The following is a 72,089-nucleotide window of genomic DNA, read 5'->3' as shown; positions in this document are numbered from 1 at the left end:
CCCTTGATCCCATTATGTTGTCTTATTGCCATTGCTAGAACTTCAAGCACTATAATGAAGAGGTATGGCGAGAGTGGACAGCCTTGTCGTGTTCCTGAGTTAAGTGGGATGGCTTTGAGTTTCTCTCAGTTTAATTTGATGTTAGCTGTCGGCTTGCTGTATATAGCTTTTATTATATTTAGGTATGACCCTTGTATCCCTAATCTCTCCAAGACTTTTAACATAAATGGATGTTGAATTTTGTCAAATGCTTTTTCAGCATCTAATGAAATGATCATATGGTTTTTTTTCAGTTTATTTATATGCTGGATTACATTGATAGATTTTCGTATGTTGAACCAGCCCTGCATCTCAGGAATGAAGCCTACTTGATCATAATGGATAATTTTTCGGATGTGTTCTTGGATTCGATTTGCCAGTATTTTGTTGAGGATTTTTGCGTCGATGTTCATGAGTGAGATTGGCCTGTAGTTCTCTTTCCTGGTTGAGTCTTTGAGTGGTTTTGGTATCAGAGTAATTGTGGCTTCATAAAAGGAATTTGGTAATGACCCTTCTGTTTCTATATTGTGGAATGCATTAAGGAGTATAGGTATTATGTCTTCTTGGAAGTTCTGGTAGAATTCTGCATTGAAACAATCTGGTCCTGGGCTTTCTTTGGTAGGGAGGTTTTTGATAACAGCTTCTAATTCTTCGTGACTGACAGGTCTGTTTAGATTGTTCACCTGGTCCTGGTTTAGTATTGGTAAATGGTATTTACCTAAAAACGTGTCCATTTCTTTTACATTTTCCAGTTTTGTGGCATACAGGCTTTTGTAGTAAGATCTAATGACTCTCTGAATGTCCTCTGTGTCTGTGGTTATGTCCTCCTTTTCATTTCTGATCTTATTAATTTGTGTGTTCTCTCTCTGCCGTTTGATTAATTTGGATAGGGGTTTATCAATCTTGTTGATTTTCCCCAGGAACCAGCTTTTTGTTTCATTGATTCTTTGGATTGTTTTCTGTGTTTCTATTTTGTTGATTTCAGCCCTCAGTTTGATTATTTCTAGTCTTCTACTCCTCCTAGGTGAGTCTGCTTCTTTTTTTTCTAGAGCTTTCAAGTGGGCTGTTAAGTCTCCAATATGTGCTTTCTCTATTTTCTTTAGGTGGGCACTTAGTGCTATGAACTTTCCTCTTAGGACTGCTTTCATAGTGTCCCATAAGTTCGAGTATGTTGTTTCTTTATTTTCATTGAATTCAAGGAAGACTTTAATTTCTTTCTTAATTTCTTCCTTAATCCAGGTATGGTTCAGTAGTTGACTGTTCAGTTTCCATGAGTTTGTAGGCTTTCTGGGGGTAGCATTGTTGTTGAATTCTAACTTTAATCCATGGTGATCTGATAAGACACAGGTGGTTACTAATATTTTTTTGTAACTGTGTAAGTTAGCTTTGTTACCAAGTATGTGGTCAATTTTAGAGAAGGTTCCATGAGCTGCAGAGAAGAAGGTATATTCTTTCCTCTTTGGGTGGAATAATCTATAGATGTCTGTTAAGTACATTTGCTTCATTACCCCCATTAATTCTCTAATTTCTCTGTTAGGTTTCTGTCTGATTGACCTGTCCATTGGTGAGAGAGGAGTGTTGAAGTCTCCTACTATTAGTGTGTGCGGTTTGATGGCTGCCTTGAGTTTTAGTAATGTTTCTTTTACGTACGTGGGTGCTTTTATATTAGGGGCATAGATATTCAGGATTGAGACTTCTTCCTGATGAATTGTTTCTGTTATGAGTATAAAATGTCCCTCTCCATCTCTTCTGATTGATTTAAGTGTGAAGTCAACTTTGTTAGAAATTAGTATGGCCACACCTGCTTGTTTCTTAGGTCCATTTGCTTGATAAGCCTTTTCCCAGCCCTTTACTCTGAGTAGGTGCCTGTCTTTGTGGTTGAGGTGTGTTTCTTGTAGACAGCAGAATGTTGGATCCTGTTTTCTTATCCAATCTCTTAGCCTGTGCCTTTTTATAGGTGAGTTGAGCCCATTGATATTAAGTGATATTAATGACCAGTGGTTGTTAACTCCGGTCACTTTTTTAGTAGTAGGGTTTGTGTGTTTCCCTTCTTTGATTTGCGCTGGTGAAGGGTCTCTAGATGTCTGATTTATTGTGGTCATTGTTGGACTCCTTGGTTAGTGATTTTCCTTCTATTATTTTCTGTAAGGCTGGATTTGTGGCTACATATTGTTTAAATTTGTTTTTATCCTGGAAAATTTTGTTTTCTCCAATTATAGTGAACGAAAGTTTGGCTGGATATAGTAGTCTGGGCTTGCATCCGTGGTCTCTTAGTTTTTGGAGTACATCTATCCAGGACCTTCTGGCTTTCATGGTTTCGATATAGAAGTCAGGTGTAAGTCTGATACGTTTACCTTTATAAGTAACTTGGCCTTTTTCCTTTGCGGCTCTTAATAGTCTTTCTTTCTTCTGTATATTTTGTGTTTTGATTATTATATGGCGAGGGGATGTTTTCTTTTGATCCAGCCTCTTTGGTGTTCTGTATGCTTCTTGAACCTTCATAGGTTCATCTGACTTCAGGTTGGGAAAGTTTTCTTCTATAATTTTATTAAGTATATTTTCTGGACCGTTGAGCTGTACTTCTTCTCCTTCTTCTACTCCAATTATTCTTAGGTTTGGTCTTTTTATTGTGTCCCATATTTCCTGAATGTTTTGTGATGAGAGTTTGTTGGACTTGCTGTTTTCTTTGATCAGAGCATTTATTTTCTCTATGTTATCCTCAGAATCTGAGATTCTTTCTTCTATCTCTTGTATTCTGCTGGTTATTCTTGATTCTGTAGTCTCTATTCGTTTACCTAGATTTTCCATGTCCAGCCTGCCTTCTGTTTGTGTTTTCTTCTTTGCCTCCATTTCAGTTTTCAAGTCATGAACTGTTTCCATTATCTGCTTGATTGTTTTTCCTTGGTTTCCTAGGGTATCATTCACTGATTTACTCAATTCCTCGAACTTTCTGTTATACTTCTCATCCATTTCTATAAGGGCGTTTTTTATATGCTGTTTAAAGGTGTCAATCACTTTCATGAAGTCAGTTTTTTCTACTTCTTCTTGATTAAGCTGTTCATGTCCTCCTGTTGTGAGGTCACTGGCTTCTGGTGGTTTCGTGTTGTTTTTCAGATTGTTGGGAGAATTCCTGCATTGGCATCTGCCCATCTCTTCCTCCCAATACTCCCCTTTGGATCTTCTTTTACAGGATCAGGTCTTCTTGCCTACTGATGTACCTTCCCAGTGATGTCACTCCCCAGAGATGTTTCTCCACAATGATGTTTCACTTGGTGCCCAGATCGAAACTCTGCTGCTTGGTTAGCTCGCAAACAAAGGGCCCACCCTGCTCGCTTCGGGCATGCTATGGGAACAAAGGAGCTGCAGGCCACCCCTTTGTCCTCCCGGTTTGGGTTCGGTCCCAGCGCCCTATCAGGCTGCTATGTGGCCAAAGAAGGGAGGGAGGGAGGGAGACAGGGGGTTGAGGGATCTGGATGTAAGTTGTATGGGATAGGAAGAGAGAGGATGTATGGGCAGTATAGCCCCTGTATGATGGCCAGGAAGTGTGTGCGGGCTGAGGTATGTTCCCAGCTGCCGCAGCACTCACTCACCACAATGATGTTTCACTTGGTGCCTAGATCGAAACTCTGTGCTGCTTGGTTAGCTCGCGAACAAAGGGCCCACCCTGCTCGCTGCGGGCAGGCTATGGGAACAAAGGACCTACCTGCCACCCCTTTGTCCTCCCGGTTCGGGTTCGGTCCCAGTGCCCCAGCAGGCTGAGCAGGGAGGCGCTTTGCAAGCAAAGAAGGGAGGGAGGGAGGGAGACAGGGGGTGGGGGGATCTGGATGTAAGCTGTATGGGATAGGAAGAGAGAGGAGGTATGGACAGTATAGCCCCTGTAGGATGGCCAGGAAGTGTGGGCAGGCTGAGGTATGTTCCTAGCTGCCACAGCACTCATTCACCACAATGATATTTCACTCGGTGCCCAGATCGAAACTCCGCGCTGCTTGGTTAGCTCGCGAACAGAGGGCCCACCCTCTACCCCCTCCAATCCTAAGAGAGGGCAAGGCACCCTGCCCTGTGGAAAGTCCAATGCCCTCCCTACAACATCTAGGTTGAGCAAGGTATACATCCAAAGAGAATAGAATCACAAAAAGCCAGTACCTGCAGTAGAGACAAATCCCAGTGCCACTGTCAATTGCCCCTCAGTCTGCCCCAACTGTCAACCACATTCAGAGGAACTAGTTTGATCCCATGCTTGTTCACACCCAGTCCAGTTGGAGTTAATGAGCTCCCATTAGCTCAGGCAAACTGTCTTAGTGAGTGAACCCATCATGGTTTTGATCACTATGCTCATACTCTCATTCCTTCCACTCTTTAACTGAACCTTGGGAGCTCATTCCAGTGTTCTCATGTGGGTTTCTGCCTCTGTTTCCATCTTTTGTTGGACAAAGGTTCTATGGTGATATTTACGATAATCATCAGTCTGACTACAGGGCAAGGCCAGTTCAGGCACCTTCACCTATGTTGGTTAGGGTCTTAGCTGGGGTCATCCTTGTGGAATCCTGGGAATTTTTCTAGAGCCTGATTTTTTGCTAACCTCATATGGCTCCCTCAATCAAGATATCTCTTTCCTTGTTCTCATATCTGTTCTTCCTCCCTCTCGATTACCCCATTTTCACAAGTTCTCCTCAACCCTCCCTTCTCCCCTTCCTTCTATCCCCTGCCCCCATGATCCCAATTTCGTCAGGTGATCTTGTCTGTTTCCAATATCCAGGTGGGTCTATATATGTTTTTCTTTGGGTTCATCTTTTTTTTTAGGTCCAAATTAAATTTTTATATATTAAAGTAGTAGAAATGTGTCACCTTTTTAATCTTTTTACAGAATTTTCTTTCTTTTATTTTTATTGAGAAAAGGAAAAAAAAACAAGTTTCCGCTTCCTCCCAGCCTCCCATTTCCCTCCCACTCCTCCCACCCTTCTCTCCCTCCTCCCACCCTTCTCCCCTCCCCCTACTCCTCTCCCCCTCCCTCTCCAGTCCAAAAAGCAGTCAGGGTTCCCTGCCCTGTGGTAAGTCCAAGGTCCTCCCTCCTCCGTCCATATCTAGGAAGGTGAACATCCAAACTGGCTAGGCTCCCACAAAGCCAGCACATTAAGTAGGATCAAAACCCCGTGCCATCGTCCTTGGCTTCTCATCAGCCCTCATTGTTCACCATGTTCAGAGATTCCGGTTTTATCCCATGCTTTTTCAGTCACAGTCCAGCTGGCCTTGGTGAGCTCCTAATAGATCAGCTCCACTCTCTCAGTGGATGGGTGCACCCCTCGTGGTCCCGACTTCTTTGTTCATGTTCTCCCTCCTTCTGCTCCTCACTGGGACCTTGGGAGCTCAGTCCAGTGCTCCAGTGTGGGTCTCTGTTTCTATCTCCATCCATCACCAGATTAAGGTTCTATGGTGATATGCAAGTTATTCGTCAGTATTGCTATAGGATATGGTCATTTCAGGTTCCCTATCCTCATCTGCCCAAGGAACTAACTGGGGACATCGCCTTGGGCTCTGGGAGCCACTCTAGGTTCAAGTCTCTTGCCAACCTTAAGGTGGCTCCCTTAACTAAGAATTGTGCTTCCGTGCTCCCCTATCCAACCTTCATCTTATTATTTAGCTTCACTAGGATCATGAACTATAGGCTCAATGCCCTCTGTTTATGGCTAGTGTCCACATATGAATGAGTACGTACTATATTCATTCTGGGGGGGGGGTCTAGGTTATCTCACTCAGGATAGTGTTTTCTAATTCCATCCATTTGCATGCAAAATTCAAGATGTCATTGGGTTTTTTGTTGTTGTTGTTTTGTTTTGTTTGTTTGTTTTTAAACTGCTGCATAGTACTCTAATGTGTTAATGAGCCACACTTTCTTTATCCATTTTTCGGGGCATCTAGGTTGTTTCCAGGTTCTAGCTATTACAAATAATGCTGATATGAACATAGTTGAACAAATGCTTTTGTCGTATGATTGAGCATCTTTTAGGTATATTCCCAAGAGTGATATTGCTGGATCCTGAGGTAGGTTGATTCCCAATTATCTGAGAAAAAACCCAGAATAGCCAAAATAATCCTATATAATAAAGGAACTTCAGGAGGCATTACCATCCCTGACATCAAGCTCTATTACAGAGATACAGTAATCAAAACAGCTTGGTATTGGCATAAAAACAGAGATGTTGATCAATGGAATCAAATTGAAGACCTGGATATTAAACCTTATTTTTCTTAAGCCAGAATGAATGCATATCCTCTCATGTCCTATGAAATCAAAAGCAAAACCTTTTCTCCAAAGTAACATGAATTTTACTTAAATTTTGAAGTCAAGGCATTTTCAAAATAAATATATTGGATTAGTCTAGCAGCATTTATAATCAAATTCTTTTAGCAGCTATTGCTCTTTCCTCAATGGACAACCATGCAGAGACAACACAATAACATACAGTATCCAGATTCTCTGTGTATTTTCCATCTTTACATGGCATTTTTAAAACTATAGTTCTTTTATTTTTATTTTTTGGTTTTTTTAATACAGGGTTTCTCTGTGTTTCTTTGGCTATTCAGGAACTCACTCTATAGACCAGACTGGCCTTGAACTCATAGAAATCTGCCTGTCTCTGCCTCCCAAGAGGTGGAATTAAAGGCATGTACCACCACACCTGACTATATTTCTTTTTAAGGACTTTATCATTTTTCTTTTCTCTCCCAATCCTACGTATATATATATATATATATTTTTGGTTTTTCGAGACAGGGTTTCTCTGTGGTTTTGGAGCCTGTCCTGGAACTAGCTCTTGTAGACCAGGCTGGTCTCGAACTCACAGAGATCCTCCTGCCTCTGCCTCCCGAGTGCTGGGATTAAAGGCGTGCGCCACCACGGCCCGGCTCCTACGTATATTTTTAAACACACTGTAAACCATCTAGAGCTTTTTTTTTGTCTGAATCTATCTTTATTGTGTCTCTTTATCTTTTTTTGACCACACCAGCCTTTAGTTTGCTAATTGATATGGCTAGGATTAAAGCTGCTGCTTTGGAGACTGGAATTTCCCCACTCCTTTGTTTCCTGGGAGTCTAGCTTCTATTGGTGAAGGTATTGGTGGGAGTAGCATTTATTGTCTCAACTCTGTAGTTTCAAGGTCCATGCCATCACCAAGAAGCATGCTGCTGGCTGCTTATTAACACCATTTATGTGTTTGGGGGCAGACCTCTTAAAAGTGTTGCCATGCAGGGTTTTTTTGGTGCTAACACTGAGTCAAGAAGCTGCTCTTGAAGAATCCATGCCTCTGCTTGCCACCAACAAACAGAGACTACTGGAGTAAAGAAGGTTACCACGAAGCTTCACTCAATTCTGTTCTTATATATCCAGAATCCCTTTTTTAAGCTCTCAGGCTTTACATAAAAATCATTGCCAAACGTTTTGGTGTCATTTGTACATGGAAGTTTCTGTCCCACTTGGCTCCTCAGCCATTTAGTCCCAAAGAAACTCACAGAGCCTTACCACATTTATAAACTGTTTGGCCTATTATCTCAGGTTTATTATTCACTAGTTCTTACAACTTAAAATAACCCATAATTCTTGTCTCTATTAGCCACGTGGCTTTGTACTTTTTCTCAGTGAAGCATTCTTATCTTACTTCCCCTGCATCTGGTTGACAACTGACTTTGCCTTTTCTCTTCCCAGAATTCTCTTAGTCTGGTTGTCCTGTCTATACTTTTTGCCTGGCTACTGACCAGTCAGCATTTATTAAACCAATAAGAATGACAAATGTTTACAGTGTACAAGATCATTTCCCACAGCAGGGAAACGCTGTCTCAAGAAACAAGAAAACAAACAAACAATTATCTGGTTTGTTTAAATTTTTTATACTAGAAAATGCAGACAGTGTTTTCACAAAAGTAACTGTATAGAGATTTCAAATACAATAAATGAAGGTGGTTGCATGGCTTTCTAATAACAGATATGTGAAGACTGATAAACAATGTTACCCGGAAATGGCATATAAAATGCTCTTCAAGGGCCAACGAGGTGTCTTTACAGAGGAGACATGCAAGGTGGAGACAGACTAGCCATAACTTTTTCAGAGATGAGAACATACCATTCCAACATTTAGAAATGGGGTCCGATGTGATCAAATAACCTGCATTTTATGGTTGCATTATAGATGAACAGGCCTCATATCTCTAGGGAAGGTGAAATGGAAGGTAGCAGCCCTCAGATTCTGGAAAAACATGGTATTTATCAAAGTGCCTTACCATCTGCACTACAGTTAAAAGGCAAGTTCTGTATTTCCAGTCATAGACAATCACAAATGACATAGCCCTATATTCATACAAATGGCCACAGAATGAGCATAAAATATGTGCCAAACACCTGTGAATATGCCAATTGTGCAAATAAGCATAAGAAGCCTCACCAAAAAAGCTAGAATCTGGGTCACACAGATATTCAGCATGTAAAAAGGATGATTCTCAGGCAACTATGTATGATGACCAGTTAGACACAGCAACAAGAAGCATAAACTTAGAAAACAAAACACACAAGTTAAAAGAAATCTGAAGTGTCTGATTACTGCAGAGATCTACTTCCACCTATAATACTAAAATGGACGAAATTTCCAAGGGGCCGAACATTAAAATCAAAAGTAAAAAACTATGATGTGGAGACATGAGTATATTAGAATCTAAGAAATCCTGAGGTTAAATGTGACTTATGGACACTGTTATTGAAACCAACTTGGAGGAACTCAAAGCTGCATTTGATGCATTTACATAGGCAAATGCTAAAAATAAATCATTCAGTTGAAAACATAAAGAATATAGCTGTGATACTAAATGCAAGCTCATTTGCATTGAGCAAAGATATTGAACTATAGGAACAGTGAGATGGCTCAACAGAACCCGAAAATCCTACATATGCACATGTACACATGTACACACACACAGCTACACCCACATGTCGCATGGGCATACAGGTACACAAACATGCCCAAACACAAATAATGAGCCTTAAAAAAACAGCTACAGAGTTGTTTCCTGCTCTCAGGAATCCTGAAGTGGGTGGAGTGAGAAAGACTGGGCCTGCTCTGAGTTATTCCATGTAGTACAAAACTCCAGGTATCAGGCTGTGCCTATCTTTGAATTACTTTAATTTAAAAGCAACAGTTAGACCTGAGTTGCTCCTTTTAGAAGATAACTGCAGACACAATGACCCTACTTTGTACTTACATGAGAAAACAGCTACTATCTGTCAGCACACTGGGAGGCACTCATTGATAAAAAATGAATATAACACCTGTAAATATACAAATCTCATAAGCACATGAGCTCATCTGGTACACCAGATTGAACCCTCTCACCTGGGACTATACATGAAGGGTCACCTTAAGACTGAGATGCTATAGGCTCATGGAACTATCACCTCATCCCAAGTGCCATTCAGAAAAATTGCCACAGGCAACATCCTTTGCCTCTGTCGCTAAGCTTCAGGTCCACAGCAGGACCTACCTGTGGGACACAATCCTCTTGAAACTGACACTCAAAAATTCCTGCTAAGAAGTCCTGCATTTAAACTCTGAACTTTGACTAACTCTGGAGCAGAAGTTAGCAGAACGGAGCAGGTTCCCTACAGAGACTTTCTGCCTCTGTTTTTATGACAGCCTCTCTGAACTCTGCAGCCCCTTTAACCTTTTCTTAGGAATTCTTTTCTTAGCCATTCTACTACACACATGCACACAGAATCGTTACAGCATGATATGTAATGTGAAAACTGTGACTTTGAAGTTCATATGGTAATTGAGATTGGAATAAAAGAACCTGTAATTGTGGCCACTTTTGTTACATCAAAACAGGAATATTTACTGATTTGCAGCCAACAAATCTGACCTATCTTGTGTATTAACTGTGGTTCAGTAAATTCAGACATGTTGAGGATGCACAAATTTCTCCACCACTGTAACTGACACAGTGCTCTCACAACACTGAAAAGTCAGTGTAAGTCTATCAGGGGTAACTGCCAAAGCAGAGAGCACTTCAGTGCAATCCGGGGAACGGTGGGAGTACTCCCCTGAACTGCTATCTTTGACAGTTACCAAACTATGTGTCCTCCACTACTGACTCGAGTCCAGCCTCCACCCCAAAAGCTTCACTTCACTCAACTGATGGGGAACCTCTGTCAGCCAATAATCTTTAAGAGGCTGGATCAGGTTATGACATAACCTTTTCATTACCCAGAGAAAACCGCCAACCTGTCCTGGGCGCTCTCTCTCTCTCTCTCTCTCTCTCTCTCTCTCTCTCTCTCTCTCATTCCCACACTACAAAGCTGAGGTTGGACTTCTTACTCCTGTTTCATGAGCAAGAATAATAATAACAAAAATATAATTAAAATATTTTGGAGTTAGCCTGGGACTCTTTGACCTGTGTCCTCACCCCATCAACAATCAACCTCTCCAAAGGAAGCCTTGAAACAGCATACCACTCATGCTATCCGGAGCTTCCTATGGATGACTGTGTGGGAATGGAAACATCTCAATCTTCCCTCTTTCTTCAATTCCTTTCTGGCATACTGGCCTTGCTTCCATATATCTCTAGACTAGAAATACTCCATGCTGACCCAGTCCACCTCCCTCACAAAAAGCTTCCATTACTATGGGTTTTAGACACCATATAGAAGGGGAAATGGTACAAAGTTGGGCCTAACTTGGGGCCTCGCACAGCATCTCCATGGACATGCTGGAATAGGGCCCCATATTACTGTGTGGTAAGGAAACTTCCAACTTCTTTTCCAAGTTGTTGCCCTCAAGAATGGATATACCAACACCACCCGAATACCAAAGTAACTCTTGAACAGAAAGCCTCCCTTATTCTTCTGACACAATACAAAATGGAAGGAAACAAAAATTGGGAGTAATGATTTGGTCTAAAGTCTACCTGTGTCTCTTCTGGGGCAACCTGGACTACCCCTATTTCTATGTGTGAGCGGGACCCTCCCATTCCTCCTTCTAAGTCTTCTTAGTAAAGACTAAGACTCCTCCACTGCTTGTGCAAGTCCAGCTCCTCACTAAAAGCCTTGACATGATACTCAAGCAATGACAGAAGTCCCAGAGTCTTGGATCTTTGGTTCACTACTACTAGGGCAGATGGAATGAGAGCTTCCTGTGTCTATGGATACATAGAACTCAGTTTCATATTTCTCAATGCTGAGACAAGTCTCTTCTTTGGAAAAGCCTCATGAGGTTGAAACTAGAGAAATAAACAGTACATTTCTTGCAACAAGTGCCTCCCAGTGCCAGCAGCTACCGGTGTCCAGACCAGAACCACTCTCTTCATAGAGAAACCCCTCATCTTTCCCTCAATATTTTCCCAATCCTTTCTCGGGACTTTTCCTTACTCCTAACACTAACACAGGCTGTGATTCCCTCTTCAGTGATCCCAGTCACTTCACAAAATGCCTCTGTTCCATAGGACTCTCCACATGGCAATTGGAAAACAAACGATAGGCGATATATCCTGGGGTGTAAAGAATTCTGTCTTGGAAATATGCTAGTACACTGTATTTCTCTGGGTGAAAGGACACTTTTTGCTCTTCCTTCAGAGTTATTTCCCCAGATACAAGTCTGCCACTGATCCATTCTATATCCAAGGCTATCCACCTCAAAACAAACATCACCCCTTAACATAGAAGACAAGGCACAAGCGGGAAACTCTATAACTTCCCATCTGCTATTGCAGAGTCAGGAAGAATTGTGATACCTATTTCTGTATAGGAAAGTTACCATTGCTCCACATGGAATTTCTCCTGCTATTTTCCAAGGATGAGACTCCTCATCTCCTACCTATCTTATTCTAGTTGGTTCACAAAAGCCTCCTCTCTCTCAAACTCTGCACAACGAACTTATGAAATAGTGAGAGCTATGATTCTGCCTGGAACCTACTGGGGAGAACACACTGGAGTGGCTATACTACCAGCCATATGGTCGTGTGCAGAGGGAGAGATTCCAATCACCCTCCGTTGAACTCCTGCTTATGTTTTCCAAGACTGAGACTGCTTCTTTGATGACAGGAACTGAAAGTCTTAGTTCCCTAAGATAAAGCTTAGCAAATTACAGAGATGGGGTACCAGGTTTGGAGCTTCAAAGAAAAAAAATTGCCCAGAAAGAATGGTTTATCTGCAATAGTATGGTCTCTCAATAATGAGTTCCTTCTATTGATGTTTATCTAGGCTAAGGGGACTTTTATCTGTTGATCTGAAACCGCATCCCTCACAATATTCAGATAGAAGTCTGAGTAAATCAAATCTGGCACAGTGAAACTTCTAGGGCCTGGCAACCAGAACTTGTATTTCAGGTATGGTATTTCTTCTCATGTGAGACGATGCTTTACTCTTCCTTCTATTTACTTACACGATGCCTAAGAGTCACCCTTCTGCCAGCAAAAGCTCAGCCTTCTCATATGAAATGTCACCTCACTAAGACCCCCAACATGAAAGGCAGGATATACAATATTCAAGTCTCTTCTTGAATCCTTAAAAGAATGCCTGTTAGGAAAAAGCATAGCTAGGAATTTTCCCTTTCTGTGTGGCATAGAAACAATCTCAGTTTATAACCCTGGCTTTGTTCCTGGCACTTCCTGAACTTTCTCTTCCTAGACCTGAAAACAATGGATTCTTGGATGATCAGTGTATCCAACTTATATTATTTATAAGAGCATATGTAAGGGTTTACCTACAAGAATGTGGACAACTTAGGGAACACTATAACATTAAAGAAAAATCTGCCCTTAGACAACAACTACCCAATTCTATATCTTTGAAGAGGAGACGGCCCTACACACTCTCTTGAATCACTTACAAATTATGTCATGATGTATTTGTGAGCCCCTTCCACTTTGTCATGGAATGTTACTGGATCCAATCTTTTGAGAACCTCATCCCCTTCATTCTAATGGCTCTGATTTCAAGACAGAGGTTAAGGGTCACATCTTGCTAGAAGGACAGGGGTCTGCAAAATTCTATCCTTTCACAGACAGGGAAAGGAGTAATTGGGGGGCTAAGAGCATGGAAAACATGCAGTCCTTTAAATAGATGCATTCTGGTACACTAAAAATAGAATCTGCTAATTTCACCCTTCTGGTTTTTAGTCTTCTGTTTATCTTCCTGTTTCCTGAACCAACATGGCCATAAAATACTGGCAAGGCTAGAAATTGATACATTCAAGCTGCATGCGTTATCAGATGAAGCAGTATAAAGGGGATGGCTCTAAGGACAAAGAAGAATTTCCAAGGAATGTATACAGATGTTTATATATTTAGTATAAAGTTCTTATCTAAGTTGATACATAACTGTGTTTAATAATCCACTTTCTTCCCCTCTCAGCCCAGGTGCTTTATGCACCATTCTCTGTGCTTCCATGAACCTCATGAGTTCTCTTCTCAGCATGCTTTTCATCTCTGAGCTGTCACTGAGAATTTACCTGTTCATCTATTCCATTTAACTATGGGGTTTGTGGATGCAAAGGCCATGCTGTGTCTCCCATGATAGCCACAGTTTCTGCAAGGTACTCACAGCATAGTGTGCACTGTCAATATTTGGCCGCTAAATCACTTGACATCTTGTTGCCTTTGAATTGTTAAATAAATGACATAATTATTTTAACCATATTTTTCTGAATTCAAAGGTCACATAAAACATAATGATTTCAGTGTTATAAACACAGAAAGTAATTATGGCAACCTCTTCCATCAAGTCATATAATATTTTTACTAGGAATAATTAGCATCAACTATTATCTGACCCAGGAATCCCATTTTTCACTATAATTATCTAGAAGTACGTAGGGAAATAACTTTACAAACCCAGTAAAGCTGTGGGATGAAGAGCATATGAGAGAAAACTGTTGATAGCCTGAAGGAAATAAAAACCCTTACATTTAGTTTTCTTGTTTCCCATAAATTACTTTAGTAGTAAAATTTTTAAGAATGTGAGTAGAAAATAGAACTCTAAATCTCAAAGACTGATAGGGTATATTTCTATTCAGGACTTAATAGAAACATAGACATGACCACATAGCCTAGATGCCCACATGACTTCAGTATTGCACAGCTGAGTAGCTGGAAACAAATTCTCTTGATAGTCTAGCATTTCCAACACCAGATTATACAACCACAGATTTACAGTACATGAAAGGGCTTGAAAATTCATCTTGTCTTGTCACCTGTCCCACCGTTGACGTGCTATATCTTATAAAATTCTTCATAGAACGTACAAGGTTTCCCCATGAAGCTATTTACTCTGTTTTATTTCTGTCATGGGACCACAATGAGTTTATCAAACAACTGTCTGTAAATCCTTTATTTTTAATATTAAAAATAGTATATATATATATATATATATATATATATATATATATATGTCACTGATGTAAAGGCACTCAGAGAGGCCAAAAGAGGCTCTTGAGACCCCTGAAGCTGGAGATAAGGACAGTTGTGAAAGGTCTGTTTTACAGACTAGGGAGCAATTCCAGATCCTCTGGTAGGGGAGTGGGTGCTCTTAACTGCTAAGATATCTCTCCAGCCCCCACATCTTCTTTATTGGTTTACTTGTGAGGTAATATACACACACATGCACACACACACACACACACACACAAAGCATACATACAGAAACCGGAACACAACCTGTTAAAGTGGGTCCTCTGTCTCTACGACGTGAATCCCAGGGATCAAATTCAGATCAACAGTCTTGATAACAAGTGCCTCTATCCACTGAACCATCTCTCAAGCCCCAACCCTTGATTTGTGACTTTCACAAATAAGCTGCCACATTATTCTCAAATTTTTCTCAACCAAAATAAATATCAGAATCTTTTAAGGTTTTCTTAAAAAATCAGTCTCTAAATCTTTGCTCTCCATTATATTAGTCACTTGCCTCATGCAATTATTTATATTAAAAGCAAATATTCTCCTCTTTGGTTAAACTAGCATAACTTGATGTGCCAATAGCCTCTGGTAGTGAACACTTAATTATTGCAAAAATGTGCTATTGGCCAATGCTGGTCTAGACCTTTCTTCACTCTGGTCTTTCCCTGTATAAACAATGTTTTCCTTTGAAATTTTGTTAGAGATGATAATGTCTATTTCAAGCAGAGAAGTTAAAGCACTCGCTCCCAAGGCTTCATATAAGAAGTTAGGTGTCCTGTGCAATACGATCATCTAGAAATTCGATTCCTGATTATAGGCCTGAGATGCTTGTTTTGCAGTGTTGTCGCAGAGTCCAAAACCACAGATTCTACAGTCTGAAATATTCTAAAAACTTTGAGATACATATCACATATTACTATGATATTCATTCTCTCCTAATCTTTCCCTTCCTGTTTCCCCCTTCTTTTATTAGACAGTAATTTACTAAAATGTTTTTTTTTCCTTGAATACAGGCAGATTCTATCCTGACATTAAACACACAGTTTAATATTTTTGAAAAGGCTGCAGCATCAGACTCTGGGAACAAACAGACATGTAAACTTCTTTGTTTTCTAGTCCAGTAGCCTGCATCTACAAACCACAGCTACATCACCACATCCCCTGATATGGATCCAGGTACTAGCCTTGATACTACACTGGGGTCTCTTGCTGTCCCGCAGTGCTCTAGACCTCTGGGGACTCATGTCAACCCAGAATGTTCTACATCAGTATATGTGCCCTGGATGGTCACACAATCTACTCAGCATGCACAGCACTTGCAGCCCTCATTCAATGCCTAGCACATCTCCCCTCTTTATGCTTCATAGTTCCATCAGACGCAACCCGTAGAAGACAGAGTCAGAGAAGGAAATTCAGTTTGGCAAGAACAAAGCATTAAACAATCACTCGGCCCTTTTAAAAGCAGAGCCACCATTTGAAATTCTCCTGTTGAGAATTCTCTGTTCAGTTCACTACCCCATTTTTTAATTGGGTTATTTAGAATTTTTTTTTAATTTATTTATTATGTATACACATGCCAGAAGAGGGCACCAGATCTTATTATAGATGGTTGTGAGCCACCATGTGGTTGCTGGGAATTGAACTCAGGACCTCTGGAAGAACAGTCAGTACTCTTAACCTCTGAGCCATCTCTCCAGCCCCGGGTTATTTAGAATTTTAATGTCTAGTTTCTTGAGTTCTTTATATATTTTGTCTGATGTGGGGTTGGTAAAGATCTTCTCCCATTCAGCAGGCTGCCTTTTTGTCTTAATGACTGTGTCCTTTGCTTTATAGAAGCATCTCAGTTTCAGGAGGTCCCATTTATTCATTGTTGCTCTTATTGTCTGTGCTACTGGGGTTATATGTAGGAAGTGGTCTCCCATGCCCATGTATTGCAGGCTACTTCCCATTTTCTCTTTTATCAGGTTCAGTGTGGTCAGATGGCTTTTTGGGATCCTATTCTATTTGGATGCATACCTTCCTAAGCCTGGATGTAGCTGGAGGACCTTGGACTTCCCACAGGGCAGGGTACCTTGCCCTCTTCTAGGACTGGAGGGAGAGGGGATGAGGATTGTGGGGGAGCGGGAGGGAAGTGGGAGGAGGGGAGGAAGTGGAAATTTTGATTGTTATTATTTATAAAGTAATAAAAAAAATTTTAAAAAAACAGAGCCACACCCCCCACTGGAAATCTGGCCTGGTCACAGGAGATGGCCAATTCAGGCTACCTAATCACTATTGTTAGGAGTCTTAGCTGATAGTATCCTTGTAGATTCTGGGAGTTTCCCTTGCGCCATGTTTCTATCTGACCCCTAAATGCCCCCCCCACCCATATCAAGACATCTCTTTCAGTACTCTTCGTCTCCACCCACATGCAAATCTCATCCTCATGTGCCCATCCTCACCTGTCCCTGGTCCACTCAGGAGACCTCTTCTATTTCCCCTTCCCAGAGAGATCCATATATGCCCCCTTGGGCCCTCCTTGTTATCTAGCCTCTCTGGTGCTATGGGTTATAACATGGTTACCTTTTACTTTACAGCACATATTCACTCATAAATTAGTACATACCATGTTTGTCTTTCTAGGTCTGGGTTAGCTCACGCAGATTGATTTTTTTTCTAGATCCATTCATTGGTCTGCAAATTTCCTGATTTCACTGCTTTTAGCACTAAGCAATACTCTATTGTGCAGATGTACCACATTTTCATTTTCTTTATCCATTCTTTGGTAGAAGGACACCTGGTTTGTTTTCAGATTCTGATTAGTGTGAATAAAGCTGCTATGACCATAGTTCAATCAGTGTACTTGTGATACGACTGAACATCCTTTGGGTATACGCCCAAGAGTGGTATTGCTGGGGTCTTGGGGTAGATTGATTCCCAATTTTCTGAGAAACTGCCATATTAATTTCCAAAGTGGCTGTACAATTTTGCACACCCACCAGAAGTGTTCCCCTTGCCATGCATCCTCTCTGGCATAATCTCTTATTTGTGTTTTTGAGCTTAGCTTTCAGGTGTAAAATTAAATTTCAGAATTGTTTTAATTTGCATTTCCTTGATGGCTAAGGATGTTGAGCATTTCGTTTCTCTACCATCTAAAATTCTTCTGTTGAGAATTCTCTATTAAGATCTGTACCTCATTTTTTAAGTTGGATTATTTGGTTTTTGATGTCTAGTTTCTTGTGTTTTTTATGTATTTTGGAGCTCAGTCCTCTGTCATATGTGGAGTTGATAAAGATCTTCTAGCAGAGGAATATGGGACTCCAGCTCAGTCACACTTTGTGACGTACAGTCTGTCCTGCCTGTGAAAGGTGGTAATGGTGGCACAGAAATTGTGGGAGTGGTCATCTAATGACTAGTCCAGTCTCAGACCCATGCCACAGGAGTGATCCCACTCTTTACACTTTCTGTGGTGCCAGGACCTAGAGACTAGATGGTCCAGAGACTTAGGGTCGAACTGAAAATGTTTGGAGAAAAAATGTCAATGTTATCATTACTGACAATATTCTGCTTTATTCATAGACTGGTGACTACACTAATTGTCATCAGCAAGTCTTTGTCTAGTAATAAAAAATATGTGAAGAAACACAGCCAACATTAGTCCAAGTTTGGGGAATCCTGCTGAAAAGAAGGAGAAATGATTGTAGGAGTGAGAGAGTTCAAGGGCATCATAAGAAAACCCACAGAAACAACTAACCCGAGCTCATAGGAGCTCATGGAGTCTTAACTGACAACTAGGGAGGCTGCGAGGAACTTACTTAGGCCCCCTACCTGTTTGTGACAGTTAAATAGCTTGGTGTACTCATGTGACTCCTAACAATGGGAGCAGGGGCTTACTGTAACACTTTGCCTGGCTTTTGGGAACCTATTCTTCATACTGAATTGCCTTGCCCAGTCTCAATGCACGGGGAGGGGCTTAGTCTTACCACAACTAGAAGTTCGTTCCTACTCTTGGGCAGCCTGCTCCTTTCTAAACAGAAACAGAGGAGGTGTACATCAGGACGGGAGGGTAGTGGGGGAGGGAATAGGGGGATAGGAGGGAGGGGAAACTGTGGTGGGGATGTAAAATAGAAACATTTAGTTAAAAAACAAAGAAAAGAAAACAGTAAGTCACATATATCTGTTCAGGTTAAATTTATATTGATCTAGTCCTACAATAAGTTCAACTTCTCAGCAAGTGAGTAGCATGTTACAAAACTAATAGAGAACACAAGGAAGAAATATCAAAGAAGGTAACTGTTGTAGGAATGGATGAGTAGATGAATTAACAAGAGTTTTCCTTAGACCTTTTAAGAATAGGTATTTTTTTTTAAAGCAAGTCTAACCTCGTATAAAAAAGGAGAAATTAATGGCTCATTTAACCAAATCAAAGGAGGGGTCTGAACCCAGAACAGTTGTAACCAAACTTCAGATAGCAGCTGCTTGCTTACTGTGATGTTCTCATTCACCCTAAGCTCTGTCTCATTCTCTCTTGCTCTTGATCCCTCTCACTCTCCTGTTCTCTCTGTCCTTCACCTCCCTCTCTTGACCTCCTACATCAGAGACCAAGAGCCCTTTGCTGATCTTTTGGCCTATCCTGGTTTGACTAAAAATAAACACTTTCTTAACAAGGAGACAGACATGTCCCCGAGATAAATGAAATGAAGGAACAATAAATCAAGTAATATAAACCATAGACATAGTTTATAAACAAACATCAGACTCTTGTCAACATTTTCAAAACATAGATAAATGCTGCAAGAACATGGATCTTTTTCCTTTGGAATGGAAGGAAGTTTTTCTATCCTTAGGGCATTCTTTTGGGATTTATAGGGTATATGTAAAAAATACCCACAGAGCCAAAGGGAAGCTTTTAATTCTTTATGTTCTTGGGGTTTTCCACTCCGTTGTTCATCTATATTAACAGTAATAAGTCCCAAATGCCAGAATCTATCCCAATAAAACAAACACTAAGCAGTCTGTCTTTATACTCAGGAAATCCACATATGCTACACTCCTACCTGTATAGGTCGGTACCTTTGGGTAAACTGGGAGCCAAGATTTTTCCTATCGTCTTCTTTTGTAGTACTTATGGGACATTGACCCTTAAGCCTTGGGCTTGCATATCACTAAGCTGCACCTCCAGAAACAGACAAGATACTGTGGATAGATCACTAAACTTCGTTTTCTTTTCCCATTAGAGATAGAATGTCCGCTAAGGAACAACTATTTATCTTCCAGGGTTTTAGGAATTTAGCTTCCTCTATGCGTTTCTCATCTGTCTCTTGTGCAGGAGACTTTAGTTTTACCCATCCAAGTAAGCTCATTCATCTATATATTTGTTCAATGGCCTGCTTCAAATCATGTATCTTCCCCCTTTTATAAAACTTAGATTCTTTTCTCAAAAATATATCTTGATTATAGTTTCCCCTCCCTCAACTTCTCCCAGTCCTTCCCCACTTCCCTTCCCTTCCAGATTTACTCCCTGTCTCTTATTAGAAAAGAATAGGTTTCTAATAGATAACAATCATACATGACAAAATAAAAAATTAAAATGAAACAAAAATTATCATTTTGAAGTTGGACACAGCAACTCAATAGGAAGAGGAGTCGCAAGAGCAGGCACAATGGTCAGAGATCTGCTTGTTCTCACACTCAGGAGTGCCATAAAAATTCTAAAATAACAGCTCTATTACATGCAAAGGACCTGCTGCAAACTCACATAGACTCTGTATTTGCAGCTTTAGTCTCTGTGAGTTCATCTGTGCCTTGTTTAATTTATTCAGATGGCCCTATTCTCCATCCCCTCTGGATCTTACACTACTGTTGCCCCTTCCTCTACAGGGCTCACCTGAGCTCTGAGGGGAGGGCAAATAATATATATTAATAAAACCCTAATGCTGCTTGTTAATTTCAATATCTCTCATTTTCCCCTTCTTTCCTCCACATTAAACTTTGGTCACATCTCATTTACAAAGCAATTTGAGAGTATATTAAAGGGGTTCAGTGGGTATGACCAGGAATCAAAGCATTTTTCACAGTCTATCGCATATTGAAGCAATGATGATTGGATCCGAGGGATTCCCAACGAGGGCTGGGACATCCGGAACTTCTCTGCAGAGAATAGAACTGCTCTGTCAGGGAACTGATATGGGATTGTCCCATTGGGAGCAGGATATAGCCTTCAAAAGAGGTTCTTCTAGTTTCAGCAGACCAGTTTCCAGAGTTAGACCTGAGGGACAGGGGCTTGCAAGGAGAAGGGTGCTGTAATTTGACAAAGTACTGGGGTGAAACAAAATGGTAGCACTTGGATGGGGTAGATCTTTTGAATTCTGGAGCCCAGGTTAGAGGACCCCAGTAAATGTCAGCAATGAATCTCAGATTGTGTTCTTTTTTTTTTATTTCATCTTCCTTATTCAATTCTGTTTTCCATGCTTTGCTTAAAAGTTCTGTTTTATTTTGCCAAAAACATTATTTATTGAGAAATGAACTATGAGAACAGGAATAGTATAGGCCTTGGTGAACTCAGATGAGGAATTAATTCTCAGACATGCCATTTTCTAGTCATATATTTCAGGCAAAGTGCCAGGTGCTATTAGTCTCAGAGTTCTTCGCTGTAAAAGATTTAAGTAGGATTTGGGGTGTTTATGGGATATATACAAAGTACTAGACACATTTGTGTGATGTATACTGTATTTCTAATATATGTCAAGTTTTCAAACAAAAGTCACTAAAATTTCCTTATTAATAATATATATATTATTTAAACCTACTTAGGTTGGAATTTCCCCATGCTGTATATAGTTCACAGGATGTTTGTCATTTATAGTTTCTCTTTTATCTAAATCATTATTTTTAATAATTTTTTTTATTAAGAAAAGAAGAAAAAAAACATAAACAAAAAACAAGTTTCCACCTCCTCCCAGCCTCCCATTTCCCTCCCCCTCCTCCCACCCTTCTCCCCCTCCTCCCACCCTTCTACCCCTCCCCCCACTCCTCTCCCCCTCCCTCTCCAGTCCACAGAGCAGTCCAGGTTCCCTGCCCTGTGGTAAGTCCTAGGTCCTCCCCGCTCCGTCCATATCTAGGAAGGTGAACATCCAAACTGGCTAGGCTTCCACAAAGCCAGCACATTAAGTAGGATCAAAACCCCGTGCCATTGTCCTTGGCGTCTCATCAGGGCTCATTGTTCGCCATGTTCAGAGAGTCCGGTTTTATCCCATGCTTTTTCGGTCACAGTCCAGCTGGACTTGGTGAGCTCCCAGTAGATCAGCTCCACTGTCTCAGTGGGTGGGTGCACGCCTCGTGGTCCCGACTTCTTTGCTCATGTTCTCCCTCCTTCTGCTCCTCATTGGGACCTTGGGAGCTCAGTCCAGTGCTCCAGTGTGGGTCTCTGTCTCTGTCTCCATCCATCACCAGATGAAGGTTCTATGATGATATGCAAGATATTCGTCAGTATTGCTCTCGGATAGGGTCATTTCAGGTTCCCAATCCTCAGCTACCCAAGGAACTAACTGGGAACCTCATGTTGGGCACTTGGGAGCCCCTCTAGGGTCAAATCTCTTGCTCACCCTAAAGTGGTTCCCTTAACTAAGAATTGTGGTTCCGTGCTCCCCTATCCACCTTTCCTTTATCCCAATTCTCCTGATTCCCCAAATCCCCCCTTCTTCCCTTCTACCTTTTCTCTCCCCATATCCCCTTACCCCCATCCCACCCCACCCCCACGATCCTAATATTCTCCCCGGCAATTGGGTCTACTTCCCTTAGCCAAGAGGATAACTATATGTTTTTCCTTGGGTTCACCTTCTTACTTAGCTTCTTTAGGTTCACCTATTGTAGACTCCGTGGCCCTAATTTATGGCTAGAAACCAATTATGAGCGAGTACATCCCATGTTCATCTTTTTGGGTCTGGGACACCTCACTCAGGATAGTGTTTTCTATTTCCATCCATTTGCCTGCAAAATTCGAGAAGTCATTGTTTTTTACCGCAGCGTAGTACTCTAGCGTGTATATGTTCCATACTTTCTTCATCCATTCTTCCATTGAAGGGCATCTAGGTTGTTTCCAGGTTCTGGCTATTACAAATAATACTGCTATGAACATAGTTGAACAAATGCTTTTGTCATATGATAGAGCATCTCTTGGGTATATTCCCAGGAGTGGTATTGCTGGGTCCAGGGGTAAGTTGATCCCGAATTTCCTGAGAAACCGAAACACTGACTTCCACAGTGGTTGCACAAGATGGCATTCCCACCAGCAATGGATGAGGGTACCCGTTCCTCCACAGCCTCTCCAGCAAAGGTTATCCTTGGTGTTTTTGACTTTAGCCATTCTGACAGGTGTAAGATGATATCTCAAAGTTGTTTTGATTTGCATTTCCCTGATTGCTAAGGAAGTTGAGCACGACTTTAAGTGTCTTTTGGCCATTTGAACTTCCTCTGCTGAGAATTCTATGTTCAGTTCAGTGCCCCATTTTTTAATTGGGTTAATTAGCATTTTAAAGTCTAGTTTCTTGAGTTCTTTATATATTTTGGAGATCAGACCTTTGTCTGTTGTGGGGTTGGTGAAGATCTTCTCCCAATCAGTAGGTTGCCTTTGTGTCTTATTGACTATATCCTTTGCTTTACAGAAGCTTCTCAGTTTAAGTAGGTCCCATTTATTCAATGTTGCCCTTAATGTCTGTGCTTCTGGGGTTATACATAGGAAGCGATCAACTGTGCCCAGCTCCTGTAGGGTACTTCCCACTTTCTCTTCTATCAGGTTCAGTGTGTTCGGGCTGATATTTAGGTCTTTAATCCATTTGGACTTGAGTTTTGTGCACGGTGATAGATAAGGGTCTATTTTCATTCTTCTACAAGATGACATCCAGTTGTGCCAGCACCATTTGTTGAAGATGCTTTCTTTCTTCCATTTTATACTTTTAGCTCCTTTATCGAAAATCAGGTGTTCATAGGTTTGTGGGATAAAATCCGGGTCTTCTATACGATTCCATTGGTCGACTTCTCTGTTTTTATGCCAGTACCACACTGTTTTCATTACTGTAGCTCTGTAATAGAGTTTGAAGTCAGGGATGGTAATGCCTCCAGAAGATCCTTTATTGTATAGGATTGTTTTGGCTATCCTGGATTTTTTGTTTTTCCATATAAAGTTGATTATTGTCCTCTCCAGATCTGTGAAGAATTTTGATGGGATCTTGATGGGGATTGCATTGAATCTCTAAATAGCCTTTGGTAGAATTGCCATTTTTACTATGTTGATCCTCCCAATCCAAGAGCAAGGGAGGTCCATCCATTTTTTGGTATCCTCTTCAATTTCTTTCTTCAATGCCTTAAAGTTCTTGTCAAATAGATCTTTCACTTCCTTGGTTAGATGTACCACAAGATATTTTATGCTGTTTTTGGCTATTGTGAATGGTGAAGCTTCTCTGATTTCCCTCTCTGCTTCCATATCCTTTGTGTATAAGAGGGCGACTGATTTTTTGGAGTTGATCTTGTATCCTGCCACATTACTAAAGCTGTTTATCCGCTGTAGGAGTTCTTTGGTGGAGTAGTTGGTGTCGCTTATGTACACTATCATATCATCTGCAAATAACGAAAGTTTAACTTCTTCCTTTCCAATTCGAATCCCCTTGATTCCATTATGTTGTCTTATTGCTATTGCTAGAACTTCAAGCACTATATTGAAGAGGTATGGCGAGAGTCTAATGAAATGATCATATGGTTTTTTTTCAGTTTATTTATATGCTGGATTACATTGATAGATTTTCGTATGTTGAACCAGCCCTGCATCTCAGGAATGAAGCCTACTTGATCATAATGGATAATTTTTCGGATGTGTTCTTGGATTCGATTTGCCAGTATTTTGTTGAGGATTTTTGCGTCGATGTTCATGAGTGAGATTGGCCTGTAGTTCTCTTTCCTGGTTGAGTCTTTGAGTGGTTTTGGTATCAGAGTAATTGTGGCTTCATAAAAGGAGTTTGGTAATGACCCTTCTGTTTCTATCTTGTGGAATACATTAAGGAGTATAGGTATTAGATCTTCTTGGAAGATCTGGTAGAATTCCGCATTGAAACCATCTGGTCCTGGGCTTTTTTTGGTAGGGAGGTTTTTGATAACATCTTCTAATTCTTCGCGACTAACAGGTCTATTTAGATTGTTCACCAGGTCCTGATTTAACTTTGGTATATGATATTTATCTAAAAAAGTATCCATTTCCTTTACATTTTCCAATTTTGTGGCATATAGGCTTTTGTAGTAAGATCTAATGATTCTCTGAATTTCCTCTGTGTCTGTGGTTATGTCCCCCTTTTCATTTCTGATCTTATTAATTTGCAAATTCTCTCTCTGCCGTTTGATTAGCTTGGATAGTGGTTTGTCAATCTTGTTGATTTTCTCCAGGAACCAGCTTTTTGTTTCATTGATTTTTTGTATTGTTTTCTGTGTTTCTATTTTGTTGATTTCAGCCCTCATTTTGATTATTTCCAGTCTTCTACTCCTCCTAGGTGAGTCTGCTTCTTTTTTTTCTAGAGCTTTCAGGTGGGCTGTTAAGTCTCCAATGTGAGCTTTCTCTGTTTTCTTTAAGTGGGAACTTAGTGCTATGAACTTTCCTCTTAGGACTGCTTTCATAGTGTCCCATAAGTTTGAGTATGTTGTTTCTTTATTTTCATTGAATTCCAGGAAGACTTTAATTTCTTTCTTTATTTCTTCCTTAATCCAGCTATGGTTCAATAGTTGACTGTTCAGTTTCCATGACTTTGTATGCTTTCTGGGGGTAGCATTATTGTTGAATTCTAACTTTAATCCATGGTGATCTGATAAGACACAGGTGGTTACTAATATTTTTTTTGTAACTGTGGATGTTTGCTTTGTTACCGACTATGTGGTCGATTTTCGAGAAGGTTCCATGAGCTGCAGAGAAGAAGGTATATTCTTTCCTATTTGGATGGAATGTTCTATAGATGTCTGTTAAGTCCATTTGATTCATTACCTCCACTAATTCTCTTATTTCTCTGTTAGGTTTCTGTCTGATTGACCTGTCCATTGGTGAGAGAGGAGTGTTGAAGTCTCCTACTATTAGTGTGTGCGGTTTGATGGCTGCCTTGAATTTTAGCAATGTTTCTTTTATGTACGTGGGTGCTTTTATATTTGGGGCATAGAAATTCAGGATTGAGACTCCTTCCTGATGAATTGTTCCTGTTATGAGTATAAAATGCCCCTCTCCATCTCTTCTAATTGATTTAAGTTTAAAGTCAACTTTGTTAGAGATTAGTATGGCCACACCTGCCTGTTTCTTAGGTCCATTTGCTTAATAGGCCTTTTCCCAGCCCTTTACTCTGAGTAGGTGCCTGTCTTTGTGGTTGAGGTGTGTTTCTTGTAGACAGCAGAATATTGGATCCTGTTTTCTTATCCAATCTCTTAGCCTGTGCCTTTTTATAGGTGAGTTGAGTCCATTGACATTAAGTGATATTAATGACCAGTGGTTGTTAACTCCGGTCATTTTTTTTTAGTCGTAGAGTTTGTGTGTTTCCCTTCTTTGTTTTGTGTTGGTGAAGGGTCTCTAGATGTCTGAGTTACGTGGTCATTGTTGGACTCCTTGGTTAGTGATTTTCCTTCAATTACTTTCTGTAAGGCTGGATTTGTGGCTGCGTATTGTTTAAATTTGTTTTTATCCTGGAAAATTTTATTTTCTCCATTTATAGTGAATGAAAGCTTGGCTGGGTATAGTAATCTGGGCTTGCACCCATGGTCTCTCAGTTTCTGCAGTACATCTATCCAGGACCTTCTGGCCTTCATGGTTTCCATGGAGAAGTCAGGTGTAAGTCTGATAGGTTTACCTTTATAAGTAATTTGGCCTTTTTCCTTTGCAGCTCTTAATATTCTTTCCTTATTCTGTATGCTTTGTGTTTTGATAATTATATGGCGAGGGGATGTTTTTTTTTTTGATCCAGCCTATTCGGTGTTCTGTATGCTTCTTGCACCTTCATAGGAAAATCTTTCCTTAGGTTGGGAAAGTTTTCTTCTATAATTTTATTAAATAGATTTTCTGGACCATTGAGCTGCCCTTCTTCTCCTTCTTCTACTCCTATTATTCTTAGGTTTGGTCTTTTTATTGTGTCCCATATTTCCTGAATGTTTTGTGATGAGAGTTTCTTGGACTTGCTGTTTTCTTTGATCAGTGTGTTTATTTTCTCTATGGTATCTTCAGAATCCGAGAGTCTTTCTTCTATCTCTTGTATTCTGCTGGTTATGCTTCTTTCTGTAGTCTCTATTCATTTACCTAGATTTTCCATGTCCAGACGGCCCTCTGTTTGTGTTTTCTTCTTTGCCTCTATTTCAGTTTTCAGGTCTTGAACTGTTTCCATTATCTGTTTGATTGTTTTTCCTTGGTTTTCTAGGGTATCATTCACTGATTTATTCAATTCTTCAAACTTTCTGTTATATTTCTCATCCATTTCTATAAGGGCGTTTTTTACATGCTGTTTAAGGGTGTCAATCACTTTCATGAAGTCAATCTTTTCTCCTTCTTCTTGATTAAGGGGTTCTTGTCCTCCCGTTGTGAGGTCGCTTGTTTCTGGTAGCTTCATGTTGCGTTTCAGCTTGTTGGGCGAATTCTTGCCTTGACGTCGGCCCATCTCTTCTTCCAAATGCTCCCTATGGATCTTCTTTTACCGGATTAGGTCTCCTTGCCTACCAAACGCTGTCTCTCCCCAATGTTGGCTCTCCCAATGCTGGGTCTCCTGGCGCCGAAAGATCAGGCCTCCGTGCTGGTTGGGCAGCTCGCAGACAAAGCGCCTACCCCGCTTGGTGCAGGCAGGCCACAGAAACAAAGGAACTGCTGCCCGCCCAGGAGCCCCGGGTACTTGGACCCAGCGCCCAGATAGGCTGCGCTGGGCGATGCCACGCGCCAAAAGAGGGCAGTGGGGGCGAAGTGGGGAGGGCTCTGGACGGAAGCTGGGTGGGCCAGGAAGAAAGAGGCAGCACCCGGGGAGTAGAGGCCCTGCAGAGAGCCCAAGCAGGACAGGGGGCCAAGAAACCCCCGAGCTCCCCGTCCCAGGCTGGCGCCGTGGGCCAGAAACTCACCCCAATGCTGGGTCTCCTGGCGCCGAAAGATCAGGCCTCCGTGCTGGTTGGGCAGCTCGCAGACAAAGCGCCTACCCCGCTTGGTGCAGGCAGGCCACAGAAACAAAGGAACTGCTGCCCGCCCGGGAGTCCTGGGTACTCAGACCCAGCGCCCAGATAGGCTGCGCTGGGCGATGCCACGCGCCAAAAGAGGGCAGTGGGGGCGAAGTGGGGAGGGCTCTGGATGGAAGCTGGGTGGGCCAGGAAGAAAGAGGCAGCAGAGAGCCCAAGCAGGACAGGGGGCCAAGAAACCCCCGAGCTCCCCGTCCCAGGCTGGCGCCGTGGGCCAGAAACTCACCCCAATGCTCTAAATCATTTTTTTTTCATTCATTTAACTGCCACTAATTTTCTAACCGTCGCTAAAAGTTGACAAAACAAATGTCAGGCTCACCTAATTATTAACGATCTCACAGTCTAACTGCGGGAGAGCTGTTCCTGCCTGGCACCAGCTGCGGCACTCAGGAGAGAGGCCATGCACCTTCCTGGGCAGCATAGTAGAGCTGACCCTGGGGGGAGGGCAGCTAGCCCTAAAGCTGAAAATGTGGGACAGCTGTCCCCACTACTATCTGTCATGCAGTGGTGTGGGTGGGGGAGAGATGTCCCCCCACAGCCCTCACCTACTGCAACAGACAAGAGTGCTGACTCGCCTCCTAACCAGCTGCAGCACTCGGGAAAGTGGGCCCTGCACCTTGCCTGGACAGCACAGTAGAGCTGACCCTATTGACTAGGTGCAGGCCCATCTGAAAACATGAGCATGGGAGATCTGGCCTCACCCCTCATCTGCCATATGGTGGTGTGGGTGGGGGGGAGAGGTCCTTGCCCCTCACTGCCTGTGGTAGGTGGGAGAGCTGTCCCTGCCCCTCACCAGCTGAAGCATTCAGGAGAGTGTCCCCTGCACACGCCTGGGCAACACAGTAGAGCTGGCCTTGAAGGTGTAGGAGCAGGAGAGCCATCTCTGAGAATGTGAAAGCAGAATCGGCCCCACCTCTTGCAAGGGGAAAACTAGCTGGGCAATGCTGGAGAGCTTGCCCTAGAGGTGAAGACAGGGGAGAGCTGGTGGGCTGACCAGCCCTTCAACTACCCAGGCCCAGAACCAGGGCTATGTGTTAGCCCACCCCAACATCCACCCCATCTGTGATCTGCTGGAGCACAGGAAGGCCAGCCCTGCAGACCCAAAGCTGCAGGATCTCCATGACCCAGGGCAACTGCAGGATAACCAAGAGGAGTCCCAGTGAGGGCCCAGCACCAATAGTGTAGTAGAAACCAGAGGCATTGGACCAGATCAATGACTCTCTGCAATGAACACTTGCAAGTAAAGATAATGTGGATAAAAGGGTCTACTGCGTGACTCACTGTGTCATGCTACTGCTTCCTTTTCCCTTCTCTTAAATTTCGTTTTATTTTGGGGAGGCTTTGTAAGGGCAGAGGTTGGATACAAAGGGATGGGAAATGAATGGGATCGAGATGTATGATGTGTAAGACTCAAAGAATATCAAAAGGAAGTTAAAAAATAAAAAAAATGACCTTACAGAGGAGTGGGTTCTCTGAAACCAGGGTTAAGACCTAGAGAATTCTATCCACCACGTGAAGGCGGTATTGTCAGAGTTCCCAGAAATGTTTTGTACACAAGGCTTAGGTAAGACAGTATGTTTGATAGCACTCAGAAAGAGTTCACGTCACCTTCTATAATGGTCCCCGTCCCCAGTGGAGATTTATTTCTTGTTTAGCATACTTCAAAGAGAAGTTCTCTGAGCACTTTTTTTCCTTCTAAGTTTTTCTCTCATGTATTAGACACATTGCCTGAGAATCTGGTCCCTACCACCATCTACCTTAACAGAGGATTTGTGATTTCCCAAAGCCCCCAAATGCCTTAGCTCAAAGCACTGATACTTTATAGCTGTTATTTGGTATCCCACCTCCTCAGGCCTTTAACTTAAGTCTTTGTTTTTCACACTATTTCATCATCTTCCTCATTGACATATGAATTTCCCCTGATATAAACATGTCTTGCAAAGAACAGACACTGTTTGCTGGGAAAACAGGGCAGTGCACTTTATTAACCTTTAACTGCACATGCATTGTTCACTAAATCAAGCAAGTAAGAGGTGCATATGTTTAGCTTCACAAAACAGACTACAAGAACAATAGAATCTGTCATTTTTTTTTAGATCTTTCATGTGTCCAAGGAAAGCTCTGTTGCACTGCTATTTGATCTTCCTCTAGACCTCAAAGCTGAGAATATTCTCAACACGCTTTTCACAGCAGCAAACTTCTTCTTCTGAAACAAACGTGGGAGCCACAGTTAATGAATGGAGACTCTAAAGCTAATAAACCCTTTGAGACAGAACAAAAAGAAAAAGAATCCAAACTCTCTTCTACTCGAATATCTGACTGCTGTCTTTAATCAGTGTGAAGAAGCAGCCTCAATTTACTCAGGGCGGGAGAAGCTGCTGGGCTTGTCCGCGGAACCTGAATCTTCCGGGGCAACAGGAAAGGCCACGGAGGCAAGGGCAGCCTGGGCTCTCTCCTCTTCATCCTTCAAGGCTTCCCTATACAGAGCTGTGAAGGCCGTGGGGCTGCTCCGGACAACCTTGGAGAAAAACTGCAGGACTTTCATCTTGCTGGTTTCAGCACGGGCCCTTGGGCCCCACAGGAACTCATAGCATGGAGGATCACTGCCGGGTACCAGCTGGTATTCCAGGTACTTCTCAGCAACCAATTCTTCAGTGATGAACTTTCTGGGATTCCCACAGATGAAATCATGCTGGTCAGGAAATACGCCAACCGTATTCAGCATGTCCCAGATCTTCTTCTCAGGAGCACGGTTGCCCTCCATGAAGATGGCACCAAGGATGAGCACCAAGAGGCCTAACTTGGGGATGCCCTCCTCGTCATCACCACTCGAGCGCCCATCATAGGTGAGGTCAAGAACTTTAAGGAGCTCATAGGAGTGGTTGATAGCATCCACTTCCTTCACTTCTATGCCAAAAACCATTTCCATGCATTCACAGGCATGCTTGAAGATCACTTGATAGTAGTGCTTGTACTCTTTGACAATACTCAGAATTTCTGCCTCAGTGACAGGCTGCTTTGTTGTATACTTGAAACTCAGAAACTTCACCAATTCGGTCACCTTATACTGTAGCTGACTGTTGAGCAAGAACCTGGAGAAGAGGTAGGCCTTTGAGACGCTCTGACGTCTCCCTGCTTGATGAGCAGAACCTTCATTTGGTAGAGTGGCTTGGGCAGGAGCAGAGGAGGAACAGGGAACCTGAGCAGCAGATTCTCCCTCTGAGGTGCCCACCTCCTTAGCTACAGGAACCTCCTCGCTGACCTGACCCTCATTCTCTTCTTGGGCCTCACGGCCTTGCTCATGCCTGTGGGACATTATAATTTGTTTTGCAGGTAAGTGGCAGGAGAAAGTTGATGAAGAGTGGCCTGAGGGTGAGAGAAAAAATGTGAGGGTTTGCTAAGCTGTCAGCAGTGACGTAGGTTTTCTCAGTATTTATCTTAGGTAGTTCTCTTGGGTCTCATGGGCCTGCCTCCTACCAACTCCATTCTACTCTATGGTCTCTGGCTATGACTCAGTACAGTAACTATGTCCTTTGTTCCTGGAACCTCCATATAAGCAATTTAGGAGAGGGGCTCAGGTCCCAGACAACAAGCACAGCCTGGGACTAACTGCTGTATAGAAGTACACTCTGCCAGGTCCACACAGTTATGGAGTGAATGGGTCCTCTTAATAGCAGTATACGAGACTAGGTTCACCTAGTCAAAGTGTCTTCTTTCCACCCTCCAACTGACTATGGCAAGGCCCGAGACACCTCTCTCTGATAAACTGATTCTAGTCTCTTGACACTACGGGGGCGGGGGGATACTGGCACAACAAATCAATATACCAGAAAGTAGGGTCTCTCAGGGTAAGAACAGCAAATCTCTAAAGGCTCAAGCATTCCCTCCATCTTTGTTCAGGGTCCACATACTGTTTGCTAACAGAACTTGTCTCATTCTTTGGTTGGGCAGATAGAGCCAACTCTGCTCACTTAGAACAGTGCCTTCCCCTAACTAAGACCAATAAGACTAAGGATAGTGACCTCTGCTCACTATCCTTTAGACCTTGGCAGTGGCAGAAGAATCTAGTATGTACTTAAAAGGAGGTCCATTAGTCTTCCCTCAGAGTCCTCCCCTCTGGCGACCTGAATTTCCCCATCTCAGATTCCACCCACGTTAAAAATATCTAAAACAAAATAGTCAACATATAAACAGCCCCACCTTTGTAAAATAGTGGACTGCCTGGAAATGAGAGGGGTCTCATACAGACATGTTTGTCTGGGGCCTTCTTGGGCTAATATTAGAAGAGAAGTTTCCTATTTTTATTTTTTATTGAAATAATTTTCATAGAATATATTATGACCATCATTTCCCCTCCCTATTTCTTCCTAGATCCTACCTTCTAATCCCAAGGTTTCTTTCTCTCTCTTTTAAGAAAACAAACAGGCAATAAGGCAAACAAGGATAAAACAAAATGAACAAAGAGCAAAAAGAAACAAAATGGGAAATAAACTGACACACAGGTGTATGTGCACACACATTCATGGACACATAAGTGTGTGCACACACACCCAGCATGTACACATACGCAGCATGCATGTGTATGCATGCACACTTACAGGCATGTACAAAAGCAAACACACATAAGCAAAACCCATAAAAACTTAAAAATCTGGCTGGGCCAGTGGTGGTGTAAGCCTTTAATCTCAGCACTTAGGAGGCAGAGGCAGGCAGATCTCTACATTTATTTGAGGCCAGCCTGGTCTACAGAGTGAGCTTGAGGGCAGCCAAAGTTACACAGAGAAACCTTGCCTTTGAAAAGAAAACCCTCAAAGTTGGAAACCATAAATAATATAGAAACAAAAGACTAGTGGGGGGAGGGGCGGAACAGGGGGTGGGGGTGGGGAGAAAGGGGAAATGGGGAGGAGCGGGATGGGGTGGAGGAGGGGCCTGGGCAGTCAGACAGGGCATGCATGGGGGCAGGGGATATGGGTTGGCAGAACAGAGGATGGGGGAGGGGCAGGAAGGGGTCCAAATAATACATTAGGAGGGAAAAACCTCCACAATACCTCTGAGTTTATTTTGTGTTGGCTATTTACTGCTGGGTGGTGGCATGGGACCTGCCCGTAAGCGTGGTTTGGATATCCAGGAAAATTCCCTTGGAGAAACTAATTTTTCATTTGCAAGAAGCTGTTAATTTAGAAAAAGTACTTGTTGTTGGAGACAGGAGCTCGTGCCTACTTCCCCATCTCACAGTGGGACCCAGTTTGGTTTGGAATTGTACAGGCATTGGAATTGATATGCGCCTTCCATGAGACACGGCCATGTAACTCTAGCAGTTTGAGGGCCATGACACAGCAGTTTCTGTGGGCTCATGGCTGGGCGTGTTTCCGTAAGCTATGTTCTGTTTGAAAAAGGTCCCCAAGACTTTACAATATATTCCCGTACTTTGGCGTCCGTCCGGAATTGTCTGGAAGCTTCCCTCTACGGACTAGAGTTAAACTCTGTCAGAGAAATCACCCCTCAGGATTCCAAAATGGAGGACGCCACCATAAACCAGATCCATGTAACAGGCCTTCCCCACCAGCGCAGGCAGTAGAGGCATGGTAAGGAGCAGAGGCCATTCTATTTGTGAGGAAAGGTTTATACACCAATGTACCTAAAACTTTTCGCATATCCTTACCTCCAAAACCACCACAGGGCCTGCAATCCCTCCGGCAGCTGAAGAGCAACGGCTGCGCGTCCTTCGCCTGCCCATCGTCGCCTCTTCTGATAGCCTAAGCGGAAGCGGAAGTCAGTGTACGTCACCTACAATCGTTACCGGAAGCTGTAAAACAAAGACCTCTTACCTCACATCCGTTTTCACTAGGGGTAGGATGGGCTGTAGAACAAGCTAAAGGCGCAGGAAAGGTTTTAGGAAACAGAACTAGAACTTGTGATAGCCATAAGTTCATACAAAGTAAAATACTGGGAGCAAAGCATGGAAGCCTGCCAGTGGCAAAGAGGCAAAGTGCAGGAAGTCCTTCAACATAAAATGTGAAAGCATTAAAGGAACCACATTATTTTGTATCTTAATTTTTTTATGAAATAGCACTTTTATAAATCAAAACTGTTTTTTTTTTTTTGGTTTTTCGAAACAGGGTTTCTCTGTAGCTTTGGTGCCTGTCTCTGGCAGAGGCAGGCGGATCTCTGGGAGTTCGAGGCCAGCCTGGTCTACAAGAGCTAGTTCCAGGACAGGCACCAAAACTGTTTTTATCCCAGGCTTTTTCAGACCCAGGCCCGCTGGCCTTGGTGAGTTCCCGATAGAACATCCCCATTATCTCAGTGTGTGGGTGCACCCCTCAGGGTCCTGAGTTCCTTGCTCGTGCTCTCTCTCCTTCTGCTCCTGATTTTGAACATAGCAGACAATGAGGACTACAGAGAACTCAAGAACAATGGCAATGTGTTTTTGATCCTAATGCACGTACTGGCTTTGTGGGAGCCTAGGCAGTTTGGATGCTCACCTTACTAGACCTGGATGGTGGATGGTCCTTGGACTTCCCACAAGGCAGGGAACCCTGATAGCTCTTTGGGCTGACGAGGGAGGGGGACTTGATTGAGGGAGGGGGAGGGAAATGGGAGGCGGTGGCGGGGAACAGACAGAAATCTTTAATAAATAAATAAACGGAAAAAAAATAATGATAAACTCAATGAAAGGTTTTCATGGAGTGATAGAAATGCCATGTAATTTTCATATATAATACAGTTATCTTCTGATAAATTTTCACTTATTTTTCTACCACTAGTCAATAATAAACAGGTTTCTGCCACAAAAAAAAAAAAATAAAATAAATAAATAAATAAATCAAAACTGTTAACTATCTCCTTAGAGCAAGCCTTTAATCCTTCATTAATATGTCATTTTTAATAAACATAGTGACTATTTTTTAAAAATAGGCTTTATTCTTAGTCTGTGTCTACAATTCCCGGCACCTTTTTATCTCTTCCTCTTCCAGAGGCCACAACCCCTCAAACCAATATCTTTACTATACCAATATGCAATAGCAATAGCAATATGGGGTGGAGGGGGCAGCCCTTGTTTGACAAATTTATAGGAGATTCAGAAATAGCTATATAGGTTTGGGTGGGATTTTTCTATCATTCAGATTGAAGACTCAAAGCATTTGTATTCTTCTTACTATAGTCTGTATTCCTTGCTTCCACAAGGTCTTCTATTTCCCTGAAACACTTTCCACAAGACTATGGAGTGTGGTGATGGAAATACCTGTTCCAGAAACCCCTGCCCTAACATTCACAGACAAAGAAGGTGATGTTTCTATGTGAGACCCTCTCAAGGGATTCTCTTACCTTGGTTCATGGGCCAGAGTGCCTCTGTACAGACTGAGTCTTATTCTTTGTAATCAGACTCTCACTTCCCTGAGAACAAAAAAACCTCTTATATATCTGGCATCCAGTTACTGATGTCAATGTGAGTCTTTATTCAATTTTTTTGTTGGTGACATTCAGAAGAACAGTTGATTGTTGTTTAAAGATATGGTTTGCAATAATGTTGCTATCCTCTTGAAAAATGTGCCTGCATATTCCCTTGGTTTCTATGGAGATAAACTTCTGCAATTAATATCAGTACTGTTCATTTCTAAAGCAAACTTTTTTCTTGCTTTACAACTAGGTAAGAATTCTGGTACAATACTCAATAGTATTGGTGGAAAGTCCATCTCTTAGCTAGATTCTAAGAGATTCACAAACATAACAATATAGGCTTGATATATCCTGAAATTAATCTGCCAATAACTACATAATACTACTTTATTTCAGAGGTGTACATGAGGTGGTGTTCTCTCTCGCGCGTGCTCTCTCTCATTCTCTCTCTCTCTCTCTCTCTCTCTGTGTGTGTCTCTGTGTGTGTGTATTAATTAAACTCATTAAACTCAATATTTCTTTAGATAAAGATTAGTATTATTTAATATTTTATGGCACTGGGAATTAAATTTAGGGCCTCATAGTTACAAAGTAAGCACTATACCACTGAGCTACCAAGCTATAGTCTCAGCACTAAATGTTTTATTGCATTTATTTATTTATTTATATTTATTGTGAGTGTCCATTAGCACATGCATCATAGTACACATGAAGATATCAGAAAAGAGCATGTCTCCAGACTTGATAGTAATTGCTCTTATCCACTGAGCTATCTCACTGGCTCTTTATTTTACACTATAGTAGAGGTAAATAAATATCAGATAGAATGTGTTACTTGTTCCATGTCACTCACATCATTAGTATGGGGCAGAGTTCTTAAGGAGTGTATCCAGAGTCTATATTTCTACCTACTATGTCAAATTTAAATATAATTTTATTATGATATGCATATTTAAAATAACATCTCATGGCTAGAGAGGTTATTAAGCCATTAAGACTGTTTCCCGTATATGTATGAGGATTGGGGTGTGGATCTCAGCACCCACAAAATAAGCTATGTATATTCTTGTGAATGGCTATAGCTCAAGCACTGAGGATGTCAGAGGCTAGAAGATTCTTGAAGCTTGCTGGCTGCTATCCTAGGGAAAATAAAAGAAGCTCCAGTTCCAGCAAGAGATACTTCCTTAAAAGAATAAGGTGGAGAGTGATGCAGGACACCTGATGACCCCCTTTGGCCTCTGTGCAACTCACATACATGCATGTGCATACTACACAGACACTCTCATATGTATAAATAAATGATATGAAATGAAATCATACTGACACATATATGACAGACAGTATATATTAGTTATTTTGAAGTTATAATGGGAGTGAAAGCCACCTGAATTCATAACTAAATGGAAATATAAAGAGGCATTCCAGTAGCTACTTTGTAATTTCTCTTATCTTTTATGATCACACACAGAAAATGTGGATCATGTTCTTCAACAAAATAAACAATTAAAATCCAACTGAATACCTAAAGTAAAGCAGTGATCGAACACCAGTAAACTACCTGGCCTTATACCATAATGACTCATTAAAAAGTTTATAATCAGAATTTGTCACACAAAGCCTTTTTTACTTCAAGAAGACTCATGCTGGAACTTCCAAAATCAACATACAATCAAACTGGATTAGAAGAAATCTGAGCCATATGATTCATTTGCTTATAACTTCTGAATGAATAAATGGGTGGAAATCATTCCAGTTTTGTTTTGGTTACTCTCCCTTTGTAAACAAAATGAAACTTTGCGAGAAGTAATATTTGCTATCAGGGTAGAAGGCAGTATTTCTCAGCTTTGACCTAATGCTAATCTCATGAGCTATAGCAGTGGTTAACCTAAGAATGAAATGATTCTATGATAAAATTAATTTACAAAATGCTTATACTATGCTTTTCTTGCTATTGATTAATGAGAAAACAGAATATTTAGAGATCTAAACAATTCTGCAATACATATACATGATCAACTTAATTCAGTGTTCTCAATTTATTTGACTATAAAACATTTTATTGTGGCATACTAATTTAATGCATCATTGTCTGTCATACCCTTACTAATTATATATTAGGCATAGACTTGTTTTCTGGTGTATCAGAAAAAGCATTAGAAAACATGCAGGCTTCAGATACTATTCCACTATCCCTTTTTATTATCATTGTGTATGTAATCATATTAACTCATGTCTCTAATTCTTATTCTTACAATAATATCTATTTTGCAGTCACTCTTTAACATTAAATGAAACAATAAACAACAAATGCCTCATATAGATGCACAGCACTATATGTAGCCATTTTTGCTCACTCACCTAAAGCGTCTTGTCTCGATCAACCTCTGTGTATCCTCTCCGAATGCTTCAAAATTGTATCACAAGGCATACAAGAATGCTCCTTTGCTCCTCTAGATTATACCACAGTTTTGTCATACATTTCCCTCTGCATGAGACTGCTCTGGGTGTGAATCTGCTCACAATTGCCCTATTATGAGACCAATTTCAGACACTTCTCATTTTGTATCAAATACACTTATAATAAATTCTAAGTCACAGAAATATAAAGCAAAGAACCATGCTATGTGTATTTTATTTATTTATTTTTTGCTCTAGAAGAAAAATAATACAACATGTAGACTAATAGTTGTGGTGATATTTTGTTTGTGCTATAACACACAAAGCTTCCCTGAAGATCAGAGTGTGAATCTAGCTAGTAGTTAGCCATAGAAGCCAGGCAGTAGTGGCACACACCTTTAATTCCAGCACTTGGGAGACAGGCAGACAGATCTCTGGGAGTTCAAGGCCACCTTGGGCTCCACAAGATTGACTCAGTCTAAAAGAGAAACAGGACCATGCTGGCTCATAACTTTAATCACAGCACTAGAGAGGTAGAGATGGGAAGTGATATGGCTGGGCAGAGGGAAAAATCTAAGGCGGGAGGAGACAGGAGCTCAGGATTAGGTCTGAGGTTCTGTAGATACATTCAGTCTGAAAAAATGTAGAAAAAGGATATCCCATTCAGTCTGAGGATTTCATTGAGGTAAGAACTATTGGCTGGCTGCTTTGCTTCTCTGATCTTCAGGCAAGCTTTATTTGTTAAAGCAAAATAAAATATTACCACAAATAATACTGTATAATAAGTGATAGACAGAAATAAGGAATGGTGTAACTATGTCTAAGGAAAGGGGAATCTAATTCTACTTGAAAATTTGACAATTCTTAGAAGTCTAAAAGAACAAAAGTGCGCTTAACCACTGAGTCATGTTTTTAGAGCTAAACAGATAACAATGTGAAAAATTAGAAGTTGGAGCCCAGCCTTTGGTGCTTTATATTAAATCATCTACTGACTTCTTTTCTGGCCTGTTTTCTTTAATTTTGGGAAGCCTTATTTCCTGGTTAAAATTCTCCTAAATCTAGAACTTTTACACAGAATATTCTTCTACCAAGACACAGAGATACTAGAAAGGATGTGAAACTATTTCCAAATTTTATTATGTAAAATTTAAAGATATATATATATATTTAACAAAATATTGGGTCTCAGTACTTGGATGTCCTAAAAAATTCCAAACTAGACATATTTAAAATTGAACTATCTTTTCACCACAAAGGTTTCCAAAATCTAGCCCAATTATTGAAGTCAGACCTAGGGGTCACACAGATAGCCGAATAGAAATGATGAATTTGCTAACTCTGCTTCCGGTGGCTTAAGCGTGATGAGGAAATCTTTACAAAAAAATTCCACAGAATAAGTAATACTAAAAAAAAACCTTCTATGACCAGCATGCTATTAAGACACATGCTCCTTCTATATATAATAGATAAGATATATATATATATATATATATATATATATATATATATATATATATTCAAGCTAAGTGCTCATCAATGGATGAGTGGATATAGAAATGTAGTCTTTATCTATTGTGGAATGCTTTAAACCTTAAATTTTTTTCATTCCCAACAATATGGATGGACCTCAAAGACATTGTGCTAAGTGAAATCAGTCAGCACAGAAAAGCACATACCACATACTCTTATTTGTTTGTGAAATCTCAAATAGTCAAAGTCCTAGCAGTTGAAAGTGAAAACAGTTGTTATTAGCGACTAGGAATGGCAATATGAGATGATGCTAAATCAAAAGGTAGAATGCTTTCAGTTGTACTGAAGTAATAAATGGTAAGTATTTAAGGTGATAAATCCATTAATTTTCTTGATATATAGTCATTAACACTATTTAAATCATTGCTAAGTACCTCAAATTACATATAATTGTAATTTGTCAAAAAGGAAGAATCCATAAGGTAGATAAAAAAAGGTAGGCAAACATTATGTGTTTAAGAATGTAGGACATTGCTGCTCTATTCACAGGAATTGGAAACAACTTAAATGCCCCTTAACAGAAGAACAAATAAAGAGAATGGGGTACACTTGCAGGGTGGATTATTATACTTGACTGTTAAAAATGACCTCATGAAATGTGTAAGCAAATAGATAGAACTAGAAAAAATTACCCTGAGTGAGGTGATTCAGACCCACAAAGATAAATATGGTATGTACTTACTAGTAAGTCAGTAATAGCTGTTATGTAAATGATAACCAAGCTAGAATCCACAAACCCAGAAAAATCGGGTAACTAGGAGGGTTCCATGAGGGAGACACAGGGTTCTCCCTGTGAGAAAGAAATAGAATATATTTTATTGGTGAACTGAGGGGAGAGGGGGATGGGAAGATCATGTGGCGAGGGGAGGGAACATAGGGAGAAAGAGCTAAAACTGGGGGGGGCATTTGAGTGGTGGCTTGGAGACCTAGTGTAGTGGGAACTCCCCCAAAATATAAAGGCAATCCTAAGAAAGCCTCTAAATGATGGGGAAGACAGAGGAGTTCTAAGTACCCATCTCTTGTCACCAAATGAACTTTAGGACTATATTATATCCAAATGAGTTGTTGTCTAAGAGGATCTCATGGAAATACCCAAAGAACTCAGGATGTTGGCAAAATAATAGCTTGCTCTTCACAAACTGACTGCAAAGCCCCCGTGCTAACAATAACACCCATACAGCTCACTGAACATAGAGAGGACTAGATGGTGCCTACGTAGAACTTTAACCCCCATGCTGTCTTTCATAAGAGAAAGTATCTGCAGGGTACCAAAAGGGAATATTTATACAAACCCAGCCACAAAACCTTTGATCTGTAATACTGCCTTGTGTGCAAAATATGATAGGACTTGGGTGATGAAGAACAAGAGATTCAATAACCCAGATACCTTGAGTAAAATCAAGTACTATTGGTATTTTAAAAGGCAGTGATGAAATTATTCTTAATGACATTCTGCTACACACATGTAAGTGCCTTATTCATATTCAGCCCTCATCAGAGGTATTTTCTCCTGCAGCAGATGGGAACCAATACAGAGATCCACAGCCAGACATTACATAGAATTAGAAAGACTGTGGAATATAAAACTCTAAATGTTGTGTCTCCATCAACTCCCTCCCTTGAGAGCTCAGGGAACCTCACTGAAGGGGAGACGGAAAGAGTGTAAGGGTCAGAAGGGATAGAGGAAACCAGGAGAACAAGGCTGCCTACATCAGCCTAGCTAAGCTCATACGAACTCACAGAGACTGAAATAGCAAGCACAAGGCCTAAATGGGTCTATACCAGGTTTTCTGCATATATATGTGTGTGTTTGTGTGTGTGTGTGTGTGTGTCTGTGTGTGTGTGTCTGTGTGTGTGTGTGTCTGTCTGTGTGTGTCTGTGTGTATGTATGTATTTTGGATTTCAGTTTAGTGTTTTTATAGAATTCCTGAGTGTGTGAAGCAGTGGTCTCTGATTCTTATGTCTTCTCTTGGAGCTGTTTTTCTTCAATTTGTTTGCCTTGTTTAACTTGAATGTGGTGTTTTGTTTGTTTTATCTTATATTTTATTTTATTATATTTTGCCATTTCTTAGAAGCCTGCTCTTTTCAAATGACAGAAAGGGAGCAGATCTGGAGGCAAGGGGAGGTGGCCAGGAACTAGGAAGCATAGATGGAGATAAAACTATAACAAGGATATATTGTATGAGAAAATAATCTATTTTCAATTAATGGAGAAAAAGAATCTATGGCATGGGGCTTCAGCTTCCTGAGTCTTTCCCACTCTTCTTTGCTTTTTATCTGTGTGCTTGCTCTATGTGTGTGTTTCTCCACCCATCCCTAATAAAAGTCTTTGTTCAAAAAAGAAAAATAATCTATAGCATATTGAAAGCTTACAAATATAATACTAACCAGATCAAATAGTTTGGGCCAGAACCCAGTTCAGGAAATTCTATTACCAATAACTACATAGTTTGTCAATCTATAATTTTATGTACATTCTTTTGTTTTATATTAAATGATCCTAATTTCCATATTTCTAGTTATGACTCATCACATAATAGGCAATATAGAAAGTATATGTTGTTTCTCTGAAGTACTCAATATCATAAAGAGATTTTAAAAATATGTTCCTAATGGTGTCATAGTCTCATTCGTGAATGGTTCTTGTAACATACAGGCTTGTTGCATGTTCCAGCTACAGTTGTCTCAACCAAATCTAAAGCTAGTCAAAGAGCAGTCATGTAAATTCAGCAGTGAAGTCAACAGCTATCTGTTTGATACTAGAAATTTAATCTAGTCCCTAAATTTTAAATGTTTTACTGTGTTTCCTAAGAAATTGTCAGAAATTAGAAACTGTATAGGATAAATTAATGTCAGAAATCCTTCACCTGGGACATAAAGAGGAACAATATTGTATCATCAGGCAATCCATTTCTTATACACACAATTAAAATTGGCTGAAGAAGTATTTAAAGAACATTGACTTGAGAGGTATCAAATTACTCGGCATCCTGAGAACATCACTTTTGTAAATTTTGACTCTGCATGTGGAGAAGTAATGAGATACAAGGCAAAGGATATCACCAAGGGACAAATAACTATCAGGTTACATATGCAATGCAAAATATAAAGTTTCTCTTGTGTGTCTTTGGGCACTACGGTAAGGAGTTAGCAATGATATTGGCATAATCCCATTTCAATTTCTGACACATCATTCTGCTTGCCATATATAGAAGATTCTCAATACAGGAAGAGGAGAGAGAATGATTAAAAGTAGGAAGGAAATCACCCAGAAGGCTGTTGACACAATGTAGCTATGAAATGATGAGACATTAATCTAGTTTCGGCTGCAAGGATAAAGAACCTCGAAGAGACAGACTCCCTTCCCGGAGTTATGCCACACGTCCACTCTTGTTGTGAAGGATGACACAAAGTTAAAAGGCCCGCATGGTTTACTTACACGTTTGCATTAAGATGCATGGTGATGCTTAAATGGTTGTTGGCTTTTTTTACACTGAGAGATAGCTGGGGATTCATAGAACATGGTTTTGGATGTGTCTGTGAGAGAATTTCCAGAGAAGAGTGACATATGGGAGAGGAGCTGAAAGAAAAAGACCTACTCTGACAATGGCCACATCACCTTCCTGTAAGCCGAGAGCATCTGTAGAATGAAAATGAAAGAAAACAAAGCTAGTCAGTATGCACAGGCTGTGTTCTTCCTGACCAAGTGTGTTTATTGCTACTGTCTTCTGTGGATATTAAACTCCTGATCCTTCAGCCTTTCAATATAGACATATCAGCATTTCCCTGGAGTTCTTCCAGGCCTTTACCACTGTTATCAAGAACAGAAATTGTTTCTACCTCTGTGCTTCTAGGGCTTAGCACAATGCATGAACACCGTGATATGGTATTCAGATGTTCTTCAGTCATTGCCCTAGCTATGGGGAATAATGACAGCGGACCATCTGCAGTAATTAGAACAGAGATCTCTGCAGAGAGATGCCTTACTAAATATCATAACTCACGACAAAATGGCCTAGACACAATAAATAATTGATTGAGGCATACGTAAGACTGGCCATATCCACACTCTGTGGAGTGGGCCACCTCTGAATTGCAACAATAGTTAGAGATCCCTGTGCCTGCGATTGGACTGCTTCACAAATTAACTTGTCTCACAGGATATTTATGCTTATTTCCTTTTCCTCTCCATTGCTTTCTATCTCAAGGGTACTTATTAGAAAATATATGCCACCGTGAATCCATCTCAGAAGGAATTTCTTGGTAATATAACCAATAGAAGGACTTCCTGGGTAATATAACTAACAATTAGGAGATTTGGAATAAACAAAGTTTAGTTAGATGAATGCTCATCCGATTTTGGCTGAAAAGGGTGAAAATCAAGGGCTTTTTGTGCAATTTAATTTTATCCCAGTCATCTCAAAGAGAATATAGTAAACAATAAGCTCTGAGATGAAAATATATTCTTTCTTCTCTGTATATTCTTAAGTGCACAAAAATAAACTATACTCTAACAGCGTGCAAACTTCTGTGCCAAAACTATTTCTTTTGGTTTTTTCCGTGTAATTAAATCATGTACTTTCTTGCTGATATTTTTAAAAGAAATGCTTAAATTTTAAGATAACACTAATAAAATGTGAAAAGAAGCTGTGTTGATAATGTATTCCTGGAGAGATTTCAAATTCAAGACATTTTTACAATGTGACTTGAAGTAACTCAAATCTGTATATATATGTATATATATATATATATATATATATATATGAAAATTCAGTTTCTCATCATTAAAGTTTTAATATGTGTAAAAAGAGCCTTTGATCTTGTTTTCACTTTTTTGCCATGCTCATCTGTTACTAATGTGTAAGTTCTTGAGCTAGAAATAAAAAACCTTCATAGCCCGTTCAAATCTACTGAATTGAGATGAGAAAGGGGTTCAAAATGTTGAAAAATTAGGAAGCTCCTTTTGCAATTTTCCCCACATACATAGAGGCATAAGTCTAACAATAATAACTATGCCTGTAGCTGTTCTATTGAGAATTTCAACCCTTGCAGAATGCAGTCAAATGTGCAGAGAGGTTCATAGTAGAAAATATATTAAATGGGGCTCCCAAATCATACACATGGATAAAATTCTGAACTGTTTTAAGTGATGGCTGACTCAATCGGTGATAATGATTGTAATAAAGTTTGAATGGCTATCTAAATTCTGATTTCCCTGAGAAGTAATCGTACAAATGTGTGATAGACACATTTGGAAAATAAAACATATTAAGCCAGACTGTCAATTCAATAATGATGATGGTGCTGGGCTTCTTGGAATATATAACTACCAGGTTATCTACCCCTGCAGCCAGTGTACACATACAACATACACACACACACACACACACACACACTCTACATATATACACATACATATATACATAGTTTTGTGTATGCAAGGAGACCTCTTAAAGTCTATACCTTCCAAGAATGTCCTACAATTCAGCACTGTAAATGAAGGCATTACCATTTGCTGGATGGGAATCTTGAGTCTCAGATTCCTCCATGAGAGAAAATTACACTTATAATAAGTAATTTATGCTGCAGGTAAGAAATAACGTGCCACAAAAAGAACTCTGTATTGGATATTTTCTTTGCATACTAGGTAGGTCCAAAGGGTACTAGAAAAATAAGTTTATCAGTAGACATCTGTATATGAATTCAGGAAAAGTTATTGGATCTTCCTTCATATTGTGAAAAAGAAAGAACTGGGATTTATTTGGATTATTAGTATTGAAATTCAGTAGACCTAAGTGTTCAAATTAGAAAAGGAGCCAAGTACCCATTTGCACTTTTATGATATCTCTTCTGATTTCATGACATCATTTTGATATTAATATGAAAAGAGCAATTCAAACATTTACCGAGGACTTCTGTCAATCATTTGAAATTAGGAAATGGATCCTATATCTTACTATAAACACGGAGGATATACAAAGTTTAATAATAAAGAAAATTGGAACCATCTGAAGAGAAAAAGGGAAAAGACAAGCAGAGTCACCTGTGTCTGAAATATGATGTGATGAGGACACAGTACTTCATATTGGTCTTAAAGTCAATTATTTCATGTGTACTTTTGTGGGTCGTGGTATTTATTCTTGAGCAAGGATAGTTGAACTAGTTCAGTCTTGTGTAGCTATTTAGTTCAAACATTTGTTACTCTTTGAAAGTAAATAACCCATTAAGTTAAAAGTAAGCATTGATTGTAAGGATAATATATCTCATCTCATTTTACAACATTTAGGATTAACATCATGAATCTTAAGAAATTAAATCACTTTGCAAATATATGAGCTACCCGATTACATGTGGGTTCATTGAGTCAGCAAATGTGCCTTTGCACATAAATGGTACAAAATCTGAGGGCTCACATATGAATAAGCCTGTCCTTGAACTCATAGACCTCTTAGATATTTTGCCTGTTTGCTTCTATAGATTGAAAGAAGGGGTAGAGTTGGTGGGTGGGGAAGATCTAGGAAGAGTTGGGAAAAAAGAGACTGATTAGAATATATTGTAGGAAAAGAATTGGCTTTCAATAAAATTATTTAAACAAACTGCATACTGCAATACAGTATAAGAACAACCAACAGTATGAGAAGCAAGAAGCAGATATAGGACACCGAGTACACAATGACTTAAGATGTACACAGGAATGTATGCTAAGATAGCTTTGGAGAAGGTGATGAGGCCCAAGTGAAGTGTCATGTGATTATTAGGAGCGAATTCAGGACAGACAGGAGGTGAGCCAGATGCATCAGCTATCACCAACTTCTTTGTCCTTACCTGAACATATTCTGTCGGGTTTGCACTTTGCTTGTCAATCCCATTTACTAAAACTCTGTTTCTCACTGTAGATACATATTTCAGATTCACATCCTTAAGAGCTAATAAATCTCTTCTCATGGAGATTATTGCACTCCTTTTCTACTAAGATCACTTACCTCTAATTGAACAATGAAATGCCAAGTCCAAAAGAACTGTCTTTACATCAGGCTGTGAGTTTCACTAGCTATGGAGCCATGCACCTATTATCTGGCCATTCTAGGACTTCATTATCTCATTTGTCAAATGAGCATACTGATGATACTTAAGACTAGAATTCTGAGATTATATAGCATAATGACCATCCAACTCTTTTTTTTTCTTTTTTTTTTTTTTTTTGGTTTTTCGAGACAGGGTTTCTCTGTGGTTTTGGAGCCTGTCCTGGAACTAGCTCTTGTAGACCAGGCTGGTCTCGAACTCACAGTGATCCACCTGCCTCTGCCTCCCAAGTGCTGGGATTAAAGGCGTGCGCCACCACCGCCCGGCTGACCATCCAACTCTTAACATGATGACTAGCATGGAAAAATCACTCAGAAACATTTCTTGTGGCCATTAGTATCAGTCTCCTTTCTTAGACTGAAATCTTCTTGAACAATGTCTAGAAATATACAGCATTTGCCTCAGGGTTTATAAATAATGAGGATGCAGGAATCAGCTGTTAAAATGAATAGATTCCAAAGGAGTTATTACAAGTTTCCTAATGGAACAATGGAATAGCAAGTAACTGAGGGCTTGTACTGAACCAATGAATTGTTTCAGACATATATTTACCTATAACCAAAATGTATGATTCATTTAAGTTTCAGGGAATTCTGAGGATACAGTACCATCTGGATGGTATGAGGCTTTTTAATGTGTTTAGTACAAAGTCTGTTTTTTTTATCAAATTAAATACATTAGCTGTGATATTTCAGAGCAGGGTTGAGCTGTCTTTAGCTTTGGTATAGTGTGTAGGCTCACACACCCAATATAAGCTTTTTTTAGATGTGCATTCATGTACTTAAGTCCCAGAGTGTGGAAGAAAGACTCATATAAAACAGTTTCATTATTGCCTCACTCTGACAATGGATTGACTTCGTTTTCCAGACAATGTCTCACTATGTAGCCTTGCAGTTATGATCTTCCTATTTACAAAGTGCTCCCATACCAAGATAAATAGCCATTATTGAAAGTCCTTAAAAAAAGGAAGAGACTCTCAAATGTGGGGTTGAATAATCATAACTGAATGCACTCTGTCTTCAGAATTTTAAAATTTAGCTATTCTGAGGCTTAGATACATACTTTTGTTTCAGATTGCTCATTCTCTCTCTGAGTCATATTGCTGCCTCCATGTTGTCCCAGGTTCACATTTGAATAGGACTGGGTGGTTTGCCATACATCAAAGAGAAATACAGAAGTAAAAGTGAACTAGTTTTGGCTTTAGATCTCAAAGGGGCTTTTCTGTTTCTATGTGCTCATGGACCTTTACAATTTCCAGAGAAATAATACAACTTAGATGATAAATAAATAAATATATATAAATAGTTATATATTAATAATTAATATATTATCATAATTAACAATCATATAATTAAATGTTGTATAATATATAATTATATAAATATAAAATATATAATTATTATAATTAGTGATGGTTTAATTCAAATATTGTATATTTATATGTATTATATATTTATATATTATATATCTTTATATATTATATAATATACCATATACAATTAATATAATTAATAACATAATTAAGTATATTATTAATTAATTAATATATTATTTGCTTTTATAAGCTGTTTGTTTGCAGTTTTATCTTAAGTATTTTCCTCTAAATTGACAAAGCAGTATCTGTTCACACTTTAAATCAAATTTATGGGTACCTAGCTATTTTTAACAGCATACAAATAATTCTTAAACTTTGACAATTTTGGCATTCTTAGAAAGGGTGATTTTTTTTCAAATCATCTTAGAAATCACATTTATGAAAGTTTTCATATATAATCATATAATTAATATTTTAAATGAAAAAGTTACAGTCACCATTATAGGGTTATTTTGAAGATTACACATTATAGCTGAGAAGACAAAAATCTAAATAAACAGAGAGATTTTATAGTTGTGGATAAAACATGGCAATATGAGTAGATATTGTATTGAAAAGTGGATTTACTTTTGCACAAATTGACATGTTCTTCCCAATATCTATGTGGAAGAAAAAGGATCCAAAATAGTAAAAAACAATAATGAAAGAGAACGAAGTCACAAAAAATTATTTTCTAATTTCAACATACACTAAAAATTAAAAAAATAAAGATAGTATAATATTAGGAAGCAGATTGGCATATGTCTTAGTAGAAATAAGCTAAAATCCTCAAAATACATCCTTATATTTATGATCAACTAACTGGTATTTATCACAGTTGTACAATGAGTATAGTAGAGTGATAATTCCTTTTAACAAATGGTTTTGTGGTTTTAATTTTAATTTTTTACTTTTGGTTTTTCAAGACAGGGTTTCTCTGTAGTTTCTGAGTGTCTCCTAGAACTAGCTTTTGTACTTCGGTTCTGTGGTATTTTAATAGCATATGCAAATAATGAATTTACACTACTGAGAACATACTCAGCAACATCAAAATTAATTCTAAAATTAGAATTTATCCTCTCCACATGTCAGAGGTAAAATTTAAAACTTTAAAAATAAAAAGCTTTGACTTTGGGATTAGGTAAATTATTAAGTGCAATATCAAAGGTATGGTTGATAAAAGAAGATATTGACAAATAAAATTTCAAGTAAATATAAAGTTCTTGAGTTGTAGAAGATAAATCTTGATGTTAAGTAAAATAAGTGAGAAGCACAAAGATAAATGAATGCACAAAGACAATTGCATGTTTTCTCTCATATATGAAATCCAGATTTAATATGTGTGTGTATGCAGGTCATGAAACTGGAAAGAGGATCATGAGTAGAAAGGAAGAGATCCTAATGGAGGGGGAATTGAGAGAGTAATAAAAACTATAGGGTATGAAAGCTGGAGTGAGACCTATTGGAGAAAGAGTGAACCAATCAATGGGGTAGGCAGTGGAGCTTAGGGAAGACAAAGAGGGGAACTAATCAGAATAAAATATGATGGCACGATATGTATGAAAATTCTTTATTGAAACCCCTTAGATTAAGTGTGAAAAAAGCTAAAATTAGATCTATCATATGGACCAGCCATAACACTTTTGAATATACACCCAAAAGACTCTAAGTTCTACTGCAAAGACAGCTGCACGCTATATTTATTGTTCCGTATTTACCATCATTAGGAGATGCACCCAGGCTAGGTAGCTATCTATCTATATATATATATATATATATATATATATATATATATATATACAAGGGAATTTCATTCAGGTGTCATAAAATTAAACCATGGCATTTTAAGGAAAGTGGGTAGAAATAGAAATCATCACAATAAGTGAAATAAGTCAGACTATGAAGGAAAAATATCACATGATACAAGATCAACTCCAAAAAATCAGTCGCCCTCTTATACACAAAGGATATGGAAGCAGAGAGGGAAATCAGAGAAGCTTCACCTTTCACGATAGCCACAAACAGCATACAATATCTTTGGGTAAATCTAATCAAGGAAGTGAAAGATCTATTTGACAAGAACTTTAAGGCATTGAAGAAAGAAATTGAAGAGGATACCAAAAAATGGATGGACCTCCCTTGCTCTTGGATTGGGAGGATCAACATAGTAAAAAATGGCAATTCTACCAAAGGCAATTTATAGATTCAATGCAATCCCCATCAAGATCCCATCAAAATCCTTCACAGATCTTGAGAGGACAATAATCAACTTTATATGGAAAAACAAAAAACCCAGGATAGCGAAAACAATCCTATACAATAAAGGATCTTCTGGAGGCATTACCATCCCTGACTTCAAACTCTATTACAGAGCTACAGTAATGAAAACAGTGTGGTACTGGCATAAAAACAGAGAAGTTGACCAATGGAATTGTATAGAAAACCCGGATTTTAACCCACAAACCAATGAACAACTCATTTTCGATAAAGGAGCTAAAAGTATACAATGGAAGAAAGAAAGCATCTTCAACAAATGGTGCTGGCATAACTGGATGTCAACCTATAGAAGAATGAAAATAGACCCATATCTATCACCATGCACAAAACTCAAGTCCAAATGGATTAAAGACCTCAATATCAGCCAGAACACACTGAATCTGACAGAAGAGAAAGTGGGAAGTACCCTACAACATATGGGCACAGGCGATCGCTTTCTAGGTATAACCCCAGCAGCACAGACATTAAGGGCAACATTGAATAAATGGGACCTACTAAAACTGAGAAGCTTCTGTAAAGCAAAGGACACTGTCACTAAGACAAAAAGGCAACCTACTGACTGGGAGAAGATCGTCACAAACCCCGCAACAGACAAAGGTCTGATCTCCAAAATATATAGAGAACTCAAGAAACTAGACTTTAAAATGCTAATTAACCCAATTAAAAAATGGGGCACTGAACTGAACAGAGAATTCTCAACAGAAGAAGTTCAAATGGCCAAAAGACACTTAAGGTTGTGCTCAACCTCCTTAGCAATCAGGGAAATGCAAATCAAAACAACTTTGAGATACCATCTTACACCTGTCAGAATGGCTAAAATCAAAAACTCCAATGATAGCCTTTGCTGGAGAGGCTGTGGAGGAAGGGGTACCCTCATCCATTGCTGGTGGAAATGCAATCTTGTGCAACCACTGTGGAAGTCAGTGTTTCGGTTTCTCAGGAAATTCGGGATCAACCTACCCCTGGACCCAGCAATACCACTCTTGGGAATATACCCAAGAGATGCTCTATCATATGACAAAAGCATTTGTGCATCTATGTTCATAGCAGTATTATTTGTAATAGCCAGAACCTGGAAACAACCTAGATGCCCTTCAATGGAAGAATGGATGAAGAAAGTATGGAATATATACACACTAGAGTACTACGCTGCGGTAAAAAACAATGACTTCTCGAATTTTGCATGCAAATGGATGGAAATAGAAAACACTATCCTGAGTGAGGTATCCCAGACCCAAAAAGATGAACAGGGGATGTACTCACACATAATTGGTTTCTAGCCATAAAGAAGGGTCGCGGAGTCTACAATAGGTGAACCTAAAGAAGCTAAGTAAGAAGGTGAACACAAGGAAAAACATATAGTTATCCTCTTGGCTAAGGGAAGTAGACAAAATTGCCGGGGAGAAAATTGGGATCTTGGGGTGGGGTGGGATGGGGGTAAGGAGAGATGGGGAGAGAAAAGGTAGAAGGGAAGGAGGGGGGACTTGGGGAAACAGGAGGATTGGGATAAAGGAAGGTTGGATAGGGGAGCACAAAAGCACAATTCTTAGTTAAGGGAGCCACTTTAGGGTGGGCAAGAGACTTGACCCTAGAGGGGCTCCCAGGTGCCCAAGCTGAGGTCCCCAGTTAGTTCCTTGGGCAGCTGAGGATAGGGAACCTGAAATGACCCTATCCTAGAGCAATACTGATGAATATCTTGCATATCATCATAGAACCTTCATCTGGTGATGGATAGAGATAGAGACAGAGACCCACACTGGAGCACTGGACTGAGCTCCCAAGGTCCCAATGAGGAGCAGAGGGAGGGAGAACATAAGCAAAGAAGTAGGGACCACGAGGGGTGCACCCACCCACTGAGACAGTGGAGCTGATCTACTGGGAGCTCACCAAGGCCAGCTGGACTGTGACTGAAAAAGCATGGGATAAAACTTGACTCTCTGAACATGGCGAACAATGAGGGCTGATGAGAAGCCAAGGACAATGGCACGGGGTTTTGATCCTACTTAATGTGCTGGCTTTGTGGGATCCTAGCCAGTTTGGATGTTCACCTTCCTAGATATGGACGGAGGGGGGAGGACCTAGGACTTTCCACAGGGCAGGGAACCCTGACTGCTCTTTGGACTGGAGAGGGAGGGGGAGACGAGTGGGGGGAGGGGGAGAAGGGTGGGAGGAGGGGGAGAAGGGTGGGAGGAGGGGGAGAAGGGTGGGAGGAGGGGGAGGGAAATGGGAGGCTGGGAGGAGGTGGAAACTTGTTTTTTTCTTTTTTTCTCCTTTTCTCAATAAAAATATATAAAAAGAAATAGAGAAGATGGGTAAACAGGGCTGTGTATCGAGGAAACACATACAGAAGTTTGGTGTTACTGAGGAGGCACAGGTAGACTGGTTGTAGTACAGACTTGTATTAGGAAAGTTTGTGGATTGTAGAGGCACTGCAGAGAGATGGAGTATGTGAATTCCCATAGCAAGAGTGTCCAGAGGACAGATAACGTGTGTACTGGGTGGTTTTGTGTGTCATCTTGACACAGGCTAGAGTCATCAGAGAGGAAGAAGCCACAGTTGAGGAAATGCCTTCATGAGGTTCAACTCAAAGTCATTTTCTCAATTATTCATCAGCAGGCAAGAGCCCAGCTTATAGTATAAGGTGCCCTTCCTGGGCTGGTGGTCCTGGGTTCTATAAGAAAGCAGGCTGAGTAAGCCATGGGAAGCAAGCCAGTAAGCAGCTCTTCTCCATAGACTCCTCATAAGATCCTGTGTCTGTGAACTTTCCCTGTTTGAGTTACTGTTCTGACTTCCTTGAGTGATGAACAGCAATGTTGAAGTGTACATAAAATAAAACCCTTCTTCCCCAACTTCCATTTTTCATGGTATTTTGTCAAAGTGACAGAAACCTTGAGACAACATCCTTCTAATCAAAGAGGAACTGGGAACTCTGGTCCTGGGATTATAAGCAACAAGGTGGATGCTGGATTAGGGACATATACAGGACCTAGAAGGAAGGTAGATTCATTCCATAGGTGGAGTGTGTGAGGTGGAGCTGGTGAGAAAGACTCCTTGTGGTACAACTACAGAATGCATTCAGACTCTTAGTATAGTCCTGAGAAACTGACAGTACCTGGCCACACAAAGTAGGCCTGTGGATCAGAGCCCTACAAATGCAGAGGAAGTTTCCTCTGTAGAGACCTAAGAACAGTGAGGGAGGGGCCCATTGCTCCTAACCAGGTCCGGGTGTGGGGCCAGAGAGAGCACCTGCAGCTTCCCATTCCAGGAGAGGAGGGCACAGATGTGTCTAATATACACATGAAGAGATGACCCCATTGGGATCTGTGTTCTTATCCCATGACTGACATTCCCACAACAAAACATTCCAAACCAACACACATCTCTTGGGGCCAAACAAATCCCAGAATAAGGGCATAGAAAGATGGCACAGCGAATATGTGATGATGTGGGAATCTGCTCTCTATGTCGTTAAAAAGGAACTGTATGGGCCTATAGCAAGTTATTGGGAACAGAGCTAGGTGGGGAAAACTAAACTGAATGCTGGGAGAAAGAAGAGCAAAGCCAGAGAGAAGCTTTGTAGCTCCTCCAGAGAGCGATTCCAGAACTTTAGCTGTTAATCCAAAGCCATGAGTGATACACAGATTAATAGAGATGGGTTAGATGAGGATATGAGTTAGCCACAAATATGCTCTGGCTATTGGCCACACAGCATTGCAAATAATATGGTTTCTGTATGATTATTTCTGGGCTGAGCAGTCAGAAGACATACAAGCAGCCTTATTTCAACACATATGGACCAATCATGCTCTTTCATGGTATCTTTTTCAGAACCTACGTTGTCTCACATCTTCCTGTAACTCCAGCTCCAGGGAAGAGGACACCCTCCTCTGGCCTATACAGGCCCCTGCATGCATACATGTGCAGACTCATACACATTATGAAAAATAACATAAGTTTTCAAAAAGAAGGTCCAGACTGACAGTTCTAGGCAACAGATTTTCATCCATGGGTCTTTGTGTACCAGGATCCCTCCAGCTCCTGCCACCATCAGCAGTTGCCCAGTGCACCATGGTTTTGATGTATGTATCTGGACAGGGTCACGGCTGCTGTGGAAGTTCAGAAAGTAATTCAATTCTTTTGTTTAATTTCAGCTCAAAATTCCACATCACAGACCATTCTAGCAAGGAAATTGAGGCAACAGGATTGTAAAATAGCTGGACACATTACTTTCATATTCAGGTGTGGAGAGGGGAGTTCATTTGTGCTTACTACTTGGCTTCGCTGACGGAAATTTATTCAGTTGCATACAGTTCAAGATGCCCTAGCTAAGGGATGGTGTCTCCAATGTGGGCCAGATCCTCCTATAACAACTAACTCAAGACAACCCTCCTCAGATCATCCAGTGTAGATAATCTCTCACTGAGACTCCCTTCCCAGGTACTTTGTCTAAAGATGATAATTAAAGCAAACTATCCCAGAAGGTCAAAGTGCCTGTCACCAAGACAGAAGACCTGAAATTCATCCCCAGGATTTACACGGTGGAGGAGAAATCAGCCAATGAATATTGTCCGCTTCTCTCCACACTGGGAAGTTTCGATGTTTCTGATGTCCACAGGGGCAGTACCTGCCTCTAGCCCCAAGCTTTGTCAAGACCCCACAGCAGCAAAGCATAGGGCTTGCCTGGATTCAAGAGATCACAATTCCAGCAAGTTACCTTCCTTCCAATTTGATCTAGGCCAGCTCAAATCCGCTTCAGACAGTGTCTCACTATCCTTCTTTCCCTAGATGTTGGGCTCAGAGTTTGACTCTCACAGATTTACTGAGATGAAATCTTTCCTCTGTTCTCCCAGCTCAATGTGATCTCCTGAGCACTGAGCACTGCTAACACAGGGGTCCAAGACAGGAGACCGTCCAGTGAGAGTCACAGTGGTTTCAGGGCAATGCGGGCCTGAACCTTCTTTCTGGCCCAACCTAACCTAAATTTGCAGCAGTTACTCCTGAGATTGAAACAGTCCACCATACAGGTTTGGAAGCTCCTTAAGCAGGGTGATAACTCAAAATAACTTCAAGAACTCCCCCAAACTGACCAGATTCACTAGCACCATCCCTTCTAGAGCAAATAATGAACGCAGAAAGTCCCTCTCAGAGAAACAAAAGCCCAATTGCTAAGAAGACTCTCAGAGAGCTGGGCACGATGGCACATGCCTTTCTGTAATTCCAGCACTCGGCAGGGAGAGGCAGGTGAATCTCTGAGAGTTCGAGACCAGCCTGGTTCAAGAGCAAGCTCCAGGACTGGTTTCAAAGATACAGAATAACCCTATCTTGAAAGACAACAACAACAAAAAACTCTCAGAGAACACAAGGGACAAACAACACTAAGACCAGACCAAGTGTCTAGAAGAAGCAAAGGCCAGGCTAGCTACCTGGAAGGGGTTTAGACAGTCTGATCAACTGAGCCACCTGGAGAGGACAGGTCCAACCTGTTGAACTGCCCGTGGGCTGTGCAGATTGCTCCAGGTTTCCAGGCTCCTGTGAGCTGTCTGTCATCTCTGCTGGTATGGGCTTTGGTGATACAATTATTTTTGAGTCATTTCTGCTCCCGTAAGTAAACCCTCTCTCATATCCCTGCACCCCAGTAAAACCCACTGGCCCACCAAGTTGGTTTTTGGTGGCATTCGTACTTTGTTCTATCATGGGCTCTCTATCTGTAATGAGATGAGTGTGTTTCACCACCCCAGGAAAAGACTTGTCACACAGCACATGCAGGTACCTTGAGGGCACCTCAAGAAAACATCTCCTCAGATAACTGACTGGTGAGGTCAGGGCTGCCCAGAGTAGAGATGCTTCCTGTGATTAAGTACTTGTTTATACAAATTCTGTACTCCCTCTTTGTTGTAAAGAGGAGCAGCGGGCTGCATACCCGGCACCCGGCCGCCAGCATGGCTAGCTTTTGTCCCGAAATAATTACACGGAAACTGTATTCTTTTAAACAATGCCTGCCCCATTAGTTCCGGCCTCTTATTGGCTAGCTCTTACATGTTGATCTAACCCATTTCTAATAATCTGTGTAGCTCACGAGGTGGCTTACCAGGGAAGATCTTAACCTGCATCTGTCTGGAGTGGGAGAATCATGGTGACTGCCTGACTCAGCTTCTTTCTCCCAGCATTCTGTTCTGTGTAATCTGCCTACCTAATTTTCTGTCATATCAGGCCAAGCAGTTTTCTTTATTAGTTAACCAATGAAAACAACAGATAGAAAGATGACCATCCTCCATCACCTCTTGTATTCCCATTTTTGGATTTTCTTCAGTTAAAATTCAACCTTGAGTTTCAATGACATGGGGCCTTTCTGTATGATTCTGTGCCCTCTCTGTATGCGTGTATTCCCCTTTACCTCCAGGCTGCAGAATTCACGAAGAAGATGGTGGTGGGAATGTATATGACTTCTTCCCTGCCCATTTCTTCCCAAATGATTGCGTTGCATTTGTTCTGTCTGCTTTTGATTTTAGTGAGCACCTTTATTTTACTTAAACATTGACAGTTGTTACTTTGTGTGCCTAAAACTGCAGAGAGATTGAGAAGAATCTAGTTGATAGAAAAAAAATGCATTTTTCTGTTCCTGAAATGTTGAAGTGTGAAAAACAATAAGCCATTGAAAGGACATGCTAGATAGTGAGGCAAATTTTTGCTGCTAAAAGAAATTCTTTTAAATATTGCTTTCATGTTTATTTTATGTGTATGAACGCCTTGCCTGCGCACATGTATGTATGCCATCTGTGTGTGTAGTACCTATGAAAGTCAGAAAGGGTGGTGTGTCCCTCAGGAAGTGAAGTTACAGATTGATGCTAGCCACCACGTGAGTGCTGACCCCAGCTCTTCTTGAAGAACTGCCAATACTCTTTTAAACTAAGTCACCATTCCATTCTCCTACATAATTCTTTTAGTGTAAATATGTCTCCAATACTGTATGGAGAATACATATCAGACAGGATCTTGTGTATACACTGGCACGTGCCAGCGGCACCACATTGGAGAACCCGAGGCAGTTGGCCTAGAGTACAAGGTCACCCTGGGCTAAATCCCAAGGCTCAGACTCAACACCATGCATTTCGTGTTTACCTCTAATTTACATATACCTTAATGGTTCTCTAGTGGAGCTACAATTGTAAAAATGATGTAATTATTTGATTTACAATGAGCTTAAACAATTGTCCCGCTTGGAATTAGTCTGTGGATACTTATCTGTGATTTAAGAGGGCTTCAAAAGAAAAAAACAACACATCGAGCCCTACTGATACATATATGCATGCACACAGGTAGCACACACAAGACAGGTAGAAACACTTGTGCTGTCCACAGCCTTTTGTGCCCTGCGTCCTTTTCACCTTCAGGGACATCAGTTGCTGTGCTGAGGGTGATGGGATCTATTCCTCAGCAAGGACCTCAGGAGATGCATGGGGAATGGACAGATCTAGGACAAAGGTTTCCCACAGCTAAATTACACCCATACCTAGAATCTGCTCCCAGGCCCCAAGACCTGGTGGAAAACCTGCTGGATAATCATGTTTCTGTTTACAGAGGTTTTCTGCTTTGGGAACACAGTAAGTTCTGGAGTGAAGAGAAAACTTACATTCTCAGACGGGACAAAAATGTCCATTTTTTTTTACCTCAGGACTTGCTCTTGTATTGGGCTTAGCATCCTGGAAAAGATGTCCTGCTCTTGTCACAGAGACCAGAACATTCTGTAACATCAAACTGAACCCATAGGAAAACCGCTCCTTCTGTAGCTCGAGGTTACACATGGAATTCTCCTGAGGTGTGTGCATTCCAGGGTAGGGAAGACTAGAGAGGGTATATAGAGATATCTGGGCTTCAGAACCACACAGAGCTGACCCGTCTGGACCATTATCCTGTACCAGTTTGCCCAAAGAACACCCCAGTGACACCCTAGTATATAGAAACACAGAAATGGTTTGATCTTGGAAATCTAGAAGCCTGCATGAATTTGACTATACAGAAGTTCCAAGAGAAGCCAGCCCCATGAAGTGCCAAACCATGGAGAAACCTGCAGTGGGCCTGGAGCAAGACAGCTGACTGCATGGCACCCACAGAAGCAGGCCTAAGAGCTAAGCCAGAGGTATTTGTCTCTCCCTGAAGGGCTAGATGTGCTACAACAAGTCCAAGAGGGGCAAAGACAAATCTCCTGCTTGGAGACCAGACAGCCTCAGGAGGTTTCCTGTTTTAGTCATGCCCTTCCTCCCCAGTCATGTGGCACATTACCTGAGCCACACAGCAAACAGTGACATCCTCAGGTACAGCATCAGAGAACAAATGCCTCTCTGCATTATTCCTTTTGCAGCCCCCATTAGAGCCTGCCAGCGAAAGACTGTACTTACAGGTGAGTGGAACTAAATGAAGATCCTGTACCTGGGCTGGGCCGGGTTCTGAATGTCCAGCGCCTTTTCCCACTTCTAGTGATTCTGAGCCCTTGGCGTCCCCTCTGACTCCATGGATGGGAAGCCTGAACAGGAAGAGAAGCTGCCAGTGTTGCTGAACTCCAAAGCCTAGTTTTCCTGTCTTTGTCCTGCTGCAGTTCAGGGGTGTGATCATCCATGGGAGGGTGTGCCCCATACTTTCCCATGGGTACCTCTTCTCTCAGTGTCCTTACCCCATCTCCTTGGAGAGAGGAGAAAACAGCGCTGAGGGGTCAGGAAGAAGGTGGAGAGGATCTTAAGTGTTTACATCCTTCCTCATCTCACTTTTAGAAAATCCCGCTCCCCCATGTTCCAGGGGTTCAGAAGGAAATAGAAGCCAAAGCAGAGAGAATGATACAGCTGAGGCAGCAAATATGCTGTGTCTCCAGTGTCATCGTAGGTGGGACGGGAGCTCTGTGCACTAGTGGTGTATCCCAGTGCAGTGAACCCTGTTTTATAAGGAGAAGAGCTTAGAGATGGTAGGGTGACTGCCAGTAGTGATATAGAGGTCCTTTTCCCAACAGCTTCAGTTATTGTTCACTGTCATCCAGCTATTTTTCCTTCTGCCCTTTGGCATGGGCTTCCTGGGCAGCAGATCACCCTGCCCGAGTTTCCCTGGATTGCCAGTGTTGTCTGTCCCTCACGGTGACTTTTGCAGGTCTGAAGGTGGCCTGGGACATGATTTTAGGAATCTTGTTCTCTTTTCCTCCTGCATCCTATTGTTCCCATAGTTTCCTTGTCGCCTGCCTGTCCCTGCTTTTTTCTCTTGATTAACAGAAATAAATCTTCTAAATCACCACTGAAAATTCAGGGCAAGAAAAGGGACTGAACAGAAAAAAATGTTCCAGGACAGTGTCCACCACGGAGATTGGGCAAGTGCAGAAGAAAGGATACACAGAAAATTCCTGGGAGGCCTTTTCAGCGGAGCAAGTCTCTGCTATTTAATCTCTGAACTCCATGAAATTTTAGTCATGCCAAAGAAGCCAGAAGACCATTCAGGCAGGGGGTATATTAGAGTGGCAGACACCACTATAAATAGTGGAAAGCTGGAAGGCACCTGAAAGAAAACTCAACTTGAAAACTGAATACATTATTGGATGTGAGACATCATTTTTATGTGTAGTCACATGGTCGTGTGCACGGATACAAATTGTTGGTGTGAGTTCATGTATATGTATGCTTCATGGATGTGGAGAGGAAGGGCAGCTTTCAGTATCATGCTTCAGGTGCAGTCCAAATTGAAAATGTTTTATTGAAAATAGATTCTTCTCTCATACACTACATCCTGACCACAGATTCTCCTTCCTCTACTCCCTAACTCTTTGACGTCCCATGTCCCCCAGATCAGCTATCCTCCATTTCCTCTTCAGAGAAGAGCAGGCCTCTAAGAGGGAAGAGCCAGACAGAATAAAATAAGATATAGTAAAACTAGGCAAAAGCCGTCATACAGGTGATGGACAAGACAGCCCAACCATAGGAAAACATTCACAAAAGCAGGTCAAACAGTTTTCCACTCATAAGAGCCCATCAAGAACACCAACCTAACAGCCACAACATTCACACAGAGGACCTAGTACAGACCCTTGCAGGTCCTATGCTTGCTGTTTTGGTCTCCGTGAGCCCATGTGAGCTATGCTTAGTTGATTCAATTAGCCATGTTCTCCTGGTGTCGGCCATCTTCTCTGAGAGTCCACATTCTTTTCATACAGGGTTTCTTACAGGCCTCCTGCTGTGTTTCCTTCTCAGCTTGTTGTGTGATTTTGGAAACGTCACTTGACCTCTCTGTTTTATTCTCCCCATGCATAAGATGAGTGTGTAAAGGCATCATTCTCATGCCTGGCTACATGATACTAGTCAGGGCTTCAGCCAGGCTTGCTGCTCCATCCCCTAATATGCCTTGGCACTCTGACAAGACTGGCCTTTACCCGTTCACTGGATATACCCTTATAGCTCTCAAGCAGAGCTACATGTACAGACTGAAGCTAATTGTGAGCTTTCTATGTGTTTCACTTCTGGAAACACCTGATGCAGGTGCAGTAAATAGGTCTACACACATCTGTCCACCGTAACCATGACCATGCCTCTGTTGAAAACTCACCTGCCTTTGCTGATCAAGTGCTGTCTCTTGGCCCTTGTTACTCTAAAGTCCAAGTAGATTCATTTCCTTTGACTTATTCTCTTGAGACCCCTGACTTCTACTAGGAAGTGTGACATGTGGGCAAGAGCCACGTTGGTGCTATTCAGTCATGGGGATTCACAAGTCTGCTATGTGTAGTATTCCAGAAGAACGATCCTCTGGGTCTTCCCTGCATGCAGACCTCTGTTATAGGACAGACTGATGCCAGCATTCCAACTTCCCTCCACCGTTGATTCCCTTTATCAACATGGAGTAAGCCATGCTCATTCACAGTGGCCATCTCCTTACACTTGGTTCTAAATCAATGAATAAACACCAGCGCCTTCTTTTAAGGACTTGTTTCTTTTCCTGTGTCTGAGTGTTTTGTGTGTGTGTGTGTGTGTGTGTGTGTGTGTGTGTGTGTGTGTGCCATGTGTCTGCCTTGTGTCTGTGGAGATCAGAAGAGGGTGTCAAATCCCTTGGGCCTGGAGCCTAACTGGAGCCAAAGATCACTGTAAGTAACCATGTGAGTGGTGGGAATGAGCCTGTGTCTACTGCAAGAGCAGACATTAACCACAGAGCCATCTCTCCAGTCCATCTTATCATTTACAAAGATGTGTAAACTGCGACATGAAATCTGGACAATTGCTCAAGGACCATTGATGATTCCTTGACTTTGGTGTAGTTTTTTGTTCCCATCCGAATTATTCCCTCTCCTCAAAGTCCATAGCCTATTATGTGGGCCTGTTCTCTGCTACTATGCATGAGGAAACATCAGGATTTCTTTACAACTTCACCTGCCTATTATGGAACAATCATTTTCACTGTGGACATATGTCACTCTCACAGGTTTAATAAAAATCTAATTGACCAGTCTCTGGGCAGGATTTTCAGGGGAGAGAGAATGCTAGAAGAAGAAGGGCAGAGACATGCGAGTCACCAGGCAGATGCATAGGAGGCATCGTGGGCACTACAATGCACAGGCAATTGAGCCACATCAAAAAGGTAGATTAAAAGGAGTGGGTTAAGTTGTAAGCACGAGTTAGAAACATGCCTAAGCTATTGGCTGGGGTTTCATAATTAATAATAATTCTCAGTGTTGTGATTCAGGAGCTAGCAGCAAAGACAGAAAAATCTTCCTCCACCTAGCTGCCTTTTCTGTTTCTTCTCAGTACTGTCATACTGGACCAGAGCAGTGAGGATGAGGATGCTGATATTAGAGAGGCCGACAGCTGCTGTTCTCAAACTGTGGGCTACGACTCCTTCGGGGACCAAAAGCCTTTTCACAGAGGTTGACTGTTGAAGACCATTGAAAAATACAGATATTGGTATAATGATTCAAAATGGTATAAAATGACAGTTATAAAGAAGAAATGGAGTAATTTCATGGTTGGGGGTCACAACATGAGGAAGTGTATTAAAGGGTCACACAGGTTGAGAAGCCCTGACCAAACACATATATAATCAATTCCCTTACTGTTTCTCAACTCCAGTTCCTTATTAGAACCGTACTTACTTTAACTATTGTGTGAGCATGACATACCTGAACATATGGATGAAGAGGGAAATCTGGGAAGCTATTCTCTCCTTCCCTCATGTGAGAACCAGGGGTTGGGATCTCATCTTCAGGAGTGCCATCAGGTCCTTCTAAGCACTAAGTGATCTCCCCAGGCTCCACTAGGGGTTCTTTTTCTTTTAACAATTAATTATTATTTTTTTCACAGCCTGACCACATTTTCCTCTCCTTCCCTCTTCTCCTCCAAGTGCCTACCTTCAACCCAGGCCCCTCCCCCTGTCCTTTCCCTTCAGGAAAGGGCAGGCCTCCCATGTATATCGCCAGCAATGGCATAACAACACTAGAGGGTCCTTAAAAACAACCTTTGATGTTTTCACAAGATGAGGTCACTTCTAAACAGTTCTCTCTGAAAAATTACAAAATTAGAATATGCTGGAAGATGGTCAGAATAACAATTAAAAATGAGAGAGATTATACAGTGTTCTTTCCTTACCTGCCTGCCCCATGGTGGTGGGCAAAGGTAGTAACTACCAACCAGCCCTTCCCTTCCTCCGAGTTTCTGGTTCCTTATTTTTCCTGGACATATCTGTTTCGTCAGGTATGTTAGCTCCTTAGGCACACACAGCTGCAGCTGCCAGTGCCTAGTACTTATGTCCATGATCTCTTGATGCTGCTCACACCCCCTTCCCCCAAGACCCTCTCCACAGACACCATACCAGAATTGGTAGGCTAGTTGTCTTATCATACAAGTCTCAGGAGAGTTCTGTAAAGGAACCTAGGGGGGTGTAGCAGAACCTGAAGCTAGAGAAGTACTGCCCATGAATGCTGCTGATGCAGAGCCTTCCCTTGAAGTGGGAGTGTCATATATCAATCTGTTGATTTCATTGGTTAAGTAATAAAGAAACTGCTTGGCCCTGATAGGTTAAAACATAGGTGGGAGGAGTAAACAGAAGAAAATGCTGCAAGGAAGAGGAAGTGATCTCAGAGGCCATGCTCCCCTCTCCCAGGCAGATGTAATGAAGCAAGCCGCCAGGTCAGATATGCTGAATATTTCCCGGTAAGACTGATGCTACATAGATTATTAGACATGGGTTGATTGGGATATGAGAATTAACCTGTAAGGGCTAGATTTAATGGGCCAAGCAGTGTTTAAAAGAATACAGTTTGTTTGGTGTTATTTCGGGTAATGCTAGCCGATGGCGGGAGCTAGGTGGCAGATTGCAACCCGCAGCTCCTACTACAGAATGGTGCCCAACGTGGGGATAACTGAATCCACAGAAAGCTTGAGAAAGCTTGGGAAAGAATGGAGTGAAGCATGTTTTCTTAGTAGCAGCAATATCTCGGGTCTGCTCTGCTTGCTAGAAGCAAGCAAGCACTCTCATCTAAGGGAGGCTTCCTGACTCAACTTTAGCTGCAAAGCTTGCAGCTCTTTTAAGAGGTCCTGCCATGAAACACTTAAATGGTGTTGATAACAGCCGACTGAATGCCTGTTTGTTTTCAGCAGTAGCAGGAAAAAACCTGTGTTGTTTTAAAATGCCGGCTTTCTGGGCCGTACTGCCAGGGCAAACTCTGACTGTTTGAGGCAGGAGGGCCGACTACAGAGAGAGGACTTGTGTGTTGTCTGTGGACATAATGCTGCAGCTTACTTACTGGCAGGAACCTTGAAACGCCATAGACTTGTGGCAATAAACGTGGCTACAGAGGTACCTCCACCATGAGGCTGGAAAGCTAAAGAATGGGCTGGATCCAGCCATCAAAGCCACAGCTTTAGTCCTACCAATATTGCTTGGTAAATTAATGACTCATGTGGTCAAAAAAGAGACGTGTACAGTAAAAGAAAGATTCAAAGTCAAAGAAAATGTTTAAATGATTTACAGTGTGTTAAAAATATATGCAGGCTAAAAGTTAAAGTTCTTAAAGTTAAAAAACAAAAAAGGAAGAAAGAGAGTAGTTGGGTGTGGTAGTACACACCTTTAATCCCACCACTTGGGAGGCAAAGGGACATTGACCTCTGTGACTTCAAGGTGTGGTAGCACACGCCTTTAATCCCAGTGCCTAGAAGGCAGATACAAACAGATCTCTGTGAGTTCAAGGTGTAGTAGCATACAACTTTAATCCCAATGCCTTGGAGTCAGAGACAGGTGGATCTCTGTGAGTTCGAGGTCAGCCTGGTCTACAGAGTTATTCCAGGACAAAGATATACAGAGAATATAAAATAAAAGTAAAAATAAACAAAATAGAGTTAAAATAAAGCCATACTAAGATGGAAAAAAAAGAGAATTTTGATACTCTATGCTATTACGCTATCTTTGAATTGTTTGAATGCTGAAAGAGCAATAGCTGCTTAAAGATATATGTTTATAAATGCTGCTGAACTAATCCAACATAGATATTTTGAAAATGACTTGACTTTGAAATTTGGATCTAAGGACATGATGCTTTGGAAAGGAGTTTCTTGTTTTCATAGAGGGTGAGAGTCTGTGGATTGCCTCTATCCCAATATGGTATGATGGACCATGCCCTCCTGAAGGGTTGCTGTGAACACATTCAGAAAATTGCTTTGCTCAACTGCCAATTGAGATGAAACTAGCACACAGGTTATACCATGAAAGACCTAATTAACGATGCCCCCATTCAGCAGGAAGCAGTTTGGAGAGAAAAAACTATGCCCATGTTCCCAAATATGGTTTATAAACTTTCTTTTACATTTAAAGGGGGATATGATATAGATATGAATAATTTGCATTAGTATAGATTTTGCTTTATTGATAGAGATTTAAGGTCAATTTTGTTATATGTATATGTATTTCTGATCTTTATTAAGGTATTGTGATTGTGTAGTTCACTTAAAATGTAATGTTTATAGGTTGTTAATGGATAATCAATAATAGTCAAGCTTGTAGTCATGTTAGTTAAGATTTTCTAGATGTACATAGATATATTTTAGATAGGCATTCTTCATATTTTTCAAAGATTATAGAATATGGCATTTTAAATATTTTAATAACTTAGGGTATTTCATGACAATGAGACACTGTGCTCCTGGCAGCACCAATCTACTTCAAGAAGAAGATGGACATCGAAGAGGCACCTTATGGAGTTTGATAGACAGGCTCTAATGGGGGCTGCAGAAGGAATACTGCAGAGAGGCATCTGTTCTCTGATGCTGTACCTGAGGACGTCACTGTTTGCTGTGTGGCTCCGGTAATGTGCCATATGACTGGGGAGGAAGGACATGACTAAAACAGGAAACCTCCTGAGGTTGTCTGGGCTCCAAGCAGGAGATTTGTCTTTGCTCCTTTGGCCTTGTTGTAGTACATCTGGTCCTCCCGGGGGAGACAAATGCCTCTGCCTTCAGCTCTTAGGCCTGTTTCTGTTTGTGCCATGCAGTCAGATGTCCTGTTCCTGGCCTCCTGCAGATTTCCTCCAGGCTCAGCCACTTCATGGGGCCGGCTCCTCTTGGAACTTCCCTATAGATGCAGCAGGATGTATTGGCCTGAAATCAGCCATCGGCGGAAATCAGGCTGTAGTTTAGCTTTTCTTTGGTTCAGGGCCCATACTTGGAGACAACTGCAGCAGGAGATGTTTGGGGTGACCTTAAGGTGGGGAAGTCAAACGAACATGCAGGTTGGGTCTTGGAGCTGGCCAGAGGGAGTTGGAGAAACTTCCACAGACGGGATAGCAGCTGCTGGGACTTGAACCCTCCAACAAGGGACCCTGGAGGCCGGTTTTGCTCCAAGGCTGGTGGTACCTCAACCCTGTGCTTCTAGACATTCCATTTATTTTTGCAAAAGCACATTTCATGGGCTCATATACATGCATGCCGGAGATTGAATTTCCAATTTGTTTGAGTTGCATGCTGCCTTGAGAGGCCGTTTCTAGTCTGGGTTAGGATGTGATTTTGAACTTCCTGAAAACTTTAGTACTTCACCCCTCTCATAGTAGCTGTGAGAGGGGGAACACCAAGGACTCCTTCCTGAACCAGAACTGTCTGTTCTATTATTGGACATGATTGCCACTGCCTCCTGCACAAAATAATCTCATCATAGCCTCCATCACACATTGACTTGTACAGCGTGAACGTTAGATAAAGGAGTCAGTTCAGAGATGTTGGGATAGGTCCCGCCCCTTGCGGGGTGTGTTCGCCTGGGACTAATGTCTGCCTATAAATTTGGCGAGCATGCTCCCAGCCCTAGCTTCTGCTTTCCTGGTCTCCACGGGAACGGTGGTTCTGTAAGTCTATTTCTACATTAAAGCTATAGATATATATTTTTTTACAATCTGTCTGCAGTTGTTTACGCCGTTACATTTTGGCATCCAACATGGGTTATTTGGCCCCTGCCTCAAGCGGGTAGCCCGCTAACTAACACAGCACCCTCCTGGGTGCTGTTTTTTAGTTCGTGACTCCGGCCCCAGTGCCGAGTCCCAGACATACTCGACCACACAGGCCCATTCTGCCCCGCCTGCTCGACAGAGCAATTAACCCCTCCCTGCCTGCCTTGGCAAAGTTTGGAGCAGAACCCCACTGCCTGAATTAGCAGAAACTCAAGTACCTGCGGTTTTGCAACAAAAGCTGCCACAGTTACAAAGTTACTTGGCCAGGCAGTGGTAGAGCACACCTTTAATCCCAGCAATTGGGAAGCAGAGGCAGGCGGATCTCTGTGAATTTGAGGCCGGCCAGGCAGTGGTAGCTCATGCCTTTAATCCCAGTACTTGGGAGGCAGAGGTAGGCAGATCTCTGTGAGTTCGAGACCAGCCAGGCGGTAGTGGTGCACGCCTCGGGAGGCAGAGATAGGCGGATCTCTGTGAGTTTGAGGCCTGCCTGGTCTACAAGAGCTAGTTCTAGGACAGGCTCCAAAAACACAGAGACCACCACTGGCAGGAACCGATCATTGCAGGTAAAAAAAATTTTCTTTTATAAATAAAATGTCTGAACACATTAGTATTCAAGAATTTAACAGTTTTTTTAATTGTACCATGTGGGAGATTTTAAAGAGGTGTCTCTCACCCCACATCTATGGATCCTTCTGGGATTCGTAGTTTTCATTGGCACTAAATGGTTTGATAATAGAAATATGATAAAGTCTTTACAAGACGAATCCAGGATTCTTAAGGCAGAGATTGAACGCTTAAAAACAATTGAGAATCAGTTTGAAGTTCTCCAGGCTGATGTTAAGGAGAAATTCATTACTATGGAAGAGGGAACAGCTGATCTGGATCGTAAGCTTCAGTCCCTTTCTGTAGGAACTGAAACATTAGTGGCTGATATTAAGGAGAAATTCATTACTATGGAAGAGGGAACAGCTGATTTGAATTGTAAGCTTCAGTCCCTTTCTGTAGGAACTGAAACATTAGAGGCTGATATTAAGGAGAAATTCATTACTATGGAAGAGGGAACAGCTGATTTGGATCGTAAACTTCATTCCCTTTCTGTAGGAAATGAAACATTAACTGAGAGAATCAAAACTGCTGAATGTGACAATTGGATTTTGTCTAAAGCTTATGACAGATTGGCGGAAAGAGTGTCAATACAAGAAGGCACAGTTTATGCCATAAAAATTATGTCCAAAGATGAGATGTTATCTCTAACGGACAAACTTCATACTTTAGAATCCTCAGTGAAGGCTTTGGAACATAATTCTGGACAGGAGATTCAGACATTGCAGTGAATAGAATTGAAAAGATTGAGGAATTTCTAAATTCTGATGAAGAAGAGCAAAGGGTAGAAAGGCAAATTTTAACTACATCTGTGGGTAAATCTCTGCGGGACAATTTCCACAAAGCTCTACCTACAGCTCTACCTGCCTTTCCAGTAATAACAACAGAGAAGGTCATTGGTTCCAGAAACCCTTGGGTCATCAAGGAGGATACATGGGAACCTGTCCGTATGAATGATCTCAAGGAAATAAAACAGGCTCTTATGACTTTTGGGATGCAAGCCTCTTTTGTTAAAGAGATGCTAAGATCTTGGGCCACGACAAGCAGAGCAACCCCCTCGGACTGGCTCCAGCTGAGCTCTGTGGTACTCAAGAGTGGACCACAATTGAAATGGAAATGCTTATTCAGGCAAGAGGCTAGACTCTTAGAACAGCAGGAAAAAGCAAAGGGAATTGACATTTCCCTAGATCAAATTCTAGGTGAAGGGCTCTTTTCCGACCCTCAGGAACAAGCTAATTTGGATGAAAACACACTCTCCATGTGTACTACAGCAGCCTTAAGGGCTTGGGACAGGGTACAAGACCCAGGACAGAGAATGGAATCATTTGTCAGAGTTAAACAGGGTCAAAGAGAACCCTTTAGTGACTTTTTACAAAGATTTACTAAGGCTGTACAAATAGGGATATCTGACCCAGAAGCAAGACATATAATGATTGAGTCTTTGGCTTATGAAAATGCAAATGTGGAATGCAAAAGGATTTTGGGCCCTTTAAAGCTCAGATCAGCGTCCTTGGAAAAATGGGTCCTGCATACACTCAATGTTGATACATTTGATTATGGCACTGAAGCATGGGTAGAAGAAGCAATTTCCAATGGTAAAAGGAGACACCAGAATACCAAATGTTTTAATTGTGGCAAAATGGGTCATATGAAAAGGAATTGTAGACAACGAATTTTCAGAAATAATAATAATAATAATAATGCATCTTTCAGAAATAATAATAATAATAATGCATCTTCCAGAAATAACAGAAATAGGAGTACTCAGCCTTCAGGTTTATGTAGAAGATGTGGAAAAGGCAGACATTGGACGAATGAATGCAGGTCTATAAGAGATAGACAAGGCAACCCGATACAGTCGGGAAACGTGAGAGGGGGGCCTCACAGGCCCCCTTGGCAAACATGGTTCAGTCATTTCCAGTTTCTGCAGAGAACGTGCCTCATCAGGACAATTAGGAAGCTCATGCCTACTGTTACAAGCAATAATGATCAGAAAGATAAGTTACGTGTGTTTTGGCAAACTTCTATAAATGATCAAAGACCTAAACTGAGAGTGTGTGTAATTGGCATTTTTATTACTGGCCTGCTGGACACAGGTGCTGATGTAAGTATCATTACCCCAGAAACTTGGCATCCGTATTGGCCTCTTCAGAATGTACATGTTCAGCTCCTGGGAATTGGAACCCTATCTCGAGTAAGGCAGAGCACGAGATGGGTTGAACGTATAGGGCCAGAGGGACAAATAGGAAAATTAAAGCCATATGTAGCCAATATCGCAATGAATTTATGGGGTCGTGACCTATTACAACAATGGAATACTGAAATTAACATTCCTGCTACTTCTAGAGCCTATATTTCTGAGAATAATATTAAAAGATAATACAAACGGAGAAAACCGGCCATTCGGGCTGTACAAGAACAAGCAATTGAGGTCCCTTCAGAGATACCAACAGCCTTGCCTCTAAAATTGTTGACTGAGAAACCAATATGGACAAAGCAATGGCCTTTAGCTGAGGAAAAGTTACAGGCTTTAGAACAGCTGGTAAAAGAACAATTAGATGCTGGACATATAGAAGAATCTACCAGCCCTTGGAATTCTCCTGTATTTGTGGTTAAGAAAAAATCAGGTAAATGGAGAATGGTGACAGACCTCAGGGCCATCACCAAGGTTATTCAACCTATGGGCCCTCTGCAATCTGGAATTCCTTTGCCCTCTTTATTACCAAAAGGATGGACTCTCATAGTTATTGATTTAAAGGATTGTTTTTTCACTATACCTTTGCAAAAAGAAGATAGAGAAAAATTTGCCTTCACAGTGCCTACTTATAACAATTCTCAACCTTCGAGGAGGTACCACTGGACCGTTCTCCCCCAGGGTATGTTAAATAGCCCCTCCCTGTGCCAATGTTTTGAGAACCAACCATTGCAAATAATACGCAAGAAATTTCCCAAATCTATAGTATACCATTACATTGACGACATTTTGTTATCCGATTCAAACATGGATACTTTGAACAGACTGTTTGAAGAAATAAAGATACTTTTACCTAAATGGGGATTGCGAATCACTCCTGAAAAGATTCAGAAGGGAGATTCTGTTAATTATATAGGTTATAAAATAGGTTTGCAAAAAATTAAGGCACAAAAGGCACAAATTAGGAGAGATCACCTACGGACTCTTAATGACTTCCAAAGACTGTTAGGAGACATTCCCAGTCTACGACCAGCTATTGGAATAACACCTGATCTAATAATTCATTTGAACAAAACCTTGGATGGTGATAAAGATTTAAACAGTCCCAGAGAATTAACAGCTGAAGCAGAAAAGGAACTGACAATGATTGAGGAAAAATTACAACAGGCACATATGGACAGGGTGAATACAGAGCTCGATTGTATTCTCGTCATACTCCATCAAAAATTTCACCTACAGGAATTTTAATGCAGAGAGATGATACTATTTTGGAATGGATCTTTTTACCACATAAACCAAGTAAGAAACTGAAAACTTATGTGGAGAAAGTCTCTGAGTTAATAATAAAAGGCAAGCTGAGACTTCGTCAACTAGCAGGAATAGACCCAGCAGAAATTATAGTGCCTTTCACTGCTGATGAACTAAAGAAATTATGGGAAGATAATGAACCATGGCAAAGAGCTTGTGCTAATTTTTGGGAGACATTAATAACAACTATCCAAAAAGCAAGAGGCTTCATTTTTATGTATAAGGAGTGAGGGATAGTCATGACCCCAAGCAGTATGGTTGATTAAAATCTTCAAACAACATTAAGAATACTTTTACCAGGATCAGGTGGCACACACCTTTAATGCCAGCACTTGGGAGTTAGAGGCAGGTGAACATCTGTGGATTAAAGGCCAGCCTAGTCTGCAAGAGCTAGATCCGTAGCAACCTCCAAAAACTACAGAGAAACGCTGTCTTGAAAAACAAACAAAAAAAAAATCTCTTGAATATTCAGCTTACTGAATATTGAGCCCTACATACACTATAGGGGTTTATAAATCATCACAGTTTCCCCCAAGAATTCATGACCTAAGTATATCCCATCAATTCCCTCCTAAACACCCTATCAGCAGAAAGGGTAGAATAGCCACTAGGAGACAATACTATCCTTCCTGAAGTTGCATTACCCTTTTTAATATACTGTGTGTTTTTATAAAGATGAGTTCTTTTGTAGATTTGAGCCATAAAAATAAAAAAGCAGAGTCCCTGAGTCTGAATCCTGCTAATGGCAGAAGCTGAGGTCTTCAAGTGTGATGCCTCACACAGAAAAGCCCCTGATATGTGCATCGTGCGAGCATCAGCAGAACAGGACACACTCACCTTCCCTTTTCACTCACTGATTGGAAATCCTTGGATTCTAACCTTTGAGAAGGAAGAGAGGGGGAAAGACAGAAAATTGGGCATAAAAGAGTGGAAAGGGCAGGCTGCTGTGAAACAAGGAGATGCTTGACAGTGGGAGGTGGCACATGGTGGCCTGCTCCAAAGCCTGAGCTTTGTGTCTTAGGACCCTAGACGACTGTCTGATTATCACTTACACTGGCCTCCTGTATTGCTGCTTCACCTACTCCTTTTGCCTCTAGCAACATCTTACTCTCACCTCCTATTGCAAAACACACTTTTTCTAAGAAAACAACACACATTTACTACTGCAGAGAGAAATCCTGCCTCAGACAGGAGGAACAACACTACCGGAGTCCACCTGGAGAACAAATTGCATTTATCAGACTTCCTTACAGGAATATGGGTGGGGGTTTGCTTACAAGAGGGAAATGACTCCAAGTCAGCTTTGTCACCAAAGCCTACCACGGTAGGACTGATGGCTCTCCAAATCTGGAAACCTGAGCCACACTGTGCAGTCCACAGACAGGACAGCAGGCTGCAGTCTTTCCAGACAGATCAGCTCCTCTAAGCCTCTTCCAGGCAGCTCACCTGGTCTCTGCTCCTGCTGAGCTGTTCTACTGGTTTCTTCCAGACTGTTCTGCTAGTCTGAGACTGACTCCCAGCAGTCTCTACTATTTATCTACTCTTGGGAGTACGGAGACTACTGGATCCATTCAGTGTGGGGCTCTCCCTGAAGTTACTCACAATGGGTTACTCCTTAAAGAGCTTTTCTGCTGGAGTGAATGCTTTAGCGCTAGAGGACACTGATAAGGAACTGCAAAAACAAGAGACAATGACAGAAATGTGCACTTTAGCCTCTCATGATCCTCATGACACTCTCCCCGTGATGTCACATGATACTTGGAAATCCATAGGCCCTAATACCTTTCACGTACCTGGGGACAGAGCAGAGCAAGCCACAAAGGAACTCCTCT

The 72,089-nt window shown here is 41.2% G+C and overlaps 1 protein-coding gene across 1 annotated transcript; it reads right to left on the bottom strand.

Annotated features, from left to right (window-relative positions):
• Positions 1-30,028: 30,028 nt before the first annotated feature.
• On the bottom strand, positions 30,029-58,342 carry LOC121439817 (putative MAGE domain-containing protein MAGEA13P). The gene is made up of 3 exons (XM_041640439.1): positions 57,992-58,342; positions 33,335-33,428; positions 30,029-31,038 (listed from the first exon to the last, which is right to left on the bottom strand). Exons 1-3 carry the CDS (start codon positions 58,340-58,342, stop codon positions 30,029-30,031), a joined length of 1,455 nt encoding a protein of 484 aa, XP_041496373.1.
• Between the last annotated feature and the right edge of the window lie 13,747 nt (positions 58,343-72,089).

Source organism: Microtus oregoni, unplaced genomic scaffold, assembly GCF_018167655.1.
Source record: "Microtus oregoni isolate MIOR12 unplaced genomic scaffold, Mior012 000063F_ref0000156, whole genome shotgun sequence".
Lineage (NCBI taxonomy): Eukaryota > Metazoa > Chordata > Mammalia > Rodentia > Cricetidae > Microtus > Microtus oregoni.
Note: the sequence above shows the minus strand (reverse complement) of the source record. Positions and strands in the feature narration are given on the sequence as shown.

Excerpts from the sequence above, each read along its gene's own strand:
- LOC121439817 (XM_041640439.1), bottom strand. The coding sequence starts at position 58,342 with ATGGGGCACACCCTCCCATGGATGATCACACCCCTGAACTGCAGCAGG. Across the intron at positions 33,429-57,991 it reads CTGTTTGCTGTGTGGCTCAG|GCTATCAGAAGAGGCGACGA; the intron begins GTAATGTGCCAC and ends GCTTCCGCTTAG. Across the intron at positions 31,039-33,334 it reads GCCCTGTGGTGGTTTTGGAG|GCCACTCTTCATCAACTTTC; the intron begins GTAAGGATATGC and ends TCTCACCCTCAG.